Source organism: Beta vulgaris, chromosome 1, assembly GCF_026745355.1.
Source record: "Beta vulgaris subsp. vulgaris cultivar EL10 chromosome 1, EL10.2, whole genome shotgun sequence".
Taxonomy (NCBI): domain Eukaryota; kingdom Viridiplantae; phylum Streptophyta; class Magnoliopsida; order Caryophyllales; family Amaranthaceae; genus Beta; species Beta vulgaris.
In genome coordinates, this window is record NC_079202.1 from 8319355 (window position 1) to 8391443 (window position 72089).

Consider the following 72089-nt stretch of genomic DNA (forward strand, 5'->3'; position numbering starts at 1 on the left):
TTATTGGATAAATGCCAATGAAGGTTGATGCTTGACGTTGATGAGAAAGGGAGACCTAAGCTTGCCATTTTCTAGTATAATATGATCCAAGAATTGGTAGTATTGTTCCCGAATATGGTGATGTTTTTGCTTTCTTAGACTAAATGGAAATTCAGGTCCAATGGTAGCTATTCTTTCTTCAAAAGACGCATCAGCATCTTCTAAATGTTTCTTCAAGTACCGGAACATTTGGGGCCTGTAATGGATGAGATTCACTTTGATGGTGGTACACAATTAGCGAGTAGCTGTGGAATGCAGAGAAAGGGCCTTTGTAGCCAATGCCTTGCTAATTTCATCTTCGTGGTGAGAGTCTGTTCCCTCAGACATGGTGAATTTTAAAAAACAAAATTTAATGGTTGTATGCGAGTTTGTGAAAATGAAATTGGTCTGAAAAGATTTCGAGTCTTCCTAAAATTCTGAAAAAAGGGGGGTTTTAATGAATGAAAATAACTAAAAAGTGTAACACGTGTGAGGAGCATGCTCTTTTTGTTCATGGACTATGTTAATGCCTAGCCTTTAGAATAGGAATAGAGGATTTAAATGAAAGTCCAATCCATTTTTTAAACGAATAAAAGTCGCCAAAATTTCAATTGAAGGGGAGTAATTATTGAGAACATCAGGTTTTCAGGAGATGACACTTTCCTTATAAAAAGGAAATGATGTAATAATTCAAATCACTACTCATCTCCTGATTCTCTTCATCTCCTAAATTTTCTTTCTCCCTTTCTCCCCCAAAGAATTTCTCAAATGGCCTCCTCATCTTCCTCAATCTCGAAATTTTCTTTCTCATAGGAGGAAAACTCCCTAACTTCCCAATCGTCATCTTCATCATCTTTGCACTCACCATCCTCATCACCAACAGTTTTCGAATTGTCCTCCCAGAAGAGGAGAGTTCTTCAGAAATTGCCAACCCTGGCCATAAGAGTCAGCGCCTCTGTCTCCTCAAATAATCCAAATTTAGGAGTCGGATGATGAGGAAGAGGAAGAGTACTCTTCTTCTGAATATGAAAGGAGTAACCCTTTCTCATCAGAGAAGGAGGCTTCTGGAGATGCCTCTAAAGACTCCTCACCTTCTTCACTAGAAAATTCTGGTGGTGATGAAGGTGATGATGAGGAAGAAGATGAAGAGGATGCTGCCCCTCCTGCCCGCCAAAGGGAGGAGGATGACAATAATGATGAACCTCCTGCCAAGAGGAAGAGAGTTTAGGACAGTAGCAGTGCCAGATCGGACCACGGTGACACTGAATCCGGCGCTAACTCAGACGCCTTTAAACGACCATCCCCAAAAGATTAAATGTCTGCCTAAACTTATGATTCTAGTTCTAAGTTAGGAATTGGAGATTCTTAAAATCTTCGATTTTAGGTTGCATTTTTTAATTTTTGTTAATTTTATAAATATAAATATTTTGCTTATCTCTTGCATGTTGGTTATTTGTTTAATTTCTTCTTTTACATTATTCGCAATTGTTCAAATTTTATTTATGTGATATTGTTTGCCAAAACAAATAACTAAATTCCCAAAATAAATAAGATGAACGGGTTAGAACAGTCACATCAAATAATGTATAGTCGAAAATTAAATCCCCATTAAAAAGAGTTATATACTGACTCTTGGGAGACTAAACTGAAGATTGATTTGAAGTTGGAAGATGATTACTCCTAAAGAGTAATGATGAGGACTCCCACTTATGCATGCGAATTAATTCTACTTGACACATACTTAATTATCATCAAATTAATTCTTAAACGTACAAATACAAAATATTGAGAATTAAGTGATATGTAGTAGGATGACCATGTTTATCCAATTTACCCACTAAGGGCAAAGATAAGGGACAAAATTAAACGGAATTAGGATAATTTAATCACTTGATCAATTTATATGTAAAACGTGATATTTAGTTATCCCTTATAAATAGGAGTAAATGCTATATTCACGTACTATAAATTAATCTCTAGTGGTGAAGATTGATTCATTATTTAAAGCTTTCTCTTCATACCAATACCTTCACTCTAAAAAACAATGGCCAACCCGCAAGTTAACACTATCCCTAGTTTCCCCAGGGAATGTTCGAGGCATAGGTTTAACATAGAAAATAGCCGTTTATTAGAAAAGAAAGACTTGCATAATTTCATGATGAGGAATCTTGTTCAAGAAGATTGGGAAGAATTCAAGGATGAGGAAACTAAGAAGTGGCAAACAAAAATTCTTAAGTATTTTGGGGAGGATCCTAAGATCTAACAAGAAGATATAGAGGAAAAAGAATCTAACGCCACAAAAATAGAAAATGATCTTGATTTCATAGCAACTAATCTTGGCCTTTATTAGAAAAGAAAGACTTGCATAATTTCATGATGGTATGTAAGGCCTAGGGATTGAACATTGTTAAATAATTTTTCCCTTTGGATTTATCCCACAAATACCATAGATTAATTATTTGTGAAAGCATCCTAGATCTTTTCATAAGGAAATATCGGATGGTTCAGTTGGAAAACAATAACAACTTCAAGAAATTAATCCAGTACTAGTGTACTTGTCGTTTATGGCATGATCATATAAGGGAAACTAGCTTTCCCATGCCATTGATTGATGATTATTCGGATGATGATGATCCAGATGTGGGAGAAGATGAAGAACCACAAATTGTCATCAGTTTTTCTCATCTTAGGGTGAATTAGAGTTTAATGGATTATGGAATACCCTTTCATTTATGTTATTAGGTTTTATTATCAAGCTAAATGTTCATAGTCTCTTCTAGATACTATGTAGTAGTTGATAATGATTGAATAAATCACGTTTAATTTTAAACCTAAATCATTTCGATATTATTTTTCTCTATGCGTAACAAACTACATACTTGTATTCATGATACTCATGCATTAAACTCAAACGTTTAAAGAAGAGGATAATGAATCAAAAAATTGGAACATAAGCCCTAAGGTCTATAAATGTAAAATCAACATGAGGATGACTATCAACTTAGTCAAGTTCTCTTTTAAACTTCATGAAAAGTGATCCCAACACTTAAAGTTTAAGCCTAGAAGTCATTGTTAAAGTAATCGTTATGCGAAAAACGGCTATTTAAAGAAGTGTATTTTAGATATGTCACTCATTATCTCATCTCTACTTCTTTAATTTACAAAATTTCGAAAACAAGACTTTCTTGATCATCTTCTGCTCATCTCACAAAACTTCAAAGAAATGGACTTCGACCATCATGAGGATGTTTTAGGCGACGCTGATGAGGATTGCTTCAATCATCATCAGGCCCTAGACATTGTCCAAGAGGACAAAGAAGTCTTTAAAGTAGCAAAGATTCAGCAATGGAACACCCATATGGCCAGGATCTTTGGAGAAGATCCAGTCATAGAGCCAGAGGATCCAACGCTGGCGGAATCTAGCGCTACTAAGGTGGGCGCCAATATCGACTTATTGCCTACCTTCATATGGCCAAGGCTATTAGAAAGTTCACAGGATGAACTTCTTCTAGTTTGTAAGAGTTGTGGGAAAGAGGTATCTAATACCTTCAACTTTCCAAGACCCCAAACTCTTACCTGGGCCTATGCCAAGAGCCTAATCTTAGTATGCACTGAAACGTCGGTAAAGGTAATAAGGAGAGACCCAGGGTATAGCGAAGATGCAGGTACTATGGTGCATTTCAAGTGCCTTTGCCAACTTTGGGAGCTTTGGGTCTCAGAGGCCTTTTCCCTTGGATGTACCTTGCCTTTCTCAATAGAAGATATGCATGGGATTACACCTATCAAAGGATGATCTTCAGGGCCAGTTTCAACTATGTACCTGAAGATGGCTATTATTTTACCATCAGAAGATACGTGGCTGGATATGAAAGCGAGGATGAAGACTATCACGCCATGGCAGACCTTGTCTGCAAGGACCATTTCTAGAAGATTCCCCTTAGGCCATTTATTTTTAATTAATGTAATATTTATCTACGAATAGATAAATGTTATCCTTAGAGAAATTGCTTCTAAAAATAATTTCTTAAGTGTAATTCAAAATATTAGTTATTATTGTCTTCTAAATAAGTGGTTAGAAAAATCAGTGGTTAAGAATTCAGATCTCTATATATAAATATGTAGAAGGAAACAATATATGTGAAGTTCAGGAGACAATTTAAATTATAAAGGTTAATAATGAATATTACCCAACCATTAATTTTCCATCCAATATCGCCAGCATATAAGCCTTATCCCTATAAGTGTTTAAATCATCATAAAGCGATGGATTCTCTATCTGGAGATAAAGACAAATTCATGAAAGAAGAGTCTATCAGATGGAGTACCACAATTAACAAATATTTTGGCAAAAATCCTATAATACAAAAGGATCCAAAATACGCCAACAAATCTAAGGCATTTCAAATAGGGTCAGATGTAGATTTGATGCAAGCATGGATATTTCCAAAACTTGACCTACAAGATCAGGTTACTTCCTTATTAGTATGTAAATCTTTGAGGAGACTCATCATAGAAGAAGCATGGTAACCAGATATGTCTTGGAGATATTTAAAAACGCTTTTTGTTAAAGGCAATATGAAGAGCATAAAAATCTCATGAATAAGACATGGATCATCTTCAAGAGATGTAGTACAATATACATGTATGTGTCAAGTATGGCATAATCTTATGATCCAAGGTTTGGATCCTTCTTTGATGTTGCGAGATCATCCTCTAGGATCACGTTTGAAACAAACACTAGTAGAAAAATGTCGATTTGCGTCGGACCTGGGACCCCTATTTGCGTTAGACTTGGGTTTGACGGTACAGGTCTCGACGCAGATGACCTATAATTGATCTGCGTCGTATGCGAAAACGACGCAGATCTTTTAGCTATTTGCGTCGCACGTCGTATACGGTGCGACGCAAATTGCTCTCCCCAGCCCCACAAACTACAAATTACAGCCTGAATATAAGGGGAATTCGAGTCGCACATAGCACAAGGTGCGACGCAAATTAGGCATTTGTGTCGCACATGGCACTAGGTGCGACGCAAATGACGTTATAGGAAAAAAAAACAGTACCAAAGCATGAATGCTTTAATACTGCATTCGAGGAAAAAAATTTGCCAATAATTAAAAAAAGAAACAAGACAAACATCAAAAAACGAGATCTAACAAGTGAACCTAACATCTGTCTAACGACGATTAAGAAACAAATGATAATGATTAAAAAACGAGTTCTAACAAATATTAAGAAACGAAAAAATCTGGACAGATGAATATTTATCAAAAATTATATATTCAGATACAAAAAACCAGATCTAGCAAACAAATAACTTGATAATAATTAAAAAACGAGATTTAACAAATATTAAGAAACAAGTGATAATAATTAAACAAGTAAAATAATGAAATTAAGAAACGAAAAAATTTGGACGGATGAATATTTATCAAAAATTATATATTAAATTAAAAAAATGAACCTAAACAAAAAACCAGATGTAGCAGACAAAGAACTTGATAATAATTTAAAAACGAGAGTGAGATCATGATTCATTTGGTTCAACTGTTAATTAGTCGACCTTCGCCTTTGATCTAAGAGGAAGATGAAGAAAGAGGGAGGGATGAATCCCAAATCTGAAAATGAAAAAAATTAAATAAAAGAAATCAAATCTAAAAAATGAAAACAAAAAAAATGAACATTCAATACTATACATTCATAAACTCATAATTTTCAATTGGGTAAACAAAAAAAAAGCGAAAATTCAAAAGTGAGAAAAAAAATCAGAAGTCAACTAAAAAAAATTAAGAAAAAATTAACAAAAACAAGAAGAAATTCAGAAGAAAAAAAAAGTTACCAGTAAAGAGTATTTCAACACGATTCGTGTTTGTTCTTGTTCGTTTGTTCGTTTCTTTGAATCACAAAAGTTACCAGTTTTGAATCTTCGTTTGTTCGTTTCTTGGAAGGAATCACGATTCGTGTTTGTTTTTCGCTTTATCAACTTTTGTTTCGTCGAATTTGTTGCAGAAGTGAGCAATTTCGTTTCAGAAGAAGAGATGAATTTAAAAGGTTTTTCTTTAGAGGGGAGGAGAGAGAAAAAAGATGAGAGTTTTGAGGAAGCTAAGGAAGAAGGGGGTTTGTAAGGCGATGAGGCAACGAATTTAGGGTTAAGGAGTTAAGTGGGGGGGTTTGTACGTGGGCCAAGATATTTCGGGTAGAAGAGTTGGGCGCCAAGGAATACGGGGGCCAAGTGATTTGCGTCGGATGGGCACGAGGTCCGACGCAAATTAGTCTTTTGCAACGCATCTTATAGACGTGCGACGCAGATACGGCCTCAAATTTTGTCATTGGATAGAGCGATTTGCGTCGTATGACCAAGGGGTCTGACGCACATTGGACTTTTGCAACGCACCTAAGGCAACGTGGGCAGAGGACGTGATTATCATGGCGCAAGAAGACGGCAGTTATGATTTGAATCATAAATGATTCAAATCACTTCCCTCCAAAGAGCAAGGAAGTTATACATGCCTTAGCAATATAAATACAAGAAGGAACATCAGAAGAAAAACAATAAACACATACACAACAAATGTGCAATTTACTTTCTACTAGCGTAGCTTTTCCTAGATTAGCCAACCCCCTTCTAGGGTTATAGTTACCCAATAGTTTAGAATTAGAGCATGTATTGAGTTCCAAAGTTTGTTCAATCTCGGTTTCGAGTCGAAATCCATGGAGGTATTCATCTTCTTGTTTGTCCTTTAATTGTCCAACCTGGTTTATCCCTATGTGTGTTATAGAATCTTCCTAGAAGTTTGTGTTATAAGTGGAAATATTTAGCTTTAATTAATAGATTAATTATTGCACTGATTGTCATATTTAATACTCATCGCCTGAATTTATTAGGCGTTATAGTTTAATTACTTTAAGCTATACCAAAGTACGTTAGCAAGGTTTTATCAAATTAAAACCCGTAACCCCTAGGGACTAAGACTCCCGTGACATTCAGTATCTAACTATTGGGTGTGCATTGACTTGTTTGTAAAGTCATCTAACTGAATTTGCACCAACAACACTAACCATGTATATAAAATATTCTGAACAAAGTAATTCATTTAGAACCTACTTTATGTAAAAATTTAAATCATAGTTTTACTCTTCTACATCCGCGTACATGGTTCTCGCTTACATCAATTGATCCATGTTCCGTAACATACAATATAAAACATGAACATAATTATTCAGACATACATGTAAACATCATAAACATAGAATAAGTTTGTTTTGAAACTTAGTGGTGTCAAAACAGGTTCTCAAACAAGTTATGGTATACCCACGGCGAACTAGGTCAAAACCAGACAGGTCAGGATTCTGACAGTCAATGTCCCTTGTCGTGATTGGTCAGGGTTTGTCCAACTGGGTCGATCACATTTGAACCATGGGATTGTCGGGTGTTGGACAGGTTTGAGCGTTTCATTTACAAGATGATCCATTCCCGAATTTGATCGTTCGTGTATATTTTTTAGTCGGGTTTGTGCAGGTCATATTTGGTTTTCATATACGCTTGGATAGAGTCAAGTATACTCAGGTTAAATCATTAATACCTTAGTTCGATCATTTTGAAGCATCTGGTTCATTCGCTATTGAACGACAATTCAACTTCGGCTAACTCCTGGTTGGGTCATTTCGCTTTTATTATGGATTTGGTAAGCGAATCTTATTATTAAAAGTATTAAGATCGACATATATATACATATGTGTGTGTGCGATAAATATATTGATTATAACGAAAAACTAATAAATACATTATATTGTTTGTCGTGATGTTTAGTGTATTCTCTTAATCAACTCCTATTTCGACTAATCAACTGCGTAAAACCAATTGGTAAGTGCATTTCTAACGCATTTTATGTACTCCTTTTAGCTCATTTTGATTCTCTTTCTCCCCTTTCTTCCCTTTTTCTTCTCTCTTTTCTCTTATATTTCATTTACATGATCATTCTTGATCATAGTAACATTTTGCTAGGTTTTCAGTCCTTTTAGACTAAATTTCTGGTACATATGCTTTCACCTTGTTTTACCATGCTCTTAATATAGGTGGAACTACCTAATATGCATACGAGTTGTAGACTAGGCAAAGGAAGCAATAAAAATGGAGCACACATTGAGAAATGGTGCGCTTGCACCATTCCCCATTTTCGCTCGCACAAAGAAGCACATTGCACAATACAATCTTGTTCAGGAAACTTCAAATGGACATAACTTTCGAACCACAAATTGGATGATGGTAATTCTCGCTGCAAGTGAAAGCTTGTGTTGATAGCTTTCCAAAGATTGGTGACAAGCTTTATTTGGTTCTAAAATGAAAGAGTTATGTGCATTATAAGTTGATCTGTCCGACCAAAGCAGATTGGTTGGTGCGCTCGCACCAGCTAATGAGGTGCGCGCACCTCTTGACAAATTTCTGCATCTTGAGATCAGTATGTTTGGTGCGCCCACACCATCTATGTTCCGTCAAAAACTGTGAGGCCTCGTACCTAATTTAAAACCAATAGAGATGATTATTATTTGACTTGTGTCTTATTCCTTAGACTAAAGAGTATTATTATGATTTATAGTAGAAAGAAAAACACATTAGTTTTGTTTAAGATTTGAGATTCTAAGATTAATGTTTGTGATTTCTACACATCCAAGGTACTTTTTATTCAATTAATTACAAAGTTTCAGTTTTTATTCTTCCTTTCATTGTTATTCTTTGTTCTTCCATATGATTATAGCTCTTATATTGTAGTTTCATTATTGCTTATTTTCATTAAATTAATTATCTCTTAATTATGTTTAGCCTTAGATAGTTATAAATTTCATGTTTTTATACTTAGAATCCATTATCATTTAGTAGTCTCCTATCTAGAGTTAGGGTGAAAGTATGGATTAGGGTTTACATATATTGTTAATGTGATTGTGAGGATGTAAAGACGATTATGCATTTATCTTGGTGTTTTGAATCCTTAGGCTAGATATTGATCACATATATGCTTTGGTATTTTGGTTCCAAATGTTCTTAATCGAATTTTGAACTCTTTTATTATTTCCATGAATCAACTTAATTTCATTGATCGAGATAGAGGAGGGATCAAAGAAATGCGAAAAAAAACTAATATAATGATTGTGAGATCATATAAAAATAGGAATATAAAAACCAATTTGGGACAAATAACAAAGGAAAATTTTGAATGTTCTAATATGGAGAAAATACTTCACAACACTATTTCGATGAATTCATTTCTCACACATCCAAGTATACCATCATGATATACCTAGAACTATTTTTTGTTTATTTGCTCATATAACACTCTTTTAGAACATTTTGCTCATTTGAAGCAATAAGCAAAAAAAAACCTTTGATTTACCATGTTCACGATACACACAAGTGTATAGTAAATTTTATAGTTCTTTTTGCCTTTCTTGTGTGTTAAAGGAATACCCTTATATCTTGAGATGAAAGATATTCCAAATTTAGAGGTAAACCATTATATCTTTCAATATTGAAACCTTTTACTTATATGCCCAAAATAAATATTCGTTATTCATGCATATTAAAAAAATTCTCATAATTTGTGGCTCGAAACCGTGATGAGAACAATGATCTCGGAGACTAATATAATTTGCAACAATATAATCAACGAAATGCAATCACACTAACAAACACCTCTCTAAAAAGATCGACCTCCCGCGTAAAGTGAAGCATATCCAACATTTTAAAAAAGGTTACACTTGAATTCATCCTAAACAAAGGACAATCGTTCTCCTGTTTTATGAAACTTGTCTCCAAAATATATCTAAATTACAACTTGGCAGAAAAAAAAAAGTAACAGAGAAACTATACAATCAAAACGCTCAATAGTTGTGTCAAGTAGATCGAGTTAACTATCCCAAAAATAGTTAGCATTTCAACCTAAAATTGCTTAACTCGCCGCTTCATACAACTGGCAAAAATTTTAAAGGTTACACCGTTACAACAACGAAAATCAAGCAAAAAATTTCTCCAAACCCATTGACATAATTTATCCTCCATAAGATGAAAACTGGGCATGACTATTTTTGATGATATCAGATTTATAGACATCACAGAAAAGTCGAAATTTGTGATTTCAACATACACGTTGAATCGAACCCTCCATATTTGTTATGCTCAAATTATTAGCCAACTCCTTATCCTTCAGCGAACTTGATGTATTATCTTGGTTCTCCTCTAACGACACTCTCTGGACAGCAGTAGTCAAACCATCAAATGATCCAACAGGAGATTGTGCACCCGATTCTGCTGATGATGGTTGAGGTGCTATCCATTTCATCCAATCATCACATTTCCTTACTTTATCACCCTACATGATTAAAATAAACAATACTATTTGGTTACATATGCTGAACATTCATTGAGCAATTATTTAAGAGCAGATAAAATCATGTTTGCGCCAACTTATTCAGGCCAACCAACGACGGTTTCTTAGCAAACAAGAGAGCGGTAATGGAGTGAAGCCCATGCAAGTGAAATTACTTAAGTGTCCTCCCTCATATTGCCATTTGGTCTTGTTTTTATCTAAATATTTCCTCCATTCCCTATTAATTGCAACATATAAGATTGACACACTTTTTTTACAGAGACCATGTGAAGAGGATAGAGATAGAGAGTTCTAAAATGACAGAGAGAGATAGAGAGAACTCTTTACCAAATTAAGTAATATTGCAATCAATGAGAAACTTCTAGATAAGGAACGTGTTGCAATTAATAATGAACGGAGGAAGTATACTTAAGGCAATAGGGTATTTGTGTCAGTGTCATGACATTACCTCCTGCAAGAGTTCTAACTCTCAACAAGATGCAAATTGATGTTCACATTAAAAAAAAAGTTGAAAAACATGTATGGAGAAAACTCTTATCAAATAACAGAAGGAATTCAAAAAATCATATCGACTATCATTATCTATAATCCTTTTATAGAAAAACCAAAATAGCAAAAAGGAACTAACCTGTACTTCCACAATATTAGATTCTTTTATACAGTCCAATATAAAAGGAATGCTATCTGTGAGTTGTCGAACCTGTCAGAGATATAATACACAACAATCAGTAAAACAGTAGCATCAAACATATACTTGTAATACTGAATGTCTTTACGACACCAGCATATTTAAACAAGACTTGTTACAATGCTTAGATCAACTGTTACTATTTCCTCCTTGTGTATGAAAAGGGGGAATAGGAAAGCTTGATTTTTTTAGTTTCTTTTTTTTTTTATTTACAAAGGCTTAAAGAATTCAGGACACATTAGTAAAGGAAATTAAAGTAGTCGCAGCTCTGGTAGCCTGTAGGTGTGCTGGGTTTACTTTCCCTGGGAACCTTATAAAATGTTGCACCACCGAGACAACTTGAGGTTGATTTAAAACAGCTTGAGGTTCAACATTTGGGATGCATAATGAAGATGCCTCTCAAACACAGAAGATTGTAAGACTCCCAAAAGCAATACACCCCTCTTCAAACCAAAACAACCTTTACCAAAAACAAAGCAATTGAAGGCTCAATGAAGGGTTTGAGTGACATTGTTGATGTGCTTTTTGATATTTGTAAACCTGTGATGCATTCTTTTAATATAAAAGACATTATAAAGGAAAACATATCAAAAACAAATATTAAAAAACTAACGGAAAAAAAGTTGGCATCACATTCATAAAATTGTTCAGTTTTAAGCAATGTTTTTATTGGCTATAACAATTTCACAGACAATTCATTTAATAAATGGATAAGGAGAGATCTCAATGTTAAATAGAAGAGGGAAAAAAAGACCATACATACTACCTCTGTCCCTTTTTAATCTATACACGTTCTTTTTCGGATTTCCATTTCGACTGTTACAACTTTACCGATACAAGGTAAAATGTCCAGTCCATATTCCCCACTTTTGTCCCCCATGTGATCCCGCACCAAATAAATTAACCCAATTAAAATCCCCCACCTACCCCATTTTTCTCTCTCCACTATTTTTTATTTCCTTTTTGTACTTCTTACTCCCCACTTTTGAGAATTCTCTCCTCTCTCCTACTTTTTCACTTTTCCCTTGGTTATACTCCCAAAGTGAATCATGTAGATTAAATAGGAACGGAGCTAGTATGTAAGAATATTCAAACTTCAAGTGCGGAAGTCGTCAATCACGATCAAGATAAGCATAAAAGATGGTGAAATTCAACATTATGATTCCCCCTTGATGAAAATAAGAGAAACCTATGCTTAAAAGTTGTAATAAACGTGTTTAGGCATTTAAATATAATATATTCAAAAATAGCAATAACAGCACCCCCAACTCCAAACTTATATTTTGTAATATAGGTGTTATGCTCATTCAGAAACAAGAATTTTTTTAACAATGTCATAGCCCTAATCCTAAAAGGCTGCAGACTTGGAGACGGTTGCATGAGTGAGTCTGTATCTACGTCTACGATGTCATATGCCTTCATTCTTAACTATCAAGTGCTAAATGCTCTCACAACCTGATTTCTACCCATTATCAATGCCGTCTGTCCTTGTCATTTTTGGCCACCCTGACTCCTATCTCCATAAACCTAACAGTCCATTACCCTTACGGGTACAACATCTATTCAATATATCCCTGCTCAAACAAACATAATCAGTTTTCTTGTCTTTTACTTATGCTTAAATCGCAAAAAGATGGTCAAAATAGTGTAGAAGTCCAAATGATGCAACTAATAGAATAAAAAGACAAAAGGTGTACAACACTACTTCAACCTTTCACAATAACAAAAAACCTGCACCAACCATTCTAAATCAGCTATAATTTTCTAGTATAGCACACAGCAAAACCACCTCAGTTTTATCATTCTAATAAGATATAGTGATAGACCGTAAACTTTCATGTATAAGCTCATCAATAAATCACGCTGCAAAATTTGAGACTAAGACACTATTTTATTTCCTTTTTATACTAGTAGTTAGAAAAACTTATGTAGGTCTACAACAGGTGGATGCATCTTTTGTAGGTGCTCATAGAGTTGGGTATGGAAGCCATGATGCACAACCTAAACAAATGTGTTCCTAGGTAAACAGCATATATAGCTAAAATCCGAAGTTTAAGCATAGACGTCCTCAATATCCTGTTTATAATAGTTTAGTCTCTTAAGCCATATCTTACTATAACAGTTTGAGCTTATATTTGAAGTAAACAGCTAATTGCCACTCAGACACGAGCCTAGAATAATTTTGAAATGTACAGAAAATAAGCAGTTCTCAAAGATTGTCAACTGTCAAGCAGCCAATCAGCAAAAAATTGGTATCAGAAAGCCTGCGACTGAAGTTTTAGCATGGGACACGATCATGAATGAAACTTGCCTTGGCATATTATGACACATGAGAGTGTAAAACTAAGGTGGCATCCAAAATATTTGACCAAAAACCATCTAACTAACAAGGGATATAGACGAATTCTTGTCTCAATGTTTCCTCAGCAGCACCACTTTACGTGAAAAGAAATCCTCACCAAGGCAATTCTTGCAAGGTTTGGAGATGGGGAAAGTTTCAGTAAAACAGGTAAGGGACAATTCTTAGAAACAAGAAACAGGGAGCTGTTTTAAAAAATAATACTAATAGATATAAAAACCATTTTTGAATTAAAATTATATTATATATTTTTTGTCAAAATGTGATGCTTAGTTGTCAGATTTGAGAAATCAAACCTTATTTTTATGGTTTGCAAAAATCTAACTTATCAGCCTGGCACACAAACATATATATAACTCAGTCTCTTTTAACTCCATTTCTCAATACATGCAACACTAGAAATTTTACACTATTCAAATACTAACTGTGACTGCATCTCGATGATAAAATGAGAAGACAAATGCTTTTGTGTAATACTTCTACCGTTCTTTTTCTGTTGCATCATTGAGTTTTAACGTTTGACAATGCACAACTATAACTATTAATATCTTTAATTACTTTTTAATAAAAATTATAAAAATTTAATAATTTGAAAATTCATATCGAGACAAATCTAACAAGACCCCACATGACTATACTTTTCATTACGCAAAATCACAACAAATAATGAAAGGATCGTAGGTGAATAGTGTAAAAACTCAATTGTTGCAATAGAAAAAGAATGGGGGAAGCATGTATCAGTCTTAATATACTCCCTCCGTCCTAGAATACTCTTGACACTTATGAAGGCACGTAGTTTAGATGATAAGTTATTGTTTGGTTATCAATTGTTATTTTATTGAAAAGTAGATGTGATATGAGTTAGTAGTTAGTAAAAGTAGTATTATTTTATTTTAAGGAGAGAGAATGTGGGTCATGGGCCATGGTTAGAGTTGGTAGGTAATAAGAATGGTATCATTTAATTTGGAGGAGTCAGAGTGTAGGCCAATAGTTAAAAGATAGAATAATTAAAATAATAGTGAGTCATATCCCAAAATAGAAGTGTAAAGAGTATTGTGGGACACATAAAAAAGGACAGTGTAAAGAGTAGTAAAGAGTATTCTAAGACGGAGGGAGTATATTTTTAGAATGTCAAAATTATATAAGTTTTCGTAATCAATAATTAGATATATATAAATGCTCAAAGTAGTGCATTGAGACATGTGAACATCAAATGTTGCATTTGAAATGAAGAAAGTAATATAAGAGAATAATAAAAACCCAATCCGCCTTTAAATGAAAAAGCCAAGGGCAGCGCAATTTTTTGCCAAGAAATGACGAAGTAAACTTCAGCACTAAACTTCCATGGCTACAAGATAAAGCGACACCGAGTCTAAGGGGGAGGTTGCGTTAAGGCGAGTCTACTCAAAATTCAAACAACTTTTGTTCAAACTTGTGTTCCTTCTACACTATGTTGCTGCTCGAACTCTTCCTTTCACCTCAGGTACCCGTATCAAATCTTTGACATTTGAACATAAGTGGGACACTTGAACACTTCATTTTCCATGGAAAGTGAAAAGCTTCCACAAAATAGCTTACTCGGACACTTGGACATGACACGTGTCGCACATGGGTACTTGAGTCTGGGCAACAAAGTTCTTTCAGTCTAGCAAATCTAGCCTTAGATTTGCGCGTGAGAACTATAAACACTAGCAACGCTTCGAACACCACGCAAAAGTCGGCTAAATGCTTCTAAATGACGATATTGCATTTTAGAAAGGTTTCATCAGTGCTTCCCCTATTATGACACTTCAAAATACTATTATTTCGACTCTATTCGTGCTTACGAGCTTGCAACCATATACGAGGGAAAATTGTTAATCTTCATAATTTCACATAATTAGCAATCCGAACAACTCCAAGAGTTTCAGAGAAAAGTGCACCCAAGTCAAGCTTTTGGAGAAAAAGCAAACAAAAACCCAAGCACGAAAGAGTCCCCGAGCGAGGAATGAAAGACCGCTCTTGCACGAGTAAAGGATATGGATCCAACAACCAACGCTTCTTTTCTTCTTGCTCCTACTAATAGAAAACTTAGGCTTCTGTCCCCTTCGTACCATTGTTCTCAACGCCACAAGATACTTATGAGGTAAGCTCAAGGGCATATAATTCAGCCCCCCCAACCCATGAGAACTAGTCGGTTTAAATTTATTATATGAGGTAAGCTCAAGGGCATAAAATTCACCCCCCCCCCCTCACGAGAACTAGTAGGTTGTTCCAAAACGCAATACAGTAGCATTTTGGTAGGCACGACAAGTATTCCAATTCATAGAGTAACTCGGTAACATAAATGGATGAATTTGGGCAAGAGATAAAGGAAATGAGAGAGTAAGAGTGGAGACCAAGAAAGCAAGATTATTACTCTATGATCTTTGAGAATCTACAAAAGGAAAGATGGGGAGCTAAGAGGGACGGAGACGTGATTAAGGATTAAGAGTGTATATTCTTTTATTTCTTTTACATTTTTTTGAACTAGAAGCTATAAAAATATAATACTAATCGAATTGCTAGATTTCGTAAACACTGCCGACGTATAGAAAAGATAGCTTTTAAGACGTCATTTGTCATTATTTTTTGTTTCAGAAGTGTAAACAACAAAATTACTAATTTCTAATCACAGATATGAGTTATATTCTTAAAGTGTAAGACGAACAAGAATGGAACCAAATACACATATCGACTTAAATGAAATTCCATTAACGAACCCAATCTATGAAAGAGTTCCAAGTTGTATTGTCACTAGGTTAGCTAGACATGTAAGGTACAATCTGACAAGGTCATCCACATAATTCAAAGGCTCCAATCTATTCTATGCTCCTCTGCTGCATATCTACATTTTTTATATCATTAACGCCTTTTATCCAAAGGAAGATGATATACCATGGTGTATGATGTTTGCGGATGATATTGTGTTGATTGATGAGACAAAGGAAGGTGTTGAGAGTAAGTTGGAATTGTGGAGGCATACATTAGAAGCCCGTGGTTTTAGATTGAGCAGAAGTAAGACGGAGTATATGGAGTGCAAGTTCAGTGGGGTTACAAGAAGCGAGGTGAGGGCGGTCACTTTGGATAGCAAAGTGGTTTAAGGATCGAACGTCTTCCGTTACCTAGGATCCATTCTCCAAAAGGATGGAGAACTGGATGGAGACGTGGCGCATAGAATTAACGCGGGTTGGTTAAAGTGGAAAAGTGCCACTGGATTCCTTTGTGATTCCGGCATTCCCCAAAGATTGAAGGGAAAGTTCTACCACACTGCAATTAGGCCTGCTTTGTTATATGGCACCGAATGTTGGGCGGTGAAACAATGCCACGTTCATAAGATGAACGTGGCGGAGATGCGTATGTTGCGGTGGATGTGTGGCCACACACGGAAGGACCGATTAAGAAATGAAGTGATCCGGGAAAAATTGGAGTTGCATCCATTGAAGAAAAGATGAGGGAGAATCGGTTAAGATGGTTTGGTCATGTGAAAAGGAGATCAGGAGATGCACCGGTGAGAAGAATTGAAGAGTGGAGGAGTAATCAAATTGTAAAAGGTAGGGGAAGACCTAAGATGACTTGGCTGAGGGTGATTGAAAGTGATATGAGGTTACTTGGGATTGAGGAGAGCATGACGTTGGATAGAAGTGGGTGGAGGGGTAGTAGCTATGTGGAGGAAGGGGTCTGATTACTGCATTTATTTGCTTTTCTCAATTGTGTTGGTATTAAAACCTTTGCTGAAAACCTTTTTTAAACACTTTTTGGTGTAAACCTTGTTTTTTTAAAAAAAAAAAAAAAACTTTTATCACTCTTGACGATGCCATCTCCTCTGGTCACGATTCCAGTTGACGATTCATGTTAGCCGACCCCAATCACCTTGGGAATAAGGCTTAGTTGTTGTTGTTGTTGTTGTAACGCCTTTTATCCAAGTGTTTTGGCCACCCCGACTAAGTCAACGTCTCTATAATCCAAACTTTCCACTACTTTTACAAGTGCATCATCTAGCCAACGTCTCATATGCCCAAAACTCTAAAAATGAAAATATTTTCCTTAAAATCAACAACTCCAAGCTTGTAAGGTGTTACCTACCCTTCATTTCGGCGCACACATGTATGCTACCTTCATCGTCCTCATACGATAATTTTTAAGTGCCACTCTGATCCAAAGTATAACATCGGTCTAATATACGCACTCTAGACTCTTTGGTGTAACCTTACCGGTATGGTATGATCACACAAAATCTTATATTCTCCTCTACATTTATGTCATGACTGTATCTTCGTTCCTTAAAAAAAAGACCGAAGAAACTTAAAACAATGACTCAAGGACAACATTTTATCATCTACCGCTACTTCCTCCTCATTTGACTCTGTGTGATTACTGAAATTGCACATCACGTACTTAATTTTTCACTAATACTCTAATACAAAAACCATCAAGATTCTATTGTTTAATTCACCGCTCGAATGGAGCATAAACCTCATATTTAGTCTCGTTCACCATTACAAATCATTCACAAACATATGAAAAAATTCCTCATCATGGATGCGTAATGTTAACTCATCGATTACTTCTTAGGAAAGGATTTATTACAGAACCTACTCCTATCATAGTTTGTTACAAAAGATCTTTTGTTATTCTTTCACAAGTTATAACATAAAAGCATATCTTAAATTCATTTCCTATACTATCTACCTCAACCTTTATTTTATAAATTTATGCACCGAGTTCACTTGTTGCTCCTCACTAGAAATGTTTTGTCTAGACACATTTTGCCTCTTTTAAACAATCCATCAAAGAATTTCCTCCATCTATGCTTCATATCACTATCCTGAACTAAAATCTTTTGGGTTTATCTTTGACAAACTTCACATCATGGAGATCATTGTTCAATAAGTCTTCTCTAAGCTATCTTATAGACTTCTTATCACCATCACTAAGTCTATTTTGTCGTATGCTTCGAGGTATGCCTTTGACTTTACCCGCGGGAGATACTTTTAGCTTCACCTTAGTAACCTAGTATTTTGTAATATTTTCCTCAATCCTAAATTCTTCGAACCGTTGATTTTACATCCTCATTCCATCGGGTTCTATCCGAGTGCACTAATCTTTTCTTTTCATTTCAGAGAGGTTCTCTTCTGCTCCTATGGAGAATTGGAGATACATTATTTTATCTTTACCCAAGTTAATTGATGCTACTCCTCTTAGGTCCAATTGGTCTTATATTAAAAGTCCACCATTATACCCTTCGCTCACTTTGACATTTATTTCCTTCTTAAACTTGCCTTTATGCAAACAGTTAAAACTAGATGTTTACTTTTAGTATACACTGTCGTAGGATAATTTACTATTAAGACAACATCTATCTACGATCTTTGTAAGAAGGAAGTCAATTCTTGTTGCTTTCTCTCCACCTTGAAAACTCACGGGATATGCATGTCACTGCTTAAATAATGTGTTAGTGAGAATCAAGTCACCTGACTACACAAAATCAAGAGTGCAACTTGTCCCTTCAATTCTTCTTTCATACCCAAAACCTCCCTAAATACATTCAAAACCAATATGACTAGCCAGTACATGTCTGTTTAGATCTCCACCGATTTATAGCTTATTTAAGTGAGGAATAACCGTAACCACTCCATTTAATACTCCCAACCTCAGCCTTTAAGAGCTTCCTAACCCCGTGATCTCTATCACATTTAATCTTTACTTTCCCCATCCTATACACCAATATACCGATTCGATCACTTTGGATTGGTCAACTACATCAATTACTAGCCTATGACCCGTGACAAAACCAACTCATCCACAATACCACAACTTATACCCAAAGGAAGAAGTCAAACTCTACGTCCTACTTACTTGGTCTCTTAAAAAACCGTACTGTCCACATTTCTTTTATTCATTACTTTAACCACCTCTACTAACAATACGTAAGAGACCTCATATTCCAAGATCCTATACGCAACTTAGTCGCAATGTTCTTCACTAGTCTCATTTGCCTAGAACCTAAAAGCCCTTGCCTATCTGACACTACTAACTACACTGATGTGCAAAGGTGTAACGCAGAAGGCAATAAACTAAGTTTTACACAAGTTGTCACCTATCATAATCCTTCTCCTTTGTCCGAGCTACTTTGATTCCACATAACTATATATTTCAAAAAGAATCCAAATTATATGACTAATATTTGCGCCAAAAGCATCAACAATCCAAACACTTCCCACGGAGTGAGCCTTTAGCTAGTTGCTACAGCACCTAGAATGACCAATTAACTCAAAAAACCACTAGGGTTAACCTACAAAAAAAACTGCTTATTCTTCTCCTTCCTCCAGCAAACCCTCCTCCCCACCCCATGCTATGAATCAACATAGTTTAAGCATCATTAATGGCAAAAAAAATAAGGAAGAACAAGAGTATTTGATTGATAAACAATATAAACAACAACAGTAAATGATACTCAAGCTTCTGATAGGCTTGATCTTTCCCCATTGAACTCTTAAAAGCTCACCCAATTTCTATCTCATCATGTTTTCTCTCTCCCTAATTTGGGATATTTATAGTATTTCTTCCCTCCCAAACTCTCCAACTTATTCCTCAAGCTAAGCTCTAACTGAATACTAATGCAATGCCAATTGTACCCCTCCTTTAGGTCGGTTCATTGCACCCCGTAACAAATATGCGGCATATATAATAAAGTGAGAAAAGTGGACTCCAAAGTTTTCCAAATTTTTGTGAAGAGGGAAGCTACTAAGCTAGTGTATTTTTCAATTAAAATCGAAATAACTAATAGAGAATGGATCTCTAACCAATCAAAGATGGAACGTAAGATTTGAAAAGCAATAGCATTCGACAAGAATTTCATATAGCAAATTCTTAGAAGTGAAAAGTATTACCTATTAATATTAAGAATAATTGACTTAAAAACTGATATTTGTGTTTTATCATGAGAATGCTTGTGCTAGCATCGACACCACATCACGTAAAAGGTGTTGGATCGTATAAATTCATATTCGGTCCCAAGTCAACGAGGTAGCAAACCCTACATCCATCAATACAATAGAAAGTGGATATACTAGACTAGTTAGCACCCGTTAACCCTACCCCTCACTAATCCCATTAATCAAACACACACACTCAACCCAACCAAATATATTGCCTACAAACTTAATTAAACAAATCATAAGTAACCACGTTAATCAGGTCCAATAAAACAAAATAAAACCACCAAAAAGCTAATCTTAAATAATAATAGCCTAAGAAGCATATGCATTGTCATGTCGAGTTCGTACACAAATGGGTCATGCCAAGTAAACCCCTTACGCGAGTGAAAACCCTAACCTAAACCCACTAATTTTCTAATCGTAATGGGCATTGCCACCTATAATTGACACTATTACTAAATAGAACTTTTGAGGAACTATTTCATACATGAAGAAAATTTGAAACCACATAGTACTCCATAAGCAACATCAGCCAAACGGAAACCCATTTAGTCATAAAACTTATAATATGACAGTTGTCGCTATAAATACAATCAAAAAATAATGGCATTGCTATAGCAAATGCTACATGCAAATAGCAAAAAAAATGAATATTCTATACAAAATGTTGAATTCACGAGGTGTCTAAACATGAGGTTGACCAAGTTTTCATCAGCCTAAGATGTCAACTTACAAGGACAATTACTAGAAATAAAATAGGACTCCCCCATGGATGCTAAAACCACCATAAAGCTAATAATATAAAAATGGTGGTAAACAAACTAACAAAACCTAAATGTTGATATGGGGTAAAAATAATTACAAAAAATCAAAATGATGGGTATCCTTGCACTCAAAACTTACAAATCAAAATACAATTTCAGCCCTCTGATCCACAAGCATCAAAGCCAACCTCCAGTTTCCAAGGTTGAGGACAAAGGACAATCCATCCTAATTCCTATGATTCTATCTTTTCGATTTTCCTCTCTTATTAGGAGGTCCAGCATTACATCACTGAACCACTTCAGATCCTTTGGAAAGTACTATGATACCCATAGTCCAAGGTCAAACGCAGCATTTAGGGTCTTATGTTAATTCAAGTAGTCCATCAAGGAAGCATGTAGAAACAAAGACACATTATGCTTTTAATCAAACTGTGATAAAATTGATATGCAGCAGACTAATATTACATACTAAAAAACAATCATCGATTGATGGTTAACATAGTCGTAGAGAGAAGTTCCCATTCACGTTTTAGACAAATGCTTCCTCCGTTTTTTAATAAGTGACACAAAGAGAAAGTGGGGGAATACCCAAGAGCCTAGAGAGAGAAAGTTGGACCACTTGTGTAGCCAATCAAATTTGAGTATGGGGTAAAGTAAGTAGGTGAAACAATAAATGTTTGCGAAAAATCATTAAATTGGAACAAGGATGAGATCCACCATTACAATTTACAACTACTATAAATTACTCAAGCTTAATGACAAAAGAAACAGAAGACGTTAAACCCAATACAACTTACTCGGGGAAAGTCGGCGATTAAAGTAATAGGAACCCAACCCTGTTCATCCATCTTTGACCTCAAAAACGCATCCTTCACCAGATTAGCTTCACTGCAGAGAATGAAAATAAAAATGAAAAAAGCAAAGCCAATAAATGAAATAAATATTGCAAAAGGACAAGAAACAGCAGTGCAGGAAGCTGCAATTATTTGCTGCCAATGATACCTGAAGTAGTACTCGATTTGATTAATTATCGATGCACGTGAGGGGGCAACAAGATAAGGTGGAGGTGGTGGACCGGTGATATAGGGCATTCCCCCAAAGGATTCCGGCGGAAAGGAAGGAATAAGATAGACTACAGAAGGATCTTGTGAAGTGAAAACAAGGAGAAAAAAATCATAACTTTAACTGAAAAACATAATCATCCATATGTAATCCACAAAATAGAAGCAAGAATGTGCTCTGTATCAGAAACTAAGGCTCACCAGGATAAAGAAAGGCATTCCCGTAAGGCCTCACAAGAGGTGGAGTAAACGGGGGAGCCCCTTGTACTGGAGGACCCATAAATCCCCTTCCATGAGGTCTGTGAGGATACCCATGTGCACCTCTTCCATTAAAATTTGAAGAGCTGCTACGATCATGATTTCCGTGATCCTGATCACGCCGACCTCCATGGTAATTGCTCCTCCCATCTCCACGGCCATGCTGCCCAAAATTTCCTCGCCGATTTGAACTTCGTTGATTGGGGTGCTCATTTGATGGCATGGGGTGAGATGCAAACACTCCAGGCGGTCTTGTCTCTCTAAAAGATGAGTCAGGCCTCGCTGCAGGCACCACTTTACTGAAACTACTCTGCGGCATTTCAGGGACAGGAAATGCTGGCAGTGGTGGAGGAGGTGGAGGGCCTCGAGTAAAACCACCTTGTCTGTTCCCACCACCACCACCGCGCTTCATTGATCTCTGCCTAGTGGGTGCTGTGCTATTCATGCTAGAAATTTGATTTGTGTTACCTTGCTTAGGCTGCTGTGAATGTGAAGTGATGGGTCCCTATACTCAAAACACAACCCAAAAATCAACCACTTTACAGGCAACAAAAATTCAATGACTAGCTCTGCATGCACCATCCTAATATAATCAAAGCACAAACAATTGTATGCTTTACTACTATTACAATCATGAAATTGTTCAAGGTTCATAATGATCAGCAAAACATACTATCCCCAAAAAACAATGGGTACACTACCTACAGAGATTAAAAAAAAAAAAATCAATCTGACAAACAACATATTTGGTTCAATTTTTAGTAGATAAAAGGAAGAGAAAAGAAAGGGAAAAAAAACTTTAACTTCCCATGTTCGATTTAAATTTACTCTTTCCTCCCAATTCCCTCACTTTTGGGAGGAAAGGAAATTTTATTAAAGAATCTTCACTTAAAAAAAAAAAAATTGAACCAAACATTGAAAAATAACAAATTTCCGCGCACTTCCTTTCTTTTTCTTCCAAATCCTTTCTACTAAACAAGCGAAAAGAAAATGATAATGCTAACAACTTCAGCAAAAGAAAATAGAACATTTACTAACACTACTTCAAGGTCCACAAATGATCAATAATACAAATACTGGTATGTAACATCTTTTCAACAGTCAACGATTATTTGAAAAATCACTACCACACCAACCATTTAAATTATTTTCCTTCTCCCTTCTCAGTTCCATATATCATAAACACTAACCAAAATATTAAAAAAAGAAAAAAAGATTGCATATTATAGTAAATTAGTAATAACCCAATCACCCAAATCGAAGCAGTTTATGAACTCATTCCTCTAATCAGTATGCCATCTACAGTTGATCAAGAAAAGCAAACAAGCACACAAATGAACAGAAACACATATATCATCTTTAATCACTAATTCAATATACATTTATCAAAACAAACACATAAATGCAGATGTCATAATAATGATAACAATAATAGCTCTAGAGTAAAAAAAATAAGGGAGAATGAGAATACCTGAGAATCAGGGACAGAAACTTCAGGGGTTGATTTGGGAGAATCGGAGGACGACAATTTTAAAGGAAAGCGAGTCGATTCCGATAGTGCAGGCCAAGCAGTAGCGCCGATAACAACAGGCTGATCACCCGAAGGCGGAGGAGGAGTAGAAGAAGAAGAAATGGCATTATTCCAAGCAGGTTTTTTACCTACATTGCTCTCAGTCGCCGGAATATTCTCCGACGAAAGTATTTCGTGATTTTCCGGCGAATCTCCGGGACCTTTGACTATTTGAGCCCACGCCGAGGGAAGAACACGTGGTGAGTGACTATTGATTGATGATTCCGCTGTTGTTTCTGCTGCCGGCGTTGTCGCCGCCATACCGAATTTAGGGCTGGCAGTAAAACTTTGTTTTTTTGTGTTTTTTTTTTGTAGTGGTTTTGGGAGGAAAGGAACAAAAAGGGATTGAGTTGATTGGGATTAAATGAATGGAGTACGAGGATGGTAGAGGAAGAAGGGTAAAGAGAAGGAAAAGAGGGATTTTGAGTAATTTTAGGGTTTAGAAATTCAGAGAGAGGTATTGATGATGACGATAGTGGAGAAGGAGGCGTCCATGCCTTGCCTTCAGCATCTGTCTCTCTCTCCTCTACACAGTCTTCAGCGCAATCAAAACAAGTAGCATTTGGGTAGTGTTTTTAATACGCTAATATAATCACGTGAGATTTGGTTAGATTCGTCTGTACTTACTATGATTTTTACAAAAACTAAAAATATCAATCAAAATTTTTCATTGACATGCGTGAGAAGTGAGAGAGTATAATATGTAATAAAACGGATGAAATATAAAATTGTTATCGACCATCTTATCATATCGTATAACTAATATACTACCGAAAAAGGCTTATAGTGGTAAAGGTTTGGTCTCATAACTTCAAAGTCATGGGATCAAATTTCACTAGAGACTCTTTGAGGTGAGATTTTCCTTACCATTTCCCTTCCCTCCAATGAGTCTGACCTGCAAACCTACCTGGTTATACATGTGCAAGGTGCTAGTTTCGTAACCAGTATGATCTTTTATATTACCAACTTAAAAAAAAAATAGCTAATATACTACCAAGGATACTTGGATCAAATGGTTTCGCTTCCTACATCCCACATTGACCAAGCTTCAAATCTTGGTGGAGCTTGGGGTGGGTGCTTGTTGGACCTCCGTTTGAGTGTCATGTACGAGAGCAACCTAAAAGGAAAAATTCTTCTTATATATATATATATACATATATATATATATATATATATATATATATATATATATATATATATAATATATATATATATACCCGATCATAAGAGTTTTTAGAGGGACAAATGGCTCATAGCCCAAGACTAAAAGGGGCCCAATCCTCGAAAAAAAATTCACTGGCAATTTTTTTGGAAAGGGGCATGGTTGAAATGGAAGAAAGAGAAAGTGAGAAACGTTAACCACTTCTTCTTCAGTTATTCTCTCTCTCTCTCCAATATCCAAATTTAATCTTCTTTTAATTCCCATAATTTTCTCTAACACCACTAAAATCATGGAAAATTTCCATGATTCCCAATATATAGTTGCTAACCTTCTCTTAAATATCAACGGAAATTTTTCCCTGCATTTTAAATAGGGGAAAATTGCATTTGTATAATGCATTACCTATAAGTTTTAGTCTCAACCAATTGAAGTTATTACAAAATTTTGAAATTAAGAATGTATTTTGGAAATTTTGGCGGTCTCTATCGACGGAAGATTGTGATTTGCGACTGTCGAGTGGGTGTTTTCAAGTCCGGATTCTTTGCCTCGCGCCCTCACCGAAAATTCTACCTTTTCCTTCCCCAAAATTCAATTTCCAAGTTTTTCTATTCAATCTTATTCAATTATAGCAACCAAAAGAAAAGAAAAAGAAGGAAAATATACATTACTATATGATTTATCATGTCATCCAAGCATAATCTATCAATATTCTCTCTCTTGCGAAACCTGGGGCTTTATTTTTTTTCATGATCTTCACCATGAGTGGTGGCGTCAACTTATGTTTGGAGGTGCCTTGTGGTTTCTCTTTATGAATTGCCAAGAAGATATTTATTCCTCCTCACTTCTGTGTTCTTACTCCTTACTCATGATTGTTTACTTCTTCAACTAATAAATAATAATATAAGTGTATAATGGAGTATGACATATGCTTTTAAGCTATACATTATAGTGTTGGATAATATGTTTTGCTACCTAATAGGTTAGCATAATGCTTTGTAATTATGTTTTTTATGATGCTTTGGAGGATGCTTTGGAGTTAGATGGTGAAAAGATAGAGCTTGCAAGTTTCCTATTTTATCCAGATTGGCAGCTGATATTTTAGCCATCTCCATTACTATTGTAACATTTGTCGGTAGTCGAGTGATTGACCCTTATAGGTCTTCCAGTCTTCCTTGAGTACTGAAACCGTACAAATGTTAATTTGCACTGTATTGGTGTAGATCACTTCATGGGGTGAAGAGTAAAATAAGGTAAGGGTTTCACACTTTCACTAACTTGGTATAATTTGCTATGGCGTATTAATTTTCATTTATAGTATATCTTAGCTAACTTTATTACATATTTTTCAGGACAACATAGAACAACCTAATGAATCATTATTTCTATGGAATAAGTAATCATATGATATTTTGTTTTTTAAACAATTTCAATCACTTTTTTTACAAGATGACTAATCTTTATAATTAACCTATGATTTTATAATACAATGAAAGTAGTGTGGAGCGAGCATTGAAGGCTTTGGAGCATATGCCACAAATGACATTGTTGTGGAACTTTTCTATTATTGTGAAACTTTTGTATTATTGTGAAACTTTTGTATCGCTATGAAACTTTTTCTATTGTTTTATTGGAATCATTTATGAATATAGAATAATTGAACTCACGTTATACATAATTTTCGCAAATAAATTTCCCAAACGAGCTCGAGCCCATAATCGAGTTCAAGCCGAGCCTCAAAACTAGCTCGAACTGACCCTCAAAACGTGCTCGAGCCTAGCCGAGATCGAGCTCGAGCGGAGCTCAACTCCCTCAAGCTCGCCGAGCTCATCACGAGCCGAGCCGAGCCCATGAGAAACTAAACGAGCTCGAGTCGAGCCCATTGCTATTCAAGCTCGGGTCATGCGATATGCACCCTAGTTGAGGGTAATAAGTGTGAGCTATTATAAAATACACTATAACTAATATTGTAGTTATAGTAGTTACCTTTCTACTCCCAAATATTAATAGTGAAGTTTTTGAAAATCGTGGTTGTGATTTTTTCCTATTTTAAAAGGGTTGTCATTTTTGCCAATTTATACTATATATTTCTTCCCTATATTTTGTTCATTTGTTGCTTATTTTCCAGCAAGTGGTATCAGAGCTGAGGTTAGATATTTGGTGAGAGGGAAAAAACCATTTGTAGGGAAGAATTTGTGAAGGTACAATGGCTATTATTCACCAAAATTTGAGATCTCATTGTTTGATGTGAAAATAAATTTTATGGTGTGAAAAAGTATTGTAGAAGATCAAAAACAGAATCTGGATGTGGCTTTAGATAAGGAGAAACCATCAAACTTGGATGACGTTGGATGGGCATCCAAGAAGGAGAAAGTTGTTACTACAATTCGGTTGCTTATTGCTACGGAGATCAAGTATAATTTCTTAACGAAGAGAAATCTGAAGGCCTTATTGGAGAAGCTACAAAGTATTTATGCTTCTAAGTTCTTAACCAAACGATTCTATCTACGGTGGGAGTTGTACCAGTTAAAGATGGAACATGGTACAAATTTGCAAGACCACATTAACAGTTTTAACCAGTTAGTATGTCAGTTGTAGAATGCAGATGAGAAAATATCCGATCAGGAGCAAGCTCTATTGTTATTGGTATCACTATCGAAGTCTTATAGGCCCATTGTGTAGACATTGCTAGTGGGAGGGGAGAAAATCACACTGGATAAAGCAATAACAATTATGACAGAAAACGAGAGGATGATGTCTCAAATAGATGGTGGTGTCTCGGAGATCATGCACTAGCTACGGAGGGTTCTGAGAGAGGGAGGAATAAGTCCAGAAGAGATAACCAACGAATCAGATCAAAATCTCGGTCGGGAGTGCTTCCAAAATATAGTATGTGGCGATTATGATAATGAGTTGTTGACTCAAAACGTTCGGGAAAACGTGAGTAAAGAGAAGTGGGTGTTAGACTCGGCCTCCTCGATTCATGTGTGTCGAGACCCAACAATGTTTGATACATTGTAAAAAGAGGGTGTTTTTGGGCATATCAATATGGGAAGAGACCTCAAAGTCGAAGGCATAGATAGCGTGCGGTTGAGGTTCCATGATGGTGTAGTTACAACCTTCCAAAATGTGAGGTTTGAACCTAAGTCACGTGCCAACTTGATCTCGTTGGGTGAGATGACAAAATATGGGTATAGGCGTTGGTAATGGAAGGTGGTGTAAAGTATGTCAATGCAATCACTAGGTGTTACAAGGACGGAAGGCGGACAACAACATTTGCTATGTTGATTATCACACAATTCGAGATCAGAAAATTGAGATCACTACGAAGGCCATGAAAACAGTCCGATTTTGTGATAATGTGGAGGTATTTGGAGATTTAGGTCAAGGGAGGAATTTATTGGGATTACATCCTTAAATCCCCATATAAGAATGTCTTTGTTTTTTGTTAAATAAAAAAAAAAAGAAAAATCATTGAAGATGGCAGTAATGAGGAAGTTTCCTCATACTGACTTTAGAAGAGAAAGTTACCAAAGTCATAAATCTAAGATATGTTCAGCATATGATCTTTTAGAGCTTTGTTAACTTTATTGATAACCATCATTTACTGTGAGAGTTGAATTTGATGGCAATGTTTGTGCATAAATATAAGCATTGCCGTTAGAGCTTGTGATACACAAGCAGAAGAAGTCACTTGTAGAAAAAACCTCTTTTGCTACTTTACAAATGCTTGGGTTGTTTTAACAACCCGAGCATTTGACAAGTTTTTGGAAAATTAAAAAGAAAAATTCACAAATGCTCGGGTTTTTAAAAACAACCCGAGCATTTGACTAATTTAATACTTTTTTTGGAAAAGGAATTTAATAATAGTTGGAAGTTGAAACGCAAACTCTACATTTCCACTGTAATGTCCGTTCTTTCTCTCTTTCCCTCAACTCTAGATATGCTTCTCTTTCTCTCTCTTCCCCTCTTCACTCACTCTCGATCTGCTTCTTCGAATGTGTCCAGGTAATTTCTTCCGATTTTTATTGTTGTATATTTCAGTTTTATTGTTGTATTTTAGGTTTTTATTGGTTTTCTGGATTTAGAGATTATTTTAGGGTTTTATTTGATTCTTTAAGGTTTTGTTTGATTCATTGATCCTCCACTCCTCCCAGTAGCTCTTTCAAAATTTACCCATGGCGGTGGTGCGATCATTTTCTTAGGCCACCGCATTTGATCTCTTTTATAACTCTATATCTTGCGTCATCGACCATTGTTGCCGCCCTCGAGTAGCCGTTGCTCCTCCTCGAACGCCGGCGACGTTCTCATCATATTTCCAGGTTTTTGCCCTAATCTTGCTGTAAATATTGTAACCATGAGAAATATTAGAATATTTAGTGTTTGTATAACTGATACATGTCTTGCATTTGCACTAATTTCACGTCCTTCTACTTTTAAATTATAAATTTTGATTTCCTGTAGTTTTGAATTTTGTCAGATTACTTGCAAATTGCAACATTTCTAGAATTCTACTTGATTTGCAATTGATTATACGAGGTTATTCGAGTGATGGAAGGAACTGAGAATTATTTTGATTTCCTGTAGTTTTGAATTTTGTTAGATTACTTGCAAATTGCAACATTTCTAGAATTCTACTTGATTTGCAATTGATTATACGAGGGTATTCGAGTGATGGAAGGAACTGAGAATTCATAAGAAGCTGTCTCAACTATAAGTGCATGATAATCCATTTTCGATTCGCAATATTTAGCTAATTTGGATTTACTATATTCTTCAGAAAGAAATACAGGTTTACCATTTAACCCGTTCCCTTTCTCACATACTTTAAAGAAATTTGAGGTTTTAAGCACTAGGGAATCACTCAATTTCCCAGGCCAACCCGTGACTATATCTCGAAGTCTCATATCGGGATCCACGATTGCATGCAACAGCATGATGTGGTTCTTCTCGTGATCAAACCATACTTTGTTAGCAGGATCCGCCAAAGGCAAACACATTGTGATATGGGTAGTATCAATCGCTCCACAACAGTTCGGGAATCCTCGGATTTTCTCAAACTTTGTCTTTATTTTTGTCTTTTCTTCATCAGAGGAAGGCCACCGAAGGTGGTGAAGTCCTCTCTTCTCCATAGACTCCACAAAACGCCAGGTAACCTGTGAGACTATTGAGTGATGCAAACCCAATGATTCTCCAACTGATATAAGGGACTCTCCAGAGCTAAGTCTTCTGAGACCAACTGCTACTTGGTCATCTAAAGACAAAGGCTTGCCATTTGAGAAGGAAAAGTGGCCTAGTTTAACTGACATATCTTCCTTTACAAGTGAGCATATATAGTTGAATGTTTTCCTTGAATTCTTAAAGACCAACTCAAACTTATCCAATCCTTTTGAAGGAGAAAGAAGACCTGTAGACGAGTACCGATATAATCAGCACATGAATAGTATATGGTTAAGGCCTCAAGAATCATCTTTCATCTGTGCATGAGGGCCACCATGACTAATTTCAGACAACTCGATGAACCACGCATTGTTAATAACCACAAGAAGTCCTTGCACCAGTAAAATGTCATCTAACCACCCGATATCACCCTGCATTGTTTAGTACTGTCGACTTTGTGGTGTCAGAAAGGTTTTTCGTATAGGGAGATTTTGTTTTGTTTTCTAACAGAATAAAGTTTCTTGTAATTCATCTTTGTGGATGATCTATAAATATTTCCGTCACCAGTTTATCGACATAACAATATATGCATTCTGCACAAGTTCCTCACTCTAACTTTGTTTGTCATCATGCCTTGATTACTTTCTTTGTTTCTTATACAGAGTAATCACAACAATAATTATAGACTTGCAGCTTGCAGTTCTTAGCTACGAGGACAGCAAAAGCTCATAAATTCTGCACTATCATATAAGATTGCAGTGACATTTTTTATCAAGTCGATATTACAATGTCTCATATACAGAACCCGAAAATTACTAACCACGCATTGTTCATTTACAGTTTATCTAAATAATACAAAGGGGTAAAAAGGATGAACAACTACAATCATTTACAGTTTGACATGGCCCCACCAACTGCAATGATTGCGGCGGCTCCTACCATTGGAGGTCTAACTATTATCCTTTTCTCTGAACATAGATTTGTGTTTATAACTACTGCTTCTTTTTTGCTTGCTTTAGTGTGGAAAGTTCGTATCAAATTACATGCTTTCATTACTACTTCATTGATTATGTTTATAACTACTGCTTTTTTGTTTACTTTAGTGTGGAAAGTTCATTGGTGATATAGGCTTATCTTATCTTCCTCATGATTGAAGGGCATTAGCACATATCTTGGAGCGGCACCAATTGTCAGGTGCCTTGAGTTACATGAGCCAAATGTCATCATTACAAGTCGTGTGGCAGATGCTGCTCTATTCTTAGGCCCAATGGTGAGAATTTTCTCTGTCATGTCTCTTGAATGCTGCTGCTGCGATATACGGGAAAACTAAATGTTCATTTATTTATTTTTGAGAAGGTCCCAGAAAACTTGGGGTTGTTTCAAAACTAATTTCTAGTTAGGATCATTATGAGAAGATATATGAAACTTGGGATTATTTATGTCAATCTTTCCTAAAATTTGTCAGATGTTGGTTGAGCTGAAAGGTCTTTTTCTTCTCATTTCAAATGTATATTATTTTCTAACTGGTGATATCATCTTTGGGCTTATGCTAACTTAACAAGTTTATGAACTGGGCTGGAACTGGGATGATCTGGAGCAGCTAGCACAAGGAACTTTAGCAGGCCATCTTTTAGAGTGTGGTGGTCAGCTGACTGGAGGTTTTTTTATGCATCCAGGTTATATTTGTTATTGACAATTCTAATACTACTCTTTGCGGCTAAGCTTCTACTGATTTTGTATATATCAGGCTTTCAGCATGCTATCTTCGTCTAACCTTATAACTTGTATTTTTCTTGTGCAGGAGACAAACACAGAGATATATCTTTTCAATGTCTTCTAAATTTACCACTTCCATATGCTGAAATCAGTTATCAGGGAGAGATATGTGTGGCGAAGGTTGATGGTAGTGGCGGTGTTTTGAACTTCGGTACTTGTGCGCAGCAGCTTCTCTATGAGATTACAGATCCAAGTGCTTATATTACTCCTGATATGCTATGCTGGCTATTCTGATATTGTGTCTATGACTAGGAATAGTTGACTGCATAACCTTTTTTTCCTAAAATGCAGGTGTTGGACTTGCGTGATGTGACTTTCAAACCCCTGTATAACACCAAGATTATCTGCACTGGAGCAAAACCTTCAACTATATCGACTCCTGAGAAACTTCTGCAGCTAGTGCAAAAGGTAGGGAAGCTCCTCATCTAGCACCAAGAGTGTCAGAGCATCTTTGGCACTACTTAGCTTTTAAGCGAGATATACTGGTTCAATGTCTCTCTTACGTACTTCCTTTCTCGAGTCAGTTGAAACTCTTTTTGAGAGGCATTGCATTCTGGGATTGTGCATTTTGGCTAATTTTTTTTCTCTATCCATTTCTTCTCTGCTTGGTTCAGGAATCTGGATGGAAAGGGTGGGGAGAAAAATCATATGGAGGCTATGAATGTGTAAAACGCGCGAGGGCAGCTGAATACCTGGTAAACAGGTTGTTACTTGTCTGCTGTGCCTGCAGTATCATCTACTTCTCTGAGATATGACTGAATTATTGCTGTAAGTTTATGAATTTGACAATTATTAGGCTTGTGGCTTTCATATGTTTTCAGGTTAGATGTTGGATGGAAGAATCATATCCAGGTATAAATAGCCGCATAATTTCTTATATCATTGGACTTGATAGCCTGAAAGCAGTCAGCAGTGATAGTATCACGTCAATAGCGGCTGGCTGCCGAGACATAAGGCTACGCGTGGATGGGCTATTTGAGGCCGAGGAACATGCAATCAAATTTGTTTAGAAGCAGTAGTTATAAACATAATCTGTGAACATTAGTTTTCTCATCAGGAAGTTCTGTTGTTTAGTTGTATTTGATTTTGCTACAGTTGATACATTTCTTGGCTGCTCATGTATTCAGTTGTGATTTTTTGGCTCCTGTTATAAGATGGAATTTCTGTTTCGTTTTCTCGTGTATTACAGACCTGTTACTCATGCTGCTGGCCAGCAGGGGTAGCAGGTCTGAATTTTTTTTTTATAAGAAAAGCTCAAATGCTCCGGTTGTTAAGGAAAAACCGGAGCATTTGTTATAACAAATGCTCCGGTTTTTCCTTAAAAACCGGAGCATTTAAAAATAAATGCTCCGGTTGTAAACCGGAGCATTTGTAAAATGCTCAAATGCTCGTATGACTTTTGCTACGCGTTAAATACGGAGCATTTGGGGCCTAAACAACCGGAGCATTTGAGGTTTTTTCTACTAGTGAGTGAAAGTGGTGTAAGTGCAATTTAGAGAAGGTTAGAGTGCACAAATACACAATAGTGTGAGGGGAGTTTTGGTAGGGAGAACAACACAATATTAGTAGTGAGAGTGTTTTCAGAATTAATGTCTGTTAAGTATCATTGTTGAGGGTAATAAGTGTGATCTATTCTAAAATACGCTATAGTTAATATTGTAGTTATAGTAGTTACCTTTGTACCTTCAATATTAATAGTGAAGTTTTATCCTTGGAGATCGGGATCGTGGTTTTTGATAAGTGCATTTCAAACGCACTTTATGGACTCCTTTTAGCTCATTTTGATCCTTTTTATCCCCTTTCTTCCCTCTTTCTTCTCCCTTTCCCCTTCTATTTCATTCACTTGATCATGCTTGATCAGAGTGACATTTTGTTAGATTTTCAGTCATTTTTGACCGAATTTCTAGTACATTTGCTTTCACCTTGTTTTGTTATGCTCTTAAAATAGGTGAAACTACTAAGATGGCTACGATTTATAGAGTTGGCAAAGGTAGAAATGAAAACAAAGCACACATTGAGAAATGGTGTGCTTGCAGCATTCCCCATGTCCGCTCGCAAAAAGGAGCACCTTGCACAATAGAATCTTGAACAGAGAACTTCAAATGGACATAACTTTCAAACGACATATTGGATGAAGATAATTCCAGTTGGAGGGGAAAACTTGTTTTCATAGCTTTCTAACGACTGGTCATAACTTGATTTGGATCTAAAACAAAAGAGTTATGCATGTTTTAAGTTGAACTGTCCGACCAGAGTAGAAAGTTGGTGTGCCCGCACCAGTAATGAGGTGCGCCTGCACCATCTGGAAGTTTTGAAGCCCAAATGTCAGAAGGTATGGTGCGCTCACACCAACCATGTGGTGCGTCCGTACCCCTCACAACGGTGCGCCCGCAACATTCGTGGACTGATTCAGTTTTGAGGCAGGAGGATTGGTACGCCCGCACCTTCTCTTGGTGCGCCCACACCTTTTGTATCTGCAAAAGAAATCCAATTTCGAGGCATCTAAATGAACGAGTTTTGTTTTAGTTTTACTTATGCTTTATTAGTCTAGATTATAGAGAGGATTGTTAGGGTTCATACTAGAGAGATAAACACATTAATTTTGTCAAAGATTTGAGATTCTTAGATCATAGTTTGTGATTCCTACATCATTGAAGGTACTTTTTATTCAATTTAATTTCAAAGTTTTAGTTTCTATTCCATCTTTTCATGGTTGTTCTTGTTCTTCCATATTATTAGTTCACCATTCTTATAATCTCATAATTGTTATTTCTATTAGATTAATTATCTCTTAATCATGTTTAGCCCTAGGTTAGTCATAGATTTTATGTTAAATTATTTGGAATCCATGATTAATGAGTATTTTATTATCTAGGGAAGGGTGAAAGTATGGATTAGGGTTTAAATGCTTTGTTATTATGATTGTGATGTTCTAAAGAAGATTATGCATTGATCTTGGTGTTTTTGAACCTTAGGATAGATATTGATCCCATTTATGCTTTAGTATTTTGAATTCAAATGTTCTTAAATCGAATTTTGAACTCTTTTATCATCCCCAAAATCAACTTAATTTTTAGACCAAGATATCGGGTAGAAATTAAGGGGATCCTTAATTAGGGGTTTTCGAATTTATTGAATCTCTTAATCAATTGACTAAAGACCATTCGAGACAGGATTTAGTTTATTGATTAAGTGATTATTCTTGAGGACCATTCGAGAGAGGACTCGAGTATTTTATAGAAAAACTAAACCTTGCATAATCGTCTCATTTGCTTCACAATTGCATTAACGATCATTGTCCATTCATATTCATATTAGTAACCTTAACTCTACAGTCTTCCTATTTGATATTTTAACTCACTTATTTGATAGTTCTTTGATATTAGCTAGTAGTTGTTACCAACCATTTTAAACCCCTCAAAAACCCTTCAATTAAGTAATTTAGACTTAATAGACTTTAATTAATTGCTTATTAGTTTTTATAAATATTGTTTGAAAAGTGATTTTTGGTGCCTTAACGACACACTAAAAACCTCTTATTAGAATGGCGCCTTTGTCAGGGAAATTGTGCTATTAATTGAAGTTTATTTTAGTTTAGCTTTGCTTAGGGCCTGTTCTCCCCAACTTATATTTAGTTCAGTTCAGTTCAGTTCAGCTCCATTCTTTTATAACCATTTTGTTAAATATTATTATTATGTTGGTATAATTTATTTTACTAATTACTTTTATTATTATTATTATTATTATTATTATTTATTTTTATATCATTACTATTAAGTATTATTATGATTATTATTATTGTTGTTGTTGTTGTTGTTTCTATATATTATTTTGTTTATTATAGCTTTACTCATTATTATTACTATTATTATTAGGAGGAAGATGGTTTAGGTCAAAGCACAAATAAACCCACGTTTTTTAGCCCATAAACCAATCAAATCGCGTCAAGACAGTTTATGATGTAATTTTCGCGGTCCAACCCAATCATTATTTTTATTACTAAATATTATTATATTATTAAATCTAATTATTAAAATAGTAATATTAATTTACTTCTTAGATATTATGGTTATTATATATCATCATCAAGTATTCATATATTAATACAAATAATATAAAATAATTATTATTAATTACCATTATTATCATTAATTATTATTATTATTAATTTATGATTATTAATATTATTTATTTATAACTATCATTTTAAAAATATCCAAAATACTATTATTATTATTCATTATTATTACTTATCATTATAATAATTATTTAATATTCATATTATTATTGTTTAAATATTATTTATATATTTATTCAGTTCGGTTCGTTCGGTTCAGCTCAGTTCAGTTCAGGTCAGTTCAGCTCAGCTGTTTTATGCCGAAGAGAACAAGCCCTTAGTTGATTTTTCTTTTATTTTCTTTTTGATTGTGGTTGTTATTTGCTAATCCTCTACTTAGCTTTATTGTGTTACATGAGAAGAAGAGCTCATGGTTCATCCACTTTGCCTCTAGATTCTGAAGTTGATCGTACATTGCGAAAGCTTTGGGAAAAATTTGGAAGATTTGTCGTTGGGTTCCGAGACATCTTCACCAGTCTCAAGTACAAAAAGTACTGAAGTTGAAACAAATATGGGTGAAGCAAATCCACAACTCTTTAGGGATTTCGGAAATCCGGGTTCCTATGTTCTTCAAGGTGGTATTCGACTTCCCACCACTACTACAAATTTCAGCATTCATCTCCAGTATACTCGGATGGTGAAAGCAGAACAATTTTGTGGGGGGTCAGATAAGGATCCTCTTGACCATCTTGATAGGTTTCTTGAGATTTGTGCTATGATAACCACAAATGATGTCGCTGCAGAATACATCAAGATGCATCTATTTTGGTCTTCTCTTACAGGAAAAGCAAAATCATGGCTCAAGAGCTTACCTGCTAATTCTCTCACTACATGGGAAGAAATCACAATGGCCTTTCTGAAGAAATACTTCCCTGAGTGGAAGACAGCCGACATAAGGAGGAAGATCTCCTCATTTGAACAAGAGAACGATGAGACACTTGCCGAAGCTTGGGAGAGGTTCAAGGAGATGATCCGTTCATGCCCTCACCATGAGTTCAACAAAAACCTCCTCATGTGGTTTTTCTATGATGGCCTTGATCCTATATCACGTGTCAACCTTGATGCTGGAGTGGGAGGTCAACTGTCTAAGATCTCGTAAGGTCAACTTGAGTCACTATTGAGGAAGTGATCAAGAACTATTCGTGGGGTGGACGACGAAGAGGTGCTCAACCTAAGAAGAGTGGGATGTTTGAATTAGATCACATGGATCAAATTCAAGCTAAGACGGATCAGCTTGACAAGAAGCTCTCAAAGATCAATCTCGCATCATCTAATTCTTCACAGGTAAATTCTTTTTCTTGTGATATTTGTGGTGGTACTAACCATGATACTTCTTATTGGGGAGGTACCCATTCGGAGCATGTGGCGGCGATAAACTCTAAAGGAGATGGTTATCAAGGGAATCAAGGGTATAGAAGCAATCAACAAGGGGTTGGAACAACCTCAACAAAACTACATCCAAGGCTTCAACCAACCTCAACAAGGATGGAATCAACCTCCACAAGGGTACAATCAAGCTCAACACCAAGGGTATGTGCAAGGGTATAACCAAAATTATAATCAAGGTGGTTCATCCTCGCAAGGGTCTAACGTTCACCAAGCTCCACATCAAAGAGCCAATACCCAAAAACCTCCCTCTAATCCTCCATTCCCCAAAAAAAAATCCCGAACCCATTCCATCTCCCGATCCAACCTCTCTCCAATTTCTCCAACAACTTCAATCTATGAACCAAATTCTTCGAAATCATGAACAAAGGTTTCAAGAGCTACAAGCCCATAACAAAATGCTTGAAACCCAAATCGTCCAAGTAGTCGAGAAAAACCCATCTACTCCCATAAATCAACTTCCGGGTCAACCCATCCGTAACCCTAACCTCCATCAAGCGAAAGCCATCCATTTGAGGTTGGGAACAAGTTTTGAGGGTCCTAAGATGCCTAATGGGGAGTTAGAAAAGGAAGAAGAAGTTGAGGTTGTTGAGAAAGAAGATAAAGTTGAGGAAGGTGAGAAAGAAGAGACTGTGGAAAGAGATGAGCCATAAGTCCAAGTTGGTGATAAGACTCCATTGTCATCATCTTCATCAACTAAGACTTGTGTGCCACCGGTTCCATACCCTTATAGATTGGTGGTGATGAAATTAAGTGATAAGTATCCAAGTTCCTCAATGTAATAAAATTTCCTTGAGACAATGTCTCAAATGCCGACTTATGCTAAGTTTTTGAAGGAAATCCTCTCCAACAATAGGATACTATAAGATGAACTCATCACCTTATCATACCAAGTAAGTGCTCCAGTGCAATGTGCCATGCCCAAGAAGCAAAGAGACCCCAAAAGCTTCACATTGCCGGTGAAGATAGGTGACTTGGAGCCTAAAGGAGCGTTGGCTGATTTAGGTCAACTCTAATCCCTCCTCTCTCTCCTCTTCAGATCTGCTCTTTCCTCCTCCCTCTCAAACCGACGAACACCGTAGCAATGCGTTGAATTCATCGTCTTCTCGTCGAATTCATCGTCATTCTCATTGTTCATCGCCGTTCATCGTCGAATCCATCGTCGAATCCATCGTCGTTCATCATCGAATCCAAGACATCATCTTCACCAGATATTTTCATTTCCATTTTCTTTCGATTTTTTTTATCACGAAGCCATCAATTTATCGATTTTTTATTTCGTTTTTTCCTCTTTGTAATTCGTATATAGTATAATGAAATTTGTTTTTAATTTGTATAATCTAATTTATTTTTTGTTTGTGTAATATTTGTTCTTTAATTTAGTTTGATTTTTTTCGAATTTTAACTTATTTTGTTAATGTTTAATTGCTGTTAATTCGTCCTTTTTTATTGATTAATTTTGTAATTTTTTTTTTGCTGTTGATAGCAATTTTTTTTTGGTTTTGGTACTCGCTATACTTGTTGGCGTTGTTATTATTGATATGTTAGTTGTTGGCACTTGGCAGACGCTATTTTTTTTTTTTTGAAAACCTTCCCATATTTTCTGATGTGATCCTGTTCAAAACCACATCAGTATCTAATAAATCTGATGCGATTTTGGACCGCATCAGATTACTTCTCATAGCTGCTGCATGCCTACCTGATGCGGACAAAAATCGCATCAGCAAGCCTGATTTTGATCGCATCAGATGGGCTTTTTTCCACTAGTTTTCCTCTCATTCTTGGGAGGGAAGCTCTTAATACAATGGGTGTCGTGATAAACTGCAAAAATGATACAATCACGATCGAGGTAGCCAATGAGAGGGTTATGTTCAAATTCTCAAAGACTTTTAAGAAACCCATGATAGAGAAAGTTTGTCGGGTCAACTTCTCAGTACTTGAGGACATGTTCATTCATCAATTCGTGGCAGGAAAAAGGCAAAAGAAAACGAGCCTCCATTTGATGGCAGTCAGACAGGAGAAGAATGAAAGCCTAGCCAACTACATCAAAAGGTTCAACGAAGAATCCCTAAAGGTTTTAGACCTTCAGGACGCGGTCGAATGAAAGCCTAACCGACTCCAACCTGGTTGATTGAGATGGTCCTTGGTGGAAAACGAAGTAAAAACTTTCTCCGAAGCAATGAGCAGGGCTCAGAGGTTCATCCAGGCGCCAGACGTATTTTGCCACTCAGATGATGGAAGCAAAAAGAGGAAGGAGGAAGGAAATCACAAGGACCAACCGAAACCAAAAAAAATGGGCGTGCGGTCAAACAGGTTCAGTGACCATGGTCATGACCCCCGATTCAGTAAAAGCAGGAGAGAAATCTACTTAGACATAGAAGACAAGTCCATGCTTCCCAGCCCACCTCCCATCCGGACATCATCCGCCCGGAGGGATAAGAATCAGTGGTGTGAGTACCACAAGGAGTGTGGACACACCACTAAGGACTGCAGAGAACTCAAGAAATCCCTTGATAATTTGGCAAACTAGGGCAAGATGAACCGCTACCTCAAGTACACAAGCGAGGAGAAGGGAAAGTATAAGGTGAGTCAATCGAACAGCGGCGATACGGAAGGTTTCATTGCACTAGTGGAAAAAAGCCCATACAATCCGATCAAAATCGAGCTTACCGCTCCGGTTTTGGTCCGGATGGGGTGGGATAGCAACGCTTAACAATGATTAACTGATCCGCTCCAAAATCGGATCACTTAATCATTTATCGCTACGGTGTTTTGACCCAAAACTGCAGCGGTTGACCATCCCAAAAACCTGAAGATTTTTTTGCATTTTTCATTATTAATCAATATAAGATCAATAATATATACCAAAACTCATTTTATTAAGCATATTATGCTTAATTGAAGCATAAGCATAAATAATTAGATACATAAAAATATTAACTTTAATGTAGCTAAGTCTGCATTGATTGATCCTTTAAGCTTGAGATAAACAGAGAGTCTTCATCTTGCCCACAAAATTTTGAAAAGGACACTATCACTAACAAAACTATGAAGCATCACATGTTTACTTCAATATATCAATCCGCACAACGAAAGGACATGCAATTCTTCACAAAATATCGATCTCCTTTCTATCAAAGGATCAGGTTTCATAAATTTACCGTAAACGTATGAATATCAGCTATACCTGTCAGGGAAAGACGCTGAATTAAAAGGGCACATATGACTGACTTCCTTAAGGTTTACATTACAGTAAAGTAACTTTTTGTTGCTGTTGTATATAACAGTTGGTCGATCAGAGGCTGCCAATGCATGAGTAGCATTCTTGGAGGAGAATGTTTTAAGTGTAATAGGTTGTGTACCCAGTGATACCTTCTTCATGTCGGTCAGTTCACCAGTACCCATGTTCAATATGAAGTTCAGAAGATGGCCATCTCCAAGAGCACACAGTAAATAAGATATCTGAACACAAGGAATTAGAATGTTAGAATCAAGTTTATATAGTATATAGCACCAAATCATGCTGTCACAACAACCAAAATAGAGAAATTAGGAAATGATACTTCTGTTTAGCGGCACATGATTTCTAGTATCAGACCATATTGTTTTTATAAAAGGGCTTAAATGATACTCGAAAACTCTTATAATTTTTCACAAAATAGCACGAAGCAGTATATATTCCAAGTATGACAAATATTCTATAGATAAGAAAGTCCCAAAACTATTTAATTATGATTTAATCTTTTCCAATTTACCCATTCATGCTTTTTGATGGCCATCAACCATGACATTAACACCTGCAAGATGTTGCTTTCCTGCTTCTGTATTACTGCAATTGTTACCACAATCATGACCATACCACGCTACTATTTGCCATCACAACACTACTCTTGGCCATTTGCTTCTAAGAGAAAAAAAATGTTATATGCCACCACTTCTCAGATTTAAAACATCTCGAATTTAATACTTCGTAAAATATACATTTTTGTATACTTTTCAATATCTGCCCATGTCCAGTCCAATTGTTAGACCAAACTGTTGCCCTCATACTAGCATCTTTAGAGAGTTGATGCAACTATATGAAAGTTAAACATCTAGATATTATTACAAAGTATCAAGTCAAAATTAATCATACCTCACTAAAAAGCACCCAACATCAAGGTGTTCTGATGAAACTTTTCCTTCTATTATTTGCATGTTCTACGCTAGGTATATACAATGGTAGCAATAAGAAACCAAAAACCCGAGAATCTAAACAGTTTGCAATAACGTAAAATGAACAATTGAACACAGAGATACTATGTCTCATAGTTGTTTATGCTAAATTTGCCTCTTACGACAGAATTAAAGTTAGGGACGATTTAACCAGATATTGAATGTTATGATGCAAAGAAAGAATTCAAAGGGGATTCAAGGGATGAACAACATCGTTACAGCTTAAGTTTTGATCTAAGTACAGATGTAAAATGTAAATCAGAATAATGAATAACTCTTTCTTTTGTATGCTCTTTTTATCAATAATGCCCTCTCTTTCTCTTTGGCTTTTCTTGTGCTTAAATACTCTATCACTCCACTAAGAGTATACAATGGTAATTTTCCTTGATTATAGGAGATTCTCCTTGCTATGCTCAACCAACAAAATCCGCCTCTTAGCCTTGCGTAACTGATTCCCCTTAGCGGCGTTGTTAGCTGAATCATGATAGGATCATCATCCTTCTTTCTCGGACAATTAGTTGCTAAGCTAATTGACTTAGTCTTCGCGCTTTATCCTTACGGTTAGTGTCACGTCTTAACATCAAAGTTGCCGCGTCATTGCGTCAATGTCATCCTGTAAAAATCAGCCATAACAGTTTGCCCCCAATTGTCGAAACGGGGTAACACAAAGTCCATGAGACAATTGTTAAAAAATCAAAGGACCACGTCAGATAAGATTACTGTAGTTAGCAAAAATAATTAGCTCAAAATATTAAGCAACAGATAAGAGAGAATACACGGTTGAATTGGATAAAAAAATATCTACAAGGTAACTCAAAGGTCATAGCACAAAAAGATAAGTAAAAAAGAGCCGTTAACTTCTATCCGTTTAACCAAAGCATGGTTGCACTTAGGAGTATAAATATCGCACGTGATTGAATTCTCAGCCCACTTGACCTCTCTCTCTCCAAAGCGAAAAGATCTCTAGAACCTTCAGCTGTTTTTCTGCCGGAAAATCGATCTCCAACACCATGTAAACTCCAATTGCTGCTAATTTTTTGTTTCGCACTTTGCTTCTACTCCAATTGCATTCATGGCTCCCAGCAGGCGTAGCATTAGGACTTTTGTAAAAAACTAAGAAAAATCGAGGGGAAAAGAAAAAATCATAGAAAAGAGAAGTGAAAACGAAGATGAACGATCGACCATGTCACAGGAAGACATGATGATATTTTTAGAGTTAGGAAACCTACCCGTCGACACAGTCATTAGGAACGGAGAACCGACTGAACAACCGAAGATGTGCCCCAGCACCTGGGTTGTGCTTTATGAGTACCCCTTCAAAATAGGTCTAAGACTCCCTTTTTATCCCCTAGCTAGGGACCTGATGTAGATATACCAAATCAGTCCAGAACAGGTAATGCCCCAAGTCTGGCGAATCCTAAGCGTCATCGATAAAGTGACGCTGTCTTGGGAAGAAGCCTTTACCCTTCACGACCTTCTACTTTACTATTAAATTACGGTTAAAGCAAAGAATATGATAGCTCTCCATGCTAAGGCAAGATTAGAACCGTTAGTCGGGGGAGTTCAATCGAACGATAGAGCATGGAAAAACAGATATGTTTTCGTGAAGAAATCGTCTTTGAGAGAAGCTGGAAAAACCTTGATTGGTGTCTGGAACACAGAAGGTTTGTTTGTTTTCAATCATATTTTCCTTTATGTCGCGTCGTTAACACTGTTCTTACAACGTTTCTTCTGCAGGCCCGAATTCAAAATTGCTGACGTATCGCGACGAATCTCAACGACTTTGTGACAATTTTCTGGAAGCGTCTGAGGAGGACAGACAGTTCAGAAGAATTTTGTTCGCTAACCAGGACAACCGCTCACCTATGGCTTCTGGTAAGTTTGCTTTTATTTTTCTTACCAAATTCTAACGATGTTAGAATAATTCGAACAACTAATCAATCCTTGTCAGGTTCTTCGCAATCACGTCCTAGGGGGAGCATGGACAATCAGTCTTTAGCAGAGATGCTACGCAAGCGTAAGAGAGATAAGGAAACTTCAACCGACACTGCGTCTGCGTCCACAACGTCGACGAAGAAGGACACTACAATAGTCGTCCAACTGGACGATGAACAAGAGATCGCGCCAAAGGTGCGCAAAACTGAGTTTCTGGCCCCTCCTGACAAGGGTGGGCCATCATACACTGTGACCATCCCCAACGACTTTATGTCACTGGTGAGGTCCATATGGCCGGAAGCTGACAAATTCCTTTTTCCCAACGCTGAAGAAAGGATAAGGGAGAACACCCTCCTATGCATGATGTCGGATGGCTTAGAACTTCTTTCCAGGTATGGTCACTTAATTTAACTATTGACTTCACGACGTTTGACATTAACTTATAATTACTAACTAACATGTATGTTTTTCTTTGCACAGTCATCACAACATCTCCTCATGGCTAAGAGGGAGATGTCGACGCTGCTGAAGGGTCATCAGACCATGAAGCAAAGGGTTGACAAAGCTGAATTGGACGTAAAGTCCAAAGAGTCTGAACTGAAGTCTTACCAGTCGACCATAAAGGACATGGAGGAGACTCTAAAGAAAAACGGAGACGAGCTGGAACAAATAAGGGAGAAAGCGACCAAGCTAGAAGAATCGTCACGTCAAGAGATCAAGGATCTCCAGGTGGCGATTGACGCACAGAAGAGCGAGTTGGACTTGCTCGAGGCTGAGGTGACTACCAGGGTTAGGGCTAAGCTCATGTATCAGTTCCTGATGAAGAAGACAGAATCCTGGACGCCACAGAAAGACATAGACCTTTACCTCAAATACATGGGAGAGATGAAGGATCTAATGGATGAGGATGAACTGGCTGCGACGGCAGACTCTCCACCTAAAGTGGATGAAAGTGAACCGTCTTGTGCCGGCTTCATCACGTCAGACGTGCCGCCTGAACCGGAGACTGAGAAGGAAGCCCCAGCCACCTTATCACCGCCTGCTGCGTCTAGAGATGTAAACGGATCGGGTTCGGGGTGGGTGGAGCGTCACCCGCATCCACCCACTCCACCCGATCCAACCATCACCCGCATCCATCTCCACCCGAATCCATCCATCCATTTGTAACCGGTTTAAACGGATGGATCGGGTTATTAACGGGTGAAATCAAATAGTACTAGGAGAAGAAAGAAAAATTACTAGCAAGAACCACTAATCCATTTATGGCCTGTTTGGATACACACATTTCATTTGAAATGCTGTAATTGGGCCAATTCACATGTTTGGAACTTTAAAGTATTTGGAATTGAATTTGGGCCCAATTCCCTACACATATTAAATATACCCTAGCCCATATCATTTGAAATCCATAGTAAATTACAGTCATTTGAAATCCAAATCTCATCTCTTCATCCTCAAAACATCACGACAAAACTCTTTTCTCATTTTCTCTCTCTTCCATTGAAGATTTTTTGAGCTCTGGTTTCACGGTTCTTCGGTTTCTCGTTTCCATTGTCTCCCTCAAGCTTTCTCTCTCCTCAACACATCGCGAGTTTTCTCTCTCCTCCTACATTGCGAAATCTTATTTTTAAGGTGATTATTTAGTTGCGATTAATTAGGGTTTTTTTTAGTCTTTGCAATTGTTACTGAGTAAATGGCTTATGCATCATCTCTCTGTAGAGCAAGTTTATAGATTCATTGCAGTTAATTGTTTGTGTACATGGTAAGCAACGAGTAATAATTTTAGTTAGTAGTTATACTTTGGTTCTATACTTGTTAATTGTTATATAGAAAGAAAACAGTTCTGCAAATGGTGTAAAGAAGGAACTTTTTACATAGAAATTGAGTTGCAAGATGCATACTATTTTAATTCTATTACTATATAGTATTTTTCCCCCTTGTTGCTAATTTAGATATACAATTGAGATGACAATTATCTCTCAAGTGTTAAGGTCTTTGGTTTCTTGTGACCTGGTAGAGAAGGTGACATGGTTATGGAAGAGAAATTAGGTGATTATTTAGTTGGTAAGACAATGGGATATATTGAAGCTCAAGTTACTCAGTTGCATGTTGAATTTGAAAATCTAGTGAACAAATATAAGTAGGTGCACTTTCGAGTGTGACAAATTTCATATTAACTGGAGCTAGAAAGATGAGATGGTATTTGTACACAACTCATTAAATTTTGGCAGCTTCTTGTTGAAGTGCAAGGGAACATTAACTTAGTTGCCCCATTTTGGCAACTCATTGAATTCTCCCCCCCCCCCTCTATTTTCATGCCTTCAACTTATCTCACCTTCATTGCATAAGTCAATTAGTAATGATTTGATTAGGTAGACCTTATATGTGAGGTTTGATGCTCTCTTATATATCTTAATGCATGATGTTCTGTTTCAGAAATCATTTTTATTTCAGAGCACTTATAGTGACATGCCGTTCTAAACTGAGAATCACATCATAGTATTAAGTATTATAAACACTTTGGTCATATATTCTTTCTTTCTGAATAGTTTTTTTTCGTGAAAGTGCTTTAGTTTGGTGGTTGGTATATGTTTAAGAATAGGTTTATGCTTCAATATTATATGATACTTGATATGTTACACAGAAATTTGAAAAATGTCGGATGAGGTGAGTATACAAGAGTCAAGGAAACGTGCAAGGGACGACGATGAAGATCTAGAGTTAGTTATCCTAGTTATAAGTTTTATTATAGTAGTTGCGGGGGATGGTATGGTCAACGGTATAGGGTGAATGAAGTAACATGGAATGAGTGTGAGCGTGCACAAACAAGAGCTACATGGATGAATACTTTGAGGAATAATAGAATATGCCGTGAGCAATTGCGTCTCGACATACGTTGTTTTGAGAAATTGTGTCATACATTACAATCAAAGGGGGACCTAATGACCACAAGAAATGTCATCATAAAAGAGATAGTTGCATTATTTCTTCATGTCCTTGCACATGATTTGAAGAATAGAACAACGCAAGTCCTCTTTGCTCGTTCAGGATAGACTATAAGCCGCCAATTTCATGTGGTCCTTCGATCTATGCTCAAAATAGGAAAGTATTATATCAAGCCAGTTGGCCAAGGTATTAGCTATGACGGGGATAACAAGTGGAAGTGGTTTGAGGGAGTTCTTGGAGCTCTTGATGGGACACACATTGATATGATGGTCCCTATTGAGGATAGAGCTCGTTATCGAGATAGGAAGGGGGACATTAGCACCAATGTGCTAGCTTCATGTGATCCAAACCTTCGTTTCACATATGTTTTACCTGGTTGGGAAGGATCTGCATCGGACCCTCGTGTTCTTCGTGATGCTCTCCACAGGCCCAATGGTCTAAAAGTACCAAGAAGTAAGAGTTTATAACTTATTATCTTATAATTAGTTAATGACGTATAAAATCCAAAAGGGTAATGTTAAATTTCTATGATGCAGATGGATATTTCCTTGTGGATTTGGGCTTTACAAATGATGAAGGTTTTTTAGCTCCTTACAAAGGTACTCGGTACCACTTGAATTTGTGGCGAGGAAACACTCCCATGAATTACAAAGAGCTTTTTAACTTGCGTCATTCGTCTGCAAGGAATACAATTGAAAGGGCATTTGGACTATTAAAAAAACGTTGGGCTATACTTAGGGATCCTAGTTTCTTTGATAAAAAGACTCAAATTATAATCATCAATGCTTGTTTCATTCTCCATAATTCCTTAAGGGAGGAAAATATGGAGGAAACAAGACTTATACATGAGGTAGACCAAGACTTACTTGATGTGGAGCCAAATGATGACATAGATGAAGATGATGATTTCATTTCAATCGCCCGGTCAACAAATGAGTGGAATAATTTTAGAGATGATCTTGCTAAGAAAATGTTCGAGGAGTATCAAGTGCGAAGGGTTCAAGCTATTTGAATATGTCCTTGTCCTTCTGTTTTGCTTAATTTTTATCAAAACATCTACTAAGTTGTAATCTTTTGGATTTATTTATATGACTATCTCCTTTGTATTCTAGTACCAATGTATTCAAGTTCTTTATAGTTTAATTGACTCTCCTAAATACAGTTTTTTCTCTCCCCCACCCCCGTTATTTGCTGTGGTTCAATGATAATAATAAAAATGATATCATTGTGTGATTATACTAGTGATGGATCCTTGTAGTTTCTTGGAGTTGTAAGTGACTGAGCAGCGCCGAAGGAAGTATAACTGGGAGTTGGAAACATTCACATTCAGAATGGAGAAGCAGGCAGTTAGCAGTCTTCTGTGATTCTGTGAATGGGTGGTAATGTTTCTGTACTGGCTCTTCTCGATTTGTGTGTGTAAATCTGTGTCTATTTGCTGACTCACTCACTCACTCGTACCCTTCTGAGATTTGCTGGCGGGTACAGTGGACATGATTGTAAAATTACTACACTGCATCAATGTTTCATATTGGAGGCTTATATTGGTGTTACATCTCATGTGCCGAAGGCCATCTTTTTTTCCTCTTCTACATAAAATTGTACTTGTGCTGTCTGCACTATTCTTTTCGCTGTTTCCTATATATATATATATATATATATATATATATATATATATATTTGGTACAACGCTTTGTGGTTAACTCTAGTTATGTGTTTGTTAGCTACACTTCTGCTTTTAGAGAGTATTAAGGTTTCAATGACTTTGGAGTTGTGTTTTTATTGGGTAGAAACAGAAAGTTAGATTACTTCATACTTCATAGTTAACGTTTACTATGTGTTTTGCGATATGTAGGAACAATGAATTCCAAAAGACAAGGCAAAGAACCTATGGGTCCTCCACGTAAATGGGGATATGTTGCGAAGAATCGCCAAATGGATGTGATTCTTACTTCCACATTATATGAGCAAATTAACGAAGGGAACAAGGGTGATGGGGATTTCAAGTCCCAAGCGTATCAAGCCGTGGTGGACAAATTAAGGGTTGAATTGAATATATTTGTGACTGTGGATCATGTTAGGAACCGAATTGGGGTTTGGAAGAGGCATTATGCTACTATTACTGAAATTCGAGCTTACACAAAATTCAAGTGGGATGAAGAAAAGAAGATGGTGGTGATCCCTCTAGAAGAGCTTGATGAATGGAAAAAGTATTGTTAGGTATGTTATGTCTTAATTTTTGGTTTGCAATTCATCTTATTAGTGATTAATATTACAAATTTATGCTATTGAATAATGGCATTGACTTAGACTTGTATGATCCACATTCACCTTTTGGAAGTGGCAGGTAATTGGTAAACTAAAGTGTTTGTTTTATGAACTATCGAGTGATGATATAATTTGAAGTCCATGCATGATAAGTGTGTACATCTTTAGATTTTATGATTTTGTGCAAAAACCGTGTGTTATATATATCCTCTCTTACCTATTCTGTGATAGAAAATTATTGGAAACTAGTGTCCTATTTGTATAATTTCTAATAAGTAGTTGGTTAAGTTTAATTTGTAATAGCATGTGGAAACAATCCAAGCAACTTTACAACTTGCTGCTTTAATTTATGTGCTATTATTATTAATTAATATAAACTATCTTGTGGTAAAATATTTTAGCTCAACCAGTGAACCTCTTACTGTGGTACCGAATTATCCTACATTCCAATGTAATTTTATACACTAGTATTGTTCTTATTCCTCCGTATAAGCTCAACCAGTACATCTTGTAGTGAAATGATTATGTAATTTAACTTTTGCTGTTGTTTAACGTATAGGAAAATCCTAATGCCTCTGGATACTTGAACAAGTGTGTTGATAATTGGGACGACATAGTTACTTTGTTTGCTTTGGATAGAGCAACCGGTGATGGGGCTGAGCAACACGAGGAGTCCGCTGCTGCTATGGACACTGAAATTGAAGGAGGGAGTACATCGGAAACTTCTTCCGGAGGGTCAAACAAGAAGCTCAAGAGGGATCGTCTTGCGGATGCTGTTAGTAGTTTTGCGGATTCTTTCAAAGAGTATGTAAGTAAAGCGCAAGGCCCTCCGAAACCAAGTTCCCAAGAGATCTACGACGTAGTCTCTAGCGTTCTTGGGCTTTCGGGTCAACAGGTGCTTCAAGCTGTGAAGAGGTTTATGAACGGGCCGGTGAACGAGTTCGATATGTTAAAACATCTACCGGAGGAGCAAAAGTTAGACTGGATTTTATTATGTATTAGTGATTAGTAGTTCTATTTTGTTGGTTGTAGGATCGAATTACAATTCCAAACTTTAACTTGGTTTGCCAAACAGTATTTGAATTTGAAATTCAACATTTGAAATTCTATGAATTCCCAAACAGCTTATTGGAATTTGAAATTCTTAAGTTTCCCAAACACTAGTCTTGTAATTGAATTCCAGGAATTGGAATTCCGAAATTGAATTGTACTATTTCAAATGAAATATGGGTATCCAAACGCAACCTTATATAATTCTACTTACTAAACCGGCTATCATCCGTTTAAACCGGGTTTTTCACCCACTTAATAAATCGGGTGGAGCGGATGGTCGGGTGATCCACTGGATATTGCCATCTCTAGCTGCGTCACCAGAAAAGGAGACTGACAAGAGTTTAGACGCCTAGTCTTCATTTGCTTTATGTTACGTCTCTTCGTTTTAACCTTTAGAATTTTATTAAACTATGCTTTGGGTCACTCAAGAGAGTGACTTTCTCTTTTGTACTTTTGGGTCACTCAGGGGAGTGACCATAACTTTGGACAACTTTATGTTTTTAAGTCAATCTATGGATATTACTTTTGTGTGACATGCATGCATTTCATTGTCTATCGCTATTCTGACGTTCTAAAGGTCGGGCGTTTAGTCAGCCTTCATTGGTCGTTCAAACATAACGTTTGGACTTAACACTGTGGTAACTTAAGATATTCACAAAAATCATATAAATACTTACACGTAATTATCGGAGGGAGCACGTAGATAATAATGGTACACAATGGCAAGACATCCGTCGTGGCATATTTATTGAAGCAAGGAAAACTGAAAGGTTGTAGATATATAGTGGCAACATCACTCTACTCTTATTGTGCAATTAAATAAACGACTATTCGTCGCGTCGTTAGAACGCTGCGACATTATTGAAACATACGGGATTGAATCTCCTGAAAGACAACAAAACACAGTGAGATACCACTAAGGTCGCTAACAAAATTTGCGACGTTGACATGATAACGGTGTCATTTATTACCTACGTACTGTAAAGGTAACGTAGTAAATTACTTAACTAGAAGAAATATTATTTAAGATGTGTAGCGTTCCAACTACGTGGTACTAGGCTTCCGTCACGTCGGACCACTTGGTAGGCTCCATTGCCTACTACATGACTAATATGGTATGGTCCCTCCCATTTAGGTCCTAACTTGCTAGTGTTAACTTCTTGTGTGTTTTGAAATACTTTCCTTAGGACCCAGTCGCCTTCGACGAAGGATTTTGCTTGAACATTTTTGTTGAAACTTCTTGCGTCTACTTGCTGCTGAGCTGCCATACGCACCAATGCTGCGTATCGCAACTCCTCGATGGTATCCAAATCATTGACAAGCTCGTTGTAGTTCGGCTGATCCGTCATTAAGCCATACTTGGCGGTCGAGACGTTCACTTTAGATGGTAGAACAACTTCACATCCATAAACTAGCGAGAACGGCGTTTGTCCTGTCGTAGTGCACGGTGTCGTGCGATTGGCCCACATGATGGAAGGTAATGCCTCTGCCCACTTGCCTTTCTTAGCGGTGAGTCGTTTCTTCAGGGTGTCAATGACGGTCTTGTTGCTAGACTCAGTCTGTCCATTGGCTTGTGGATACCTTGGCGTTGACGTTAACAACGTTATGTTCCATTCGTCGCAAAAATATTTCGTCTTGTTTTGATCTAAGTATCAGGGATTGTCGTTCCAGATGAACAACAATCGTTACAGCTTAAGTTTTGATCTAAGTACAGATGTAAAATGTAAATCAGAATAATGAATAACTCTTTCTTTTGTATGCTCTTTTTATCAATAATGCCCTATCTTTCTCTTTGGCTTTTCTTGTGCTTAAATACTCTATCACTCCACTAAGAGTATACAACGGTAATTTTCCTTAATTGTAGGAGATTCTCCTTGCTATGCTCAACGAGCAAAATTTGCCTCTTAGCCTTGCGTAATTGATTCCCCTTAGCGGCGTTGTTAGCTGAATCATGATAGGATCATCATCCTTCTTTCTCGGACAGTTAGTTGCTAAGCTAATTGACTTAGTCTTCGCGCATTATCCTTACGGCTAGCGTCACGTCTTAACGTCAAAGTCGCTGCGCCAATGTCATCCTGTAAAAATCAGCCATAACAATAGTCACGTTCCTGAACGAAATCGAAGCAAACATATTCACTATTATCATATAGATTTCAACACCCTTCATGTCTCATATGCCTGGAAAACTGATGAATTTAGAACAACATTATCCCTTAATCAACATCCAACTTGAAGTTGGTGCTCAGAAACATGTTCTTATGCGATAAAGCAATAGGTGCAGGGGCATGTATGCTAAAGTGTAATTTGCAAATCATTTATGGTAAACACAAACTATGATAGAAGGATCTCCAACAAACAGAAAAGCCACCACTGTCCCATTCTAGATGGAACAAGCACACATAAAAACGAGCAAAAATGTAACAAAGACATGGAGAAAAATTGCAATTTTCTCACATTGGTGTTTCGTAATTCATTTTTGATGTTCGCTAATCTCATTCCGTGACGTAGTGGGTAGTTCTCGTCTTATATTTATTTCTATAAGATTGAATCTAATCCAGGTTTTGTTACTGAACAAGTATTACAAGCTACTTGAGTTATGTGCAGTAGCAATATGGTCGTCTAATCCTCCTCTCCCTTGCCCCTCACAAACACCCAAATAATCAAGGAAATGAAGTTATTTTGTATATTTGCAAAAGCTAAGGTCAGAGACAATTCATCAATCATACAACTTAGAAAACAGCTATAGCCCTTTTTGCACCTCAACAATTACATACTGTAAAGAGAAAGAAAGATCCAAAGACTTAGAGTTGTGGCAAACTTTAGAACAATGTAGAACCACAAGGATCAGAGTTCATAACCTTTGACAAACGATGAAGCAGTTGATTACATGTCCTCAGCACTACAAGTTTTCCATGAGCAAACAGTTCTTGTAGATTAAGCAAACAAAAAACTTTATCAAAACAGAAAAATTAGTGATGCAAGTATTATTACAAGTTCAAAGAGAAGAAATACCAACAACGTGAATCACAAATGTGAGTGCGTCTAATTTATTACCTTTCCAAGCATGTCTTGCTTGCTCTCAATGTAAGCAAAAATATCTTCCAATAGTTGAAATATTATACCACCCTCCATATGTTCCTTGCATAGATACAATACAATATCTTTTCTGAAACGAATAAGAAACACAAAGTCAGTGATGAGAGCTAAAATAAGAAGGACATGCAGGGTGGCGGAGAAAACAAACCATTTAGAAATAACAAAAACATGATACTCTCCCATACCTCCTTCTATACGTTCCCATTTGCTCTGCAATAGTCTAAATTTATATGATCCTTTCCTTTAAAAGTGGCAAATTATGCTTAAGTTGGTTTTTTTGCCTCATATTGGAATACAACCACTGATAAGCCATTTTCCGTGTCATTTAGATTCATAGATAACACTTTTCTAAAGCCTCCTATACATGCTTTAACAACTTTAAAACATAATAGCACCATCTTGATTTAATCTCATATCAAATCAAATGGATAGTACCTTAAGATAAATTTTAATCACATTAGAATTTATCTCTTAAAGTCTCTAAAATATTAATCTAACAAATTTAATAAACTATTAAATTTAAAGAACAATACTTTATCACTTTTAGGCACCACATATATTTTAATCACATTAAAATATAAAACATAGCTTGATATTCAATCACGTATACTAGCATGAAAGATGTAATCAACATATTAAAACTAACAACCTAATATAAAATAAATATCATAAAAGCAAGCACCCAACATAATTTTAATTCATTCAACTAGTAGCATAGGATATCGAGCTTAATACCTACTTAATATGCATTAAGGGATAAACGGATTAAACATCTTAATTCGTTAAAAAAAATGAGTCGTTGAAGCTAGAGCACCGCTTGCGACTCGCAACCTGTGTCTCGACCCGCAACGCGAGCTTCGTCGCCACCCGCAACCTGTCTCGTCTTTTTTTTTTCTTTTTCGATCTCAATTCAGGTAATTTTTATCGATAATTGTATGATTTTCTTTATACATTAAAAACATTTTTACCCATAAATAAATCATACTTGGCCTCATATTCAAGAATTCATGCCACAAAATTATACATAATCATATTAAGCATAAAGATTCAAGGCATGCAATTCATGAATCATACATATATATCATATTCTAATTAACAACTTAATTAAAACATGAAACAATATAACAATATTATATATGTATATGTATACATGTATTGAGAAATGTATAAACAACTTTTATATTCCCACTAGATTAAAGATCCTATTTTAATCATGCAAATAACATCCTCATGCTAATACCCTCCCCTAAATGAATTAAAAAATGAAGGAAAACATTCATCAACATGATCATATTAATCTATGCAATAGGCTAACTTATACCACTATAGGACTATAGATGCTCAATGCGGAAAACGAGTATCATATACTCATACATCCAACCTAAGATCTTTGCATAAATTAACATGAATCTAATAAGAGTATAAAATTATACCTCTTGATGCGTGAATTCCTCTTATACCATAAGCCTTCTAGTGGAGATCATTTAGAACGTCAAACGTCATTCCTCTAATGTTGGTCGACAAACAACCTTTCGTTCACCACGTATACTAGTACGGAAGAGAGGAAAAACCTTCTTGCTTTTGAGGTGTTTGGTGGTCGAATGGGGAAAGGAAGTGCAATGAGAAAATATGATTTTTCTCTCTAGAAGATGTAATGTGTTGTTCTCACTTTGTAATCCCCATATCCCTATATAAAGTGGTTACAACGAGGTGTTTCATAAGGCTTTATTTGCCTCATAATGTCACCCACATTATGAGCCTAATAATCTCACTCCACCCATCTAAAACTGTCGAAATTTGAAATACAAAGAACAATAGATAAAATTTCCTTTTTAATGGTTGAATAATTTTTTTGAGGGCCTACAGGCCGAAATGAAATCTAACAAAATAGAGAGCAAATATTAGGAATCAGATAAAAAAAGCCTCTCGCTCAAAATTAGTTGTTACTCAATCCTTGTGTAAGTTCAATCAAAGTAAGTTATTATTCATATCTGTGTTTCTTTTTAATTGTTTTCAACATCTGTTCGAACTATTCAAAATATCTGTTCAAATTTTTAAAACTGATTTCATTTACTAATACGATATTAATAAATGATCTTTTCAAAATCAAAAATAAATTTCAACACTTTTATTTTCAGAGTTTTTATAAAATCTTTAATGAGATTAATTACTAGCCGGACAGTCCCCCTTTCGCTATATAATTAATCTGAACTACGTCCGACGGTCTTAAACTCGTCCAGTCCTGGGATCAATCTTGGTATATGAGCCAAAAAATTGCCGGGGGGTAGGATCTGCCGATATTAAGCCTAAAACAGTCTAATTACTCATACTAGTACTACTAATGTGTTAAAATTAGGATGGGTTGCTATTTCGTCCTTTTTTGAATTTGTTTTTATGTGACTTTGATGTACATCTTCACTTCCTACGTGAACTTGCAACTTACTTAAATTCCATGATAACTTCTACTATATTATATTAGAATAGTTTATGTTTTGATTATTTAAAAAGAAAATCTATTCTCTTTATATGTATTAACTTTAGTTTAACTATCTAGTGTTAGTACTTTTCACTGAAAGCTACCTACATCGTATAATATATAATTTTGTGGGTTTAGTAGTAAAGACTTTGCACTAAGTGTTGGTCAGACGTTAGTCAGTCCTTGTTAAATACGTTGGTCAGCCGTTAAGAGGAGAAAAGGTGGTCCCGGTAAGGGTGGTCCCGTTGGTCCCATATGTATGCATTTACTTATCTAATACATGCACTAAATTTTATTATTATATGATCATGGCTACTTTTGTTAGAAAATTATTTTCACATGATAGTGATAACTCAAACATAGTACAAAGTAAAGAAATATCTTTTCCGATTAATTTTCAAAACTGGACTATACCTAGGAAACATATAGACACAATTTATCAAATAGGAAAACTTGACTTTAAGATTGCTTTTTCTATTAAGCATCACGAGGAAACTACAAGTTTAAATCAGGAATTTCAAAGTAATAAATTACTTAATAGGACATCTATAAATAAATACTTGAAAACATATAGGTATATTCATTTTGGTATGATTCAAATAGCCTTAAAACCACTGTCTAGAGAAGGTCTTGATTGTCCAATATATATAGCTCTAAGAGATAATCGCTTAGTTGGCTATAAAGATTCCCTTTTAGCTATGATTCAAACTAATATTTGTAATGGCCCAATCTACTTTAATTGTTGTCCAAACTTTACAGTAGACTTAACCGATCCATGGATACTAGACACTTTAGTTCTAGATGTCCATCTTTCAAATAATTCAACAGTACAATTTAGGGAATATGTTAAAAATTTGCATTAATTTACCGTGTCTATTTTAGACTTTTATCTTCTCAACTTAATCCAAAATGTTTACTTCATCCCACTATAGATGAAACTATACTCTTAAAAGTTGAAACTGAAAGTGCGGCTACTTTTACTCCTAAAAAATTAAAATGGAATGAAATTACTATTCCTAAACAATTTTTAATTCATTATAATCCTCCTCCTAGAATTACTCAAAAGAAAATTGATCAAATTATAGAAGAACCTGATGGTCAAGTAATAATAAAGTTAGGTACTAATTATGAAAGAGCTAGACCATCAACCTCCTATAGAAAATGCTCGACCTTCGTATGAAGATAATTCTTATAATAATCCTCAAAGTCTCTTCAAAAAATTTACATTTTGAAGAATCTTCAAAATTCCGCTATATAAAAACCCAATACCTGAACCAGTAGGAGAATCTTCTACTAATTCAATTCACCTACTTCTTCAGCCATGAAACCCCTACCTTTTCCTCTATTAATGTTATTAAAAAGGAATTTCAAATAGACTTAGAATATATTCATAATGACTTTTATTCAAAACAAAATAATGATAAAAAAGATTGGTTCTTTGGATGTTTTGATCAAATTGCTAGAAATCATGTCAGACTAGAATGGATTTTTGATATGAAAAAGTTAGAAATTAATATTCCTTTTTTCATCTAATTTTCAACTTACACCATAAAAAATAATATATTTTACCCCTTTAATAAAAACAAATAAACATGACAGGTAGTTTAATTCAAAGTGGACTTTAAAAGATGGAAGTATAATTAAGTCTATTCATCCTCCGTTAACTGAAATTCAAGTTAATAATAATGAAGGATCTTTGTTATGGCTCCTTTTAAAAGGAAGAGAAGATGACAACTCCTCCCTTCGCAATTTAGGTGACATAAAAAATATATCACCAAAATAATTATTCAAACCAACTTCTCACTACCATTTCAAAACAAATAGAAAATTATCTATGCAACTAGAGTCAAAAAAATCTCCTGATATTGATGACATTACATCTAAATTAGAAACTTTATCTATAAATAAAAAGGAAACAAAATTTCCCTTCGACATAGCTGCTCCGTATATTAATACTTCAAGAATTCCTATACATCGTCAAAAATCTCTTAATTTACCTGAAAAAACAACTCCTTTAATTAGTAAGATTGAAGAAAAATTATCTAATCTAAGTACTTCCAAGTCAACTAATAATATTAATGTTTTGGATAAATATAGTTCAAATAAACCAATCAATTCAGATGATGATGATGAAAATAAAATCAATAAAATAAATAATAGTTCTTAGAGAAATGTCTCTAGTAGAAATTATTATACTAGACCTACTCCACCAGATATTCAATATGAAGAACGACATAAATTTAGAGACTCACAATATGATGGAACTGCAGTTTATGAATGGAATATTGATGGAAAAACAGAATATGAAATATTAAATGTTCTTTCGGAAATGACTATGGCCATAACTACTTATAGGTTGAGAAATGCTCAAGAACACACTATTATATATTTTCTCACAACTGGTTTTACTGGTCAATTAAGAAATTGGTGGGACAATAATATTAATATGGAAACTAAAGTTCAAATTTTTAATCACGTTAAAATAGAAAATGAACAACAAGCCTTAGATGGAAGCTCGATTCTTACTAATATGATTGCTATGCATTTTATTGGTAATCCAAAGGAAGAAATGTCAACAAACCAAGTAGTCCTTACTAATCTTAGGTGTCCTACACTAGATGATTATCGATGGTATAAAGATGTATTCCTTAGTAATATTTTTAGACGAGGTGATTGCAATCAATCTTTTTTAAAAGAAAGGTTTAAATCTGGTCTTCCATCCCTATTTTCTCAAAGAATATTCCTAAAATTAAGAGAAAGTGCAGGTCAAGATGAAATTCCATATGATAGTATGACTTATGGGTAAATATTTTCCTTTGTTAAAAAAGAAGCAATTGCTTTGTGTCAGGAATTAGCAATTCAAACTAAAAAAGGGAAAAACGTAGAGAATTAGGAAGTTTTTGTGCTGCATTTGGTTAACCCAAAATTCAACCTCCCTCCGCCATCAATAAAAAGAGATATAGGGAAAATTTTCACTAACTAGAAAAATTATTAATAACGAACCATACTATAAAAAGACTTTTAAGGCACCCACCAGACCACCAAAGAAAATTATAGATTCCAAAAGACCAATTTATTGTTATAAATGTGGACGAGTAGGTCATAAGGCTAACGAATGTGACTTAAAACAAAAGATTAATGAATTATGTGGTCATGATCTAGACCTTCAACAAAAAATTTTAGCCTTATATTCACTAGAAACTTCCTCAGAATATAACCTTACACTAGTAGAATAAATGCTTATTGCAGCGGTCAAAAAGTGACATATTGTTGCGGTTTTGGCCGCGCAGCAATTAAGGGGGCAGCAATAGATAATTAAGATATTGCTGCGGTTTTAAACCGCAGCAATATTTAAACATATGGCTGCCATTTCTGAGCAAAACCGCAGCAATATGTTGTAATTATTAATTAAAAAAAGGAATATTGTTGCGGTTTCGTGCGAAAACCGCAGCAATATGTTTTTTTCATATTAAAAATACAGATATATTGCTGCGGTTTCTTCCCCAAACCGCAGCAATAGGTGCAGGGCAGGTAATTTATTTTTTTTTCATTTCCCAAGCGTAAATTTTTGGTAATTATAATACACTTATAATATGGACATTTTAAATTCAAGAAGACTATTACAATAAAATAACAGCACAAAAGTAATTCCCAAACTGCCATATATTCAACAAAAATAGTATTTTACTAATCCTATATACAACATATATAAAAAACAGACCTCATAAAAAATTTAAAAAAACGTAAAAGAAAATACAAAAGTCTAGAAAACTAATAAAGAAAATTAAAAATTAAAGAAAAAAGTAAAAATATCATTAGATCTTAAGAAGGGACGGAACGACGAAATCGGAAGTTGGTGGAGACGAACGAAGCTGGGGCGAACAACTTGGTGGAGACGAACTGGTGCGGACGAAATTAGGGCGAACAACTTAGCGGAGACCATCTGTTGCGGACGAAGCTTTGAGAGAGTTGAAAGACCTCTGAAAAACGACATGACCAACCTAAAAAAATAAAATTGATTGAAAAAAATTAACAAAAATGATTGAATTAAATTCAGACAAATGAAAAATGCGAAATTAGGAAAAGAAAATGCAAAAATGAATGCAATTACAGGAAATTAAAATCTGTATGAACTAAAGAAATTGAAAATCTAGCAGAATCAATGGAAGACGAAAGAGAAGAAAAGAGGAGAGAGAAAATGACTCGAGAAGAATGCCTTAATGACGGTGCGAATGACTTGGTGACGAAGACTTGCTAACGGCGAAATAGGAAAATCGTTGTGGAGAAGATGTCGAACGGCGTGTGAGACGGTTCTCTAGTGAAGTCTCCGGATCAAAGATGTATGTCGCCTAGAGGTGGCCAACAGTGCGGGCCTGCCCAACCCAGCCCGTATTGTGGGCCATGCGGGCTAAGCCCGTGACCAGCCCGGACCAAGCCCATGAGGCTCGTGAAAATAGTGGATGGTCCGTGGGCTCGGGAAATTTTGGCCCAGCCCTTAATAGCCCGTTGGCAAAACCGTCCAGCCCAGTCCAGGTAACCAGCCCAGCCCGCCTATCAGCCCACCCAGCCCAGCCCACAAACCAACCCAGTTATTTAATCGGCCCAGCCCAGACTGCTACCCAAATCGTGGCGCAGACCAACCCAGACCGTAACCAGCCCAGTCCAACCCGTGAAATTATCTTGGCCTAATAGCTGTAAATGTTCACCCTGCATTCATCCAATTGAATAAATCGAACTTGTAATTTTTCTGGCCCAATAATTGTAATTTAACTGGCCCATTACAATTAATTGAACAAAACATAATAAGTTGGACATGCAAAATTAATCTTATTAAACTTATTCATATTGTAATTGCAAGATTTCTGGCCCATTTAAGAAAACATGGCAGTTGGCAACAACTTCTTTACTCCTCTCCTGATGTGGTGCAATTGTCAAAAGTAAATGCAACTTGGCATGGCAAGTAGGCTATAGGCTTTAGGCAATAGCTCTTTTTTGTGCAGGATAAGGCATCCTTGCATGCTCTTCTTTCTTTTCACCTCTTTTTTCTTTGATTCTTTCACCTTATCCCTGAAACCTCCATTATAGTGAATTGTCAAATCAAATAGCAAATAAGTTGCATACTCTACATTTCTACAATTATCATTCAATAACAGCTAAAATTACTATACTGACAATATCTTCTAGCTTCCATGCCTTCCTATTTCAAAGTTATCAACTTTTGCAGGCTATTCACTGTAGTAGTGATATATTTTCTTCAAATACATTGATCAATATTACAGTAACGATTGATTTCTCATGGAGATGGAGCTACAATTTGAAAGTATGTGTAAATTTCAATTTTTTCCCTCCCATTTTTTCCTATAAATAGCAGCTTAATTCTAACCATTTCACCACACCATCTCCCATCTCTTATCTTATAATACTTTCAATCCTCCTATTCTCAATTTTTTTTGCTCCCGTCTCTCTTGTCTCTTGCAATATTCAAAGTTAATTTTTAGTTTTTTCTAGTTCTACAAATTAAAATTCCAAAAAAAATACTACAAAAAATCCTACAAAAACCAAAAAAATGGACCAATTTGAGATTAACGCCCAAAATGTTTATGAGTATGGACAACAATCGGATGAAGTTCAAGTTTCCCCACCGTTACGAAGTTCCACCATGCCACCACCTCCACCACGCCGACCATCTCAAAACGAAGTTCAGCCGTCTAGCGGAGAAGGTACGTCATTAACATGTACTTAATTAGTATTAATTTTATATCTATATGCTTACTGAAAATATATAATACACTAGTATTACTTTCAAAATATGGAATAACCACACGTAATTTTGACATTTGCATAAATTAGCACACTTTGGACATTAGTAAGTTTGAATCTAAATACAAAAGCCACATGTAGTTCATTTTCAATAGAATCAATGTCATTTTAATTAGTATTACTTTCGACATTAATATCAATTAGCAAACTTTCGAGTTTTCGACATTAGTAATGGAGTAATGCTTATCCATAAGAATTAATATTAATAGAATGAACATGAATAATAATCCTAACTTTGACAATTGACATTAGTATAACAATTAAGAAAGCATGAAAAAAAACAAGGAAAAAATCAGATTCACAGATTAACATATTTAACACCTTGATAAGAAAAGTTCAGAAATTGGGAAATTTAAGATTGACAACTAGCATGAAACAGGATTGGGACATCTTATACTTGTGATAATCTACAAGATAATCTAGAGGAACATCTATACTATTAACATCGATACTATGAATATTTGTGTTAAATACTATATACACTCTTAATAAGATGGAATTATATACTATTTACATACTTTTTATATACTGTTTATACTATATACTATTTATTATTTGTATACTATTAAGATGGAACCATATACAAATCTATACTATTTATAAACTACTAACACAAGTATTAGGAATTAGGATGGAACTATATACTAGAGGAAGCAAATATATATTAACCCAAATATGATTATTTCGCTAACTGTGATTAAGATGGAACTATATATACAATCTATACTATTTAAATACTACTAACACGATGGAATTATACACTATTTACATACTTTTTATATACTGTTTATACTATATACTATTTACTATTTGTATACTATTAAGATGGAACTATATACAAATCTATACTATTTATAAACTACTAACACAAGTATTAGGAATTAGGATGGAACTATATACTAGAGGAAGCAAATATATATTAACCCAAATATGATTATTTCGCTAACTGTGATTAAGATGGAACCATATACAATCTATACTATTTAAATACCACAAACACAAAAAAAAAAAAATAGAAAATTACTCCAGTGTGGGGTACGATATTTCCTCTCGGTGCACGATAAGGTGAAAGTACTATCGTGCGCCCCTGAGCCCAAATGGGCCGGAAAAAGAAGGCAACGTCGTCGGTAAATGGCTCGTCGGCACCGGAATCATCTTCAGGTTGCAGTAAAAGTTCTATTAGAGCGGAGGAGCTAACCCCTGAAGCTCAAATCAATGGAACAGTAACTGCGAATGATAAGGAGAAGGAGGTGCGATTGGAAGCTGATGGTGAAGCTCCGGTGGTGGATGTACAACATCAGGAAGTAGCTCAGAACAAGTGGAAAGGATTCACTGGCAAGAATCGAATGGGTGAAAAAGGTATGGGTTTAAGTTTTGTAGCTCCAGTAGTTATTGAGGGTAGACAAGTTGCTAAGTTGGATAAAAACGAAACTGAAAGGTTGAGTGAACAATGGATGAATGCTTTGATCATTTATGTAGTGGGTCAAAACCCTACTCTTACTATGCTTGCTGCCTATGTAAAAGCTCAATGGGGGCCAAAGGTGGAACCAACTATTTACAAACATGATGAAGGTTACTTTATAGTTAAACTGGGGAATAAGGAGGATAGAGATGCTATTCTATATGCAGGGCCACACATGTTCTTTGGGAAACCAATGATTGTTAAACAATGGGTTGCTGATTTTGATTTTCATAAAGAAGTTCTGAAAGTAATACCAATTTGGATTAGGCTTCCTAACCTTCCATTGAATCGCTGGAGTGATAACTCACTTAGCAGGATTGGAAGTCTGCTAGGGGTTCCTATCTATGCAGATGAGTGTACCACAAAGGTTTTGAGGGTCTCTTTTGCTAGGATATTGATAGAAATGGATGTTACAAAGGAAATCCCTAAAGAAGTGGAGGTTGAAGATCCAAATGGCTGGGTGTTTAAACAGAAAGTGCTGTATGATTGGTTACCTGCTTTCTGTCATAAATGCCAAATGGTGGGACATAATTGTGACAAAACTCTTCCCAAGAAACCTACTAAGCCAGTACAAAAGTGGGTACCAAAGACTATAGTACCTCCTAAGGAAGGAATAGGTGGTACCTCTGTTAGTATTGGTGCTCCTCCTTTAGTAGTAGATCCTAGTTCTACTGGTGATCCTATTAAGGAAGTAGAGCTAAATACTACAGAGATCTTGACCCCTGTTGCTACTCCTGAGCCTGTGCAGGGAGGGGAGGAGGAGGAACCTTGGAAAGTGGTTACCAGGAAGTCAAAAGGGAAACAGGTGTCATTTCATTCAGCTAGGATGGTCACTTACTTTCAAGACCCAGGGAAAGATGGGGGTGCTAGGGGACCCAATCCCTGTTTGTCCTAATGAATCTGGTGGCTTGGAATGTGAGAGGTCTTAATGACCCTATTATAATAAAAGAAACAAAGATTTTTCTACAGCATCATCAGGTGGAAATTTGTGCTTTGTTTGAGACTCGAGTTAGGGAGCAAAAAGCTAAGGATGTTCAGAAGAAGTTTGGAGCTAATTGGGAGTGGGTCAGTAATTATGACTACTCTCCTAGAGGTAGGCTTTGGATAGGGTGGAAGCCTGGTTTGGTTAGAGTCAGTGTGTTGAGCATGACAGAACAGTGTGTCATGGCCCAAGTCTCAAATCATGCTAATGAACCAGCTTATTCACTTATAGCTGTGTATGGGTTACATACTATAGCTGACAGGAGGCAATTGTGGACTGATTTAAGAAGAATGGTGGAAGCTTCAGTGGGGCCTTATTTTATAATTGGAGATTTTAATGCAACATACCAAGCTTCTGACAGGGTAAATGGAAATCTAGTCAATGAAGCTGAAACTAGAGATTTTGCAGAATTTATCATGGAAATGGGGGTAATGGAAGCTCCATGTACTGGAGCTTATTACTCTTGGAACAATAAGGCTATTGGGGAAAGAATTCTTAGCACAATTGATAGGGCTTTCATTAACACTGACCTGCTCACAAAATTTCCAGATGTATTGGTGAAGTATCTCCCTGAGGGGATTTCTGATCATATCCTTTGCTGGTTGGTTTTAGCTCAAGACAAGATGAGGGTGGTAGGCCTTTCAAATTCAATAATATACTAGCCGAGGATAAGAATTTATTAGATGTTGTGAGAACTGCTTGGAACTCTACTGGGGATCAATATCATTTAAAGAGTGTTTGGAGCAAACTCAAAGCAGTTAAAAGAGCACTGAAAACTATGCATCAAAGTCATTACTCTCATGCTCATCTCAAGGTACATGAATATAGAAACACTCTTACTGTCATTCAAGCTAGATTGTTTACTAATAATGAAGCTGAGCTGCAGCTAATTGAGAAGGAGGTGGGGGCCAAGCTCAGACACTAGTCTAGTATTGAGTATAGCATCTTAAGACAAAAAGCTAGAATCAATTGGATTACTCATGCTGATTCTAATACAAAGCTATTCTTTAATACTGTGAAAATAAGGAAAGCTAGGAATGCTATTGCTGTATTGCATAATGGTCAGGGTGTGATGTTGACTACAAAGGATGACATTCAAGCTAAGATTATGAACTTCTACAAAAATCTTATGGGTTCATGTGCTAGCAGGCTCCCAGGTATTGATCTTCAGACCATAAGGGTTGGTCCTCAGCTGGGTAATGATGCTAGGGGACTGCTGAGTGGGAGAGTAACTCATGAGGAAATTGATCAAGCTCTATTCTCTATAGATGACAATAAAGCCCCTGGTGTAGATGGGTTTAATGCAGTCTTCTTTAAGAAGAGTTAGGAGGTTATTAAAGCTGATGTGTATGCTGGTGTGGAAGAGTTCTTTCAAGAGTCTTTTATTCATCACCCAATAAATATCACAGCACTTACTCTGGTGCCTAAGGTGGCTCAGGCCCTTCAAGTAAAAGACTATAGGCCAATTGCTTGTTGTTCAGTACTCTACAAAATCATTTCAAAGGTCCTCACTAGGAGACTCCATAGTGTTGTAAATGAGGTGATTTGTAACTCTCAAGCTGGATTCATCCCAGGAAGGAATATTGCAGATAACATCATGCTAGCCACAGAGCTGATTAAGGGTTACTCTAGGACCCATGTCTCTCCTAGATGTGTTATAAAAGTGGATATAAAAAAGGCATATGACTCAGTTGAATGGAGCTTCTTGGAGAGAGTTTTGGGTGAGCTAAACTTTCCTGAGATATTTGTCAGATGGATTATGACATGTGTGAGAGGTGTCTCCTACTCCATTATGTTAAATGGTACTCCTACTCCACCTTTTCAAGCAAAGAAAGGGTTAAGACAGGGTGACCCCCTCTCTCCCTTTCTATTTGCAATTTGTATGGAGTATCTAAGTAGGTGCCTTGGTGAATTAAAGAATAATCCTGACTTTAACTATCACCCCAAATGTGAGAGATTGGATCTTACCCATCTCATGTTTGATGATGACTTGCTATTGTTTGCAAGAGCTGATGTGAGCTCAATCACCAAAATCATGGCTGCATTCAATAAACTCTCTGATGCTTCAGGACTGGTTGCAAGCTTAGAGAAGAGTAATATCTACATTGCTGGTGTTAGGGATCATGAAGCAATCCTGCTAGCAGAAGCTGTTCAGTTGCCAATGGGTGAGTTACCTTTCAAATATCTGGGTGTTCCCCTAGCTTCAAAGAAATTGAACTTTTCTCAATGTAAAGTTCTGGTAGATAAAATTGCTGAGAGAGCACAAGGGTGGATAGCCAAGACACTTTCTTATGCTGGTAGGCTACAGCTTGTGAGAAGCATTCTCAGTTCAATGCAAAATTACTGGGCTCAGTTGTTCACACTTCCCAAGAAGCTTATAAGAGCAGTTGAGGGTGTGTGCAGAAAGTTTTTGTGGACAGGGAAGACTTTGGATTCTAAGAAAGCACCTGTGGCATAGGATACTTTTTACAATCCAAGAGTGGCTGGTGGCTGGAACTTAATTAACATGGAAGTCTGGAATAAAGCTGCAATACTAAAGCTTTTATGGGCTCTTACTTTTAAGGCTGATAAATTATGGGTGCAATGGGTGAATGAATACTATATGAGAAGAAGTGATCTCTATTCTGTTGCTCTTAGCAACAGTATGTCATGGCAACTCAAGAAGATTCTGACATCTAGAGAGCTGCTGCAGGAGCTAGGAGGGTGGAATTCAGTGATGCATAATGGCAAATACAGCATTAAAAAAGCTTATAAGTTATTGATGGGGTCTTTTGAGAAGGTGGAGTGGAGTAGACTCATCTACAATAACAAGGCTAGTCCTAAAAGCAAATTTCTTCTATGGTTAGTGTTGCAGAACAGACTGCCTACTGCAGATAGGATTAGCAAATGGAACATACCATGTTCTCTCATTTGTAAATTATGTGATGCTGAAGAGGAAACCATTGAACATTTGTTCTTTAAATGTGACTATGCTGCAGCAGTATGGCAAGCAATTCATAGCAAGCTCCACTGGGACTATCATGTCCAGTCTTTTGGTGAAGAGGTAAGGAAGGCCAAGACTAAGGCTCGTGGGCAAAGTTAGGGGTGTTCAATGTCGGATATCGGATCGGATCCGATCCGAAAATCCGGATATCCGAAAATTTCGGATCGGGGAAATTGCGATCCGAATCCGATCCGAAATTTTCGGATATCCGAACTTTTCGGATCGGATCACCGGATTTTCGGATCGGATACCGGGTTTTCGGATCGGGTACGTTGAAATTTTTGAAAAATCCCGATCCGTATCCGATCCGAAAACCCGAAATTTTTTTCGGATACCCGATCCGAAATATCCGAAATCTTAAAATCGGATCGGATATCCGAAATTTCGGATCGGATCGGCGGATTTTCGGATCGGATATTTCGGATCGGATATTTTTGCACACCCCTAGGCAAAGTAGACAGGCCAGGCTTTATGTTAAGCTATTTACAGAGGCCATTTATGCAATTTGGCTCCAAAGGAACAATAAAGTGTTTAATGATACTTTAGTTCCTGCTCATATGCTAGTTAAAGAGATTGTGTTTAGGACTGCTTGTAATTGTCCTGAAAATGAAAGGACTTTGTTAGTAAACTAGCCTATTACTCTTGTATTGGTAGGCTTTGCTGTGGTGTGGTGGATGACTAGGTTGTAAGAAGCTTATTTGGCTTCTCTATTTTTTTGGTTATCAATAACAACTTTGAATTGAAAAAAAAAAAAAAAAATACCACTAACACAAGTATTAAGATGGAACTATATACTAGAGGAAGCAAATATATATTAACACAAATATGATTATTTCACTAACTGTGATTAATGGCAAAATTCAGATTACTTACCATAATTAAGGCAAAAAAAATGCACATTTAGGGCCCCAACAACCAGTTCATGACTTCATCGGTTATCAAATCCTAAATCCCAAGCCACGAAATTGGAATAAAATTTACATTAATCATACTTAAGGCAAAAAAAAAAACTCAAGTCACAAAAATTACACATTAAAAAAGATATTAGATTGTTAAAAGTTAGATCACTTACAATTACAGAAAGTTTTAGGCTTCGAATTGCTGAATATTCCTCAAATTAATTGGAATTTTGAAAATCCGAAACCTTTATTTTGAGGAATTCCACTGTTATTATCGAATTTAGCTATTAGATCTGGAAATTCGGCGTTTCGAATTCGGATTTGTGGATTTGAAATTCAATTAAAAATCAGACGAACGAAACTTGAGAGAATTTGAGGATAGAGAAAAAACCTAGCATGCGGAGTTGCGGATGAAATATGAATTGGGCGAATCTGATGGAGGAGATTCAATGTAGAAACTCTAGAAAGGTGGTGAAGCATTTTTAGAGGTGGCGAATGGAAAGAGATTTTTAGGGTTTTCCGTATTTCTTTGGATGTTTGGACTTTATCTAGTTTTGAGGAGTTCATCTTCATTTGTGGCCCAATTTTTTTTATATAGTGTGATTAAGGGGTTCTAGACTTTTAGTATACGTTTGACCTAAGGATTAATAAGTTTGGGTTTCTTTAATCTAATATAAGTTTGACAGGATTAATAAAGTAAACATCTTTACAATATATTTAAATATTTTACATACTAGAAACTACATATTAAGGATTATTTCAATTATTGGTTTTTTATGTGCAATCCTTAGCCCCTAGGTGTTAGGGCTGTATAATTATTTGGGATATCTTCATATTATAGTTATTAATTACCTCTTTAAATATACTATTATAAATTTATTTTGAATTGAAATATATAATAGTAAAATTAATACTGTATTTTTATTTTTGAAATAGATGGAGAAGGAAGTCTACAAATTGAAACTAAAGGTAGAGGTGAAACTTCATGGGTATGGCCATATTATGAACGAATACTAGTTGCCGGGCAACCTGATGGGCAAAATTTAAAAAAGTCATATCATGCTTATTGCCTAGTGTGTAAGAATATGGGTAAACAACCAGTTCCTAAGTTCAAATGGAAACAAGGTGGTGGAACCGGTACTTTGGGACGTCATTTGAAAGAAAAGCATGGTATGACAGCCGATAATGTTCATATTGGTGGTGCAAGTGACAGTGTCCAAGGACAATTGCATGGGTATTTCGGTAAGGAACCCGGTGGAGGTAAGCCTTTCTTTTATAATAGAGATGCTATGATTGATGGTTTTAGCAAATATGTTATCCTTGATGAATTGCCTTTTAATCATGGTGAGTCGTCAAACTTTGAGGAGTGGAATAGAACATTTATGCAGCCTCCGTATAGACGTATTCCACGAAACACCCTTAAACGTCATACCCAACAACTTTACTATAAGTATAGAGGCCATTTGATTGAAATGTTTCGTATAATTGAGTGTCGGGTTAGCTTGACTTGTGATACGTGGACTTCTTTTTGTCATGAGCCATTTATTTGTGTCACCGCTCATTGGGTTGATGATGATTGGTATTTACAAAAACGGATAATTTGTTTTGAAGCTATGGATGAGTCCCATAGTGGTTTTAATTTGAAAACTCGTATTATGACTTCTTTGGAAACATTTAATTTGAACCGCAAAGTTTTTTCTTTGTCTCTTGATAATGCTATTGCTAACACAAAGTGTATCGACTACTTGAAAGTTGATACCGAGCTTCCCTTGCTTGTAGATGGTGCACTATTACATGTTCGTTGTTGTGCTCATATTCTGAATTTGTCTGTCCAAGAAGGTATAACTCAACTAGAACCTTTGTTAACACCCATTAGAACTGTTACCAAGTGGATTAGAGTTGCACGACATGTTCAAAGACGTTATATGGCCTTATGTAAGGAAAGAGGCCTAAAGAAGAGATGATGGTGTATTGACTCACTAACCCGTTGGAGTTCAACCTATAAGTTACTAAATCAAGCTATAGATTATCGTGACGTGTTGACCATTATTTATAATGAGTCACAATAATAGGATCCTGAAGCCTTAATTACTAGTGAACATTGGACCAATGCCATTCTCATCCGTGATGTGTTGAAAGCTTTTGCTGACGCTACAAATGTGTTTTCTTATGTTTACCAGCCTAACTTGCATCTTGTTATTTTGGAGTGCGTTAAGATTGTTAATGCAATCAATAGTAGCATAGATGTATTGTCAATTCGTAGTATTCTTGATTCCATGAAGGTGAAATGGTACAAGTATTTTAGTGAGTTCCCTGTCATTTATGGCTTAGCTGCTATTCTTGACCCGGGAGTCAAAGTTGAAGGTTTGAAGGATGTGCTTGAGTTCTATTATGATTGCTTAGGTGTTCATTATGATATTGAGTCATATATTATACGTTGTAAACATGCTTTAGAAGCTCTCTATGATAATTATGTGATGCTTTACAATCCCGAAGGAACATATGTTGCAGAACCGAAACAAGGCCAAAGGTAGGTATGGAGCATTAATTTCATAAATTCTTAAAAAGCCACGAATGGCTGGTTCGTCCTCCTCGTTACCATCTACTTACAAAGAGTTTAATGAATATTATGCTTTACAATATGACATTGATAATGACTTTGATATTCTTAAGTGGTGGAAACAGCACTCTGGTCCCGGTGATTTTCCTATATTGGCAAGGATTGCAAGGCACATTCTTGTGGTCCCTGCTTCAACAATTGCTTCCGAATCAGCTTTTAGTGCAGGTAGACGAGTTCTCGATGAAAAAAGATCACGACTATCCCCAGAAAGCATTGAGATATGTGTGTGTAAAAAGGATTGGGATCAAGCGGAGAAGAGAACACAAGGTATGAAGATAGAGGACGATGATGAGGATGACCCTTGGATGCAAATGACATCGGAATCTGGATCGGATGGTGGAACAAGTACCTCTCAACCCATTGCTATTGACGGTGACGGCGACAACATTCCTTGATTTGTGAAACCAGGTGCGTATGAGAACTACGTGTGGCTTTGATTTCTTCGGGATACGTAAGCAGCGTATTTTTAATCTCTTTAATTTAATTGTGAAATTACGTTAAAGTTTTCGAAAGTAAGTTCAAGCCCACCCCCTCCCCAATAAACAAATCAACCATTCCGTGATCCGTGAAACCAGGTACGCATGAGAACTACGTGTGGCTTTGATTCCTTCGGGATACGTAGGTGGCTTATTTTTAATCTCTTTAATTTACTTCTGATATTAAATTAAAGTTTTTAAAAGCAAGTTCAAGTCCACCCCCCCAAACAAACAAATCAATATGCATTTAATAATAAGAACTACGTTGGCTTTGATTCCTTATCAATTTAAGGATACGTAGGCATCTTAGTTTTATATGAATTAAGAGCAAGCCATGAAATTTAAAATAAAAATCAATGTTATGACATATGAACTTTTTTATTTCTATTTAAATATTATGAAAGTGTAAAAAATATGGTCAATTATGAACTTTGAATATTTACAATTATTTTTAATCTAATTTAGAATGAAAATATACATTGTAAGAGTAAGATGTAATAATAAATAAATAAAACTAGTTATGATAAAATAAATACTAATGATCATGAATATCATGTGCCATTGTATATTTATATGACTCACCATGTATTAAATATTTAGTATTATGGTTGTTTATTTATAGTTTTCGAATTTGAAATTGGCCCAATTCTAGGTATATAATAAAATTGGCCAAAATTAAAATTTCCAATTTAAAAGAAAAAAGTTGTCATTCCAAATTTCACTTTATCTTCTCTCTAAACAAGTCAACTCTCACTCCTCCTAGACATAAATAAAACGCCAAAACCTCATCGAGTCATGTTGTCATGGTCTCATACTCTCAAGTCTCATGGACCTGTCAGCAAAAAAAAGTTAAAACAATAAAATTAAAGTAAGGTACTTCAACAATCCAACTGTCCAACACTTGCAAATTGCAATATTACTCCAACAATATCAAACAACTTCACCATCTCCAATTCTCAATTTTCATGGCTATATCCGACGGGCGACGGCTCGTCAATCAATCAACTTGAATTTTCATGGCTATACACTTTCACAATTTTCATGGCTATACCAACAAAGAGGTAATTCCATGGATAATTATCAAAAATACATAAACTGTAGCTCGTGATTCGTGAATCGTGATGAAGAATCGCACATCTCTTCTTCTTTTTTTCCTTGTTAATTGATAGAGATGTATGTTTAATTGTTTATATGTTGATTGATG

The 72089-nt window shown here is 36.1% G+C and overlaps 3 protein-coding genes and 1 non-coding gene across 4 annotated transcripts; 1 reads left to right on the forward strand and 3 right to left on the reverse strand.

The window, feature by feature from the left end:
• Positions 1 to 9732: 9732 nt before the first annotated feature.
• On the reverse strand, positions 9733 to 24617 carry LOC104884021 (la-related protein 1B). The gene is made up of 6 exons (XM_010668611.4): positions 23961 to 24617; positions 22433 to 22994; positions 22173 to 22314; positions 21968 to 22058; positions 11029 to 11100; positions 9733 to 10382 (listed from the first exon to the last, which is right to left on the reverse strand). Exons 1-6 carry the CDS (start codon positions 24318 to 24320, stop codon positions 10149 to 10151), a joined length of 1461 nt encoding a protein of 486 aa, XP_010666913.2. The 5' UTR covers positions 24321 to 24617; the 3' UTR covers positions 9733 to 10148.
• Positions 24618 to 29852: 5235 nt separating this feature from the next.
• Positions 29853 to 30773, reverse strand: LOC125494191 (protein ALP1-like). The gene has a single exon (XM_048637798.2). The coding sequence runs from the start codon at positions 30525 to 30527 to the stop codon at positions 29853 to 29855; it is 675 nt and encodes a 224-aa protein (XP_048493755.2). The 5' UTR covers positions 30528 to 30773.
• Positions 30774 to 31279: 506 nt separating this feature from the next.
• Positions 31280 to 32403, forward strand: LOC125494189 (uncharacterized). The gene is made up of 5 exons (XM_057390976.1): positions 31280 to 31405; positions 31535 to 31648; positions 31844 to 31862; positions 31941 to 32054; positions 32180 to 32403. The coding sequence occupies exons 1-5, from the start codon at positions 31280 to 31282 to the stop codon at positions 32386 to 32388; spliced, it is 582 nt and encodes a 193-aa protein (XP_057246959.1). The 3' UTR covers positions 32389 to 32403.
• Positions 32404 to 37160: 4757 nt separating this feature from the next.
• On the reverse strand, positions 37161 to 37267 carry LOC125494602 (small nucleolar RNA R71). The gene has a single exon (XR_007270841.1). It is a non-coding gene; the product is annotated as a small nucleolar RNA R71 (small nucleolar RNA).
• Between the last annotated feature and the right edge of the window lie 34822 nt (positions 37268 to 72089).

Bases quoted from the DNA above. Each gene is read 5' to 3' on its own strand.
- LOC104884021 (XM_010668611.4), bottom strand. From the start codon at position 24,320: ATGGCGGCGACAACGCCGGCAGCAGAAACAACAGCGGAATCATCAATC. The intron at 22,315-22,432 runs GTGAGCCTTAGT...TCACTTCACAAG, and splicing joins GAATGCCTTTCTTTATCCTG to ATCCTTCTGTAGTCTATCTT. The intron at 11,101-21,967 runs GTAAGTTGTATT...TATCTCTGACAG, and splicing joins TAATCGCCGACTTTCCCCGA to GTTCGACAACTCACAGATAG.
- LOC125494189 (XM_057390976.1), top strand. From the start codon at position 31,280: ATGGCCCCACCAACTGCAATGATTGCGGCGGCTCCTACCATTGGAGGT. The intron at 31,406-31,534 runs GTTCGTATCAAA...TCATGATTGAAG, and splicing joins TGCTTGCTTTAGTGTGGAAA to GGCATTAGCACATATCTTGG. The intron at 32,055-32,179 runs GTTATATTTGTT...TTTCTTGTGCAG, and splicing joins AGGTTTTTTTATGCATCCAG to GAGACAAACACAGAGATATA.
- LOC125494191 (XM_048637798.2), bottom strand. From the start codon at position 30,527: ATGTCAGTTAAACTAGGCCACTTTTCCTTCTCAAATGGCAAGCCTTTG.